A 72089-nucleotide genomic window follows, 5' to 3' on the forward strand; every position below is an offset into this window, starting at 1 on the left:
ATTTCCCCCTTCCCTGTGAGGGAGCGATGCACGAAAATCAAGGCGCGTATTAAAGTGATTGCAGCCGCAGCAGCATTGTAAGGCAGACGATGACTCCAGCTCCCCCAGCCTGATCCCTCCGCCCCATGATAGATGTCTATTAAAAGCTGCTGACGTCAAGAAGGATGGCCATCTTTGATGAGGGCAGAGCTCTGTTCCATTGAAGAAGACGACTCGAGGAACGGTGCTTCTTGCCTCCCTGCGAAAAAAAACTGCCTTCAGATAAGATTGTAGAGTAGCCTTAGGACCTGCTTACGCCCTACTCACGGTAAGACGAGCGATATTCGTTGCCTCTACATTTTCTCTTCACTACAGGCTTCTGCTTTTATTATTTAGCCAGAGATTTCAGGTGAAGTCTTTCTACCAATCTGGATCTGTCAGTCAAATGGAAGGCACCTTCTTTTTTTTTATTATTATCTCCCATTTTTTACACATTCCTGCTCTTTTTGCGCGCATTGAACAGCTGCGTTTGTCGCAAGGAAATGGGGCTTTTCCGCCCGAGCTCTCTGCACAGCCGCTCCATTCACAATAGGTGAGGGAGCAGCCCCATGCACTGAGCTTTCAGCACCTCAACCCCGGGGACAGCGATTGTACTGCAGAAAAACGTCCGCTTCCCTACAGCACTGGAACTGGCAGTAGCAGAAGCGGCAGTTGCAACAGCAGTAGCAGTAGTAGTAGCAGCAGCATGTGTGCCACTGGACTCTGGAAGGGATTAACCCCCTCTCAGCCTGTAGCTTTATTTATCCCAAGGCAGACTTCTTGACTTCTGGCTGTGATTATCACGATCAGATTGTGCTTCAATTTATAAGCCTTCCTCACCTCACATGGAGTGAGTCAGTGTATTTGCACACTGACTAAATGGATACATACTCCATAGGTGGAAAGATAGTGTATACTGTATATATTTCCCAACAAGCTGGTGTTGATCTATAAACTCCCAACAGCCTTTTAACATCAAAGCCACTGGTTGGAGGAATAGGGTGAATATCACATGCATGGTATATATATATATGTGTGTGTGTGTGTGTTTGTGTGTGTGTGTGTGTGTGTGTGTGTGTGTGTGTGTGTGTGTGTGCGCGTGTACTGTATGTCCGCATATCATATATAAAAATCCACATTCAAAGCTATATTCTTTATTTCAGGAGCTCAGAACTTGAAAGACCTATAGCAAGAGGAATTGTGACACCTCCAGACAGTTCTGCGTAGTTGCGTCAAAAGGCAGGCTTTGAAGCTGCTCGATTTACGTGCAGGGGCATTAGTAATTACTGCTGGTTATGTTACCCACTAGAGAGAAAGCGAGGGGGAGGGGATCTGCATTGGAGCTGAAGAAGGGAGGGAGGCAGGGCACTGGTAGGCTTACATCCCTAGTGGGAGAGGAAGAGATTCAGTTTTGCTGTTTGAATGTTGTTTGTAGAGCTGCTTCACCTTTGCACAGACATTGTGGCTGCTCAGATGGGTGGCAGGGACGTCTGCAGGCAAAACTAACCAGCATCCTGAGGGAATATATATGGAAAGCAGTGGATTTTAGCATATAGCCATCTAATTTTACTGATACATATATTATCATTATCAGTAATCAATCACTGTGTGTGACAGTAAAAGACAATAGAGGTCTGCTTTGCAGCAGCCATCTGCCGCTGGTATTAATATTAGAGCAATCGGTGCAGTTTCATCATGCAAAGCCGAGGCTATGCTTTAGGGACTGACTGCAAAACAGAAAGACCCCACCCCAATGCACCTTTTCAGCGAGCTCCTGAAGACTGAGTTGGGCACAGCTATAGCAGAGACCAGAACAGCACATAGCAGGAGGAAAATACAAATAATGTTGGATATGGCTAGACTGCTCTTACAACACATTTGAATATTTGGTTATGGGTAATGGGTATGCAAGAATATGACTTCCAGATTGGTCTATATCTTGTGTTTAATGAGGATAAAGGCCAATACAATGACATTTGTATTCCAATTAGTATACATACATAAAATATCTATGGAAATTATATGCTTTTCATCTGTTTTTAACAGCTCTGTACTGCTAGTTTATTCAGGCTGTCAGCTTTTCGCTTGCATGTAAATGCAACTGTGTATATATTAGGGCATTGAGCAGAACGCAGCCGTAGCATAATCATATAAATTATTGACCTGCAAATGAAGTAGATTACAGTAGTTTCTCCCATTCCAGCCATTAATCAAAGAGTGCTCACGTGTTTACATACATAAAACATGATGCAAAGGAAACAGATGGCATTTGTGTTCTTTTAATGCAGAGGTTATTCAGAATCAGAATTAGGAATTGGATTTTTAATGCATCTCTGGAGATTTCCAGGCAGGCTACTTTTTTTTTTTCATGACAGAATATGTGTATTGAGGGGATCAGATAAAAGTGCTGAAGATGTGGATGAGTCTTCTTGTTCAGATCAATATGCAAACACCCTGTACAAAATTGTGCCTTGAGCTTATGCCTGGCTTAGTAAATTAAGTGAAAAATGTGGCATAAACCTCCCCTAACGTAATATCATTTTCTATATAATATATCATTGTATATGTGACTATGGGAAACTTCAGAGACAGAGCCTTTTACATTAAGTACTTTGCTCTATTATCATAATTAGTTTTTAGTTTATTCAGGATATACAGTATATATATATATATGTTTAGATTGCTATAGTGCATCTTGAAAGTGCTCCTTGCAGGGAGATGAATTCAGAATTTACCCTACATTAAGAACTCTAGTGGCACATGTGGAAATTACCCTTTCCATCCCAAAACCTTTTGGAAGATTATCTCTAATAATATACTGTACCAAATACTATATATATATATATATATATATATATATATATATATATATATATATATATATATATATATATATATATATATATATATATATATATATATATTATTTGCAACTTATGCAGCAAGAAGCTCAAAGAACAATCCCCTTAGTTAAAAAATAGAAGCCGCTGATTATTCTGTGCACACTCAGTAGTGATCAACCACATACAGATTGGTGTTTGTCCTGACTGTGTGAATCAGGAAATTTTCCAGGAAAGACCAAAACATAAGGTTTATTTTCTGTTGGATAACTTGTGGAGGTTTAATTACTGCTTGTATTTTATCCCACTGAGTGTTCTTTCATTCATTTGTCTGGGCTTTATTTTGCCTGGGGTCTGTTCAGTGGTACCACTTGATATGAATTACCTGCCCCCTAAAGGCAATGACAGGCTTTGTATTTGATGGCATCTACAACACTAAACCAATACGAAGTAAACGAAATTAAATGTTAAAAGAGCAATTTAAGGGGTCTTCTCCAATAGGAATTTTCCGCATCAATTAAATCTGTTAGCAAAACACAATATTAAAGTCTCATTAAAGGGGTTGTTCACCTTTGAGTTAACTTTTACTGTGATGTAGAGAGTGATATATGGAGACAGTTTGCAATTGGCTTTCTTTTTTTATTTGTGATTTTTGAATTATTTAGCTTTTTATTCAGCAGCTTTCCAGCCTGCAATTTCAGCAACAGGTAGCTAGGATCCAAATTACCCTAGCATCCATTTCTTGATTTGAGAGACTGGAATAAAAATAGGTGATGGGCTAAATAGAAAGATGAGTAATAAAAAGTAGCAATAACAATACATTTGTAGCCTTACAGAGCATTTGTTTTTTTAGATGGAGTCAATGATCCCCTTCTGAAAGCTGGAAAGAGTCAGAAGAAAAAAACAATTAAAAAACAAAACAAAAAAAAAGACCAGATGAAAAGTTGCTTAAAATTGACTGTTCAACAACATAGTAGACGTTAACTTAAAGGTGAATTATCCTTTTAAAATATCTATTTTTAAGGCATTTTTAATGGAATTAATGTGTTTTGTTCCCAGATTCAGTTGAAATTGAAAGGGTACTGGTTGGGGTTTGCTCGAAAGGTCGCCTGTTTATAAGTGGGAATATGAATAGGTTTTTTGTTTTGTCTTGTGAAAGAGCCGGCAAAAGTGCAAAATAATTTTAACTCTTGGCAAATGATTGAGATATCACAGGATCCTATTATTTTCGGCATAAACATGTGACATATATGGATATACAGAAAGAGACTAATTAATACAAATATTTACGTAAATCAGTGGTTCTCAAACTGTGGGTCTGACTTTTATCTCAATATTTTCTGCTTAAAACTCTGATCAAATCTGCTCGGGTTTTTTTTACTGCTTTTCTGAAAAAAAATCAGCTTTTCGCGATTTTTCCGGAATATTAACCCAAAAACTCCAAAAACTTCACTGCATTGCATGAAACTCAGCGCACATCAAAAAATCATTGGGATTTCTCCCATTGACTTATATTCAACCTCGAGTCAGTCTGAGATACTGGATTTTCTGATTCAGACTTTTTCCATCCTCTGGGTTAATAATTTCCGAAAAATGTGTGATTTTTTAAAAGACGATTTTATAAAAAAACAAATCATGAGTTTTTCGTGATTTTTGCATTCAGAATTTAGTAAATAACCTCCTTAAAGATAACGTTGAAGAAATAGTGGATGAACTATCCCTTAAAGGGCACCTGCTGGCTAAATATATTATCCCCAACCAAAGTGGCGGGGTAATAGAGCCCACATTCTAGTTGGGGTTAACAGTAGTTTCTTTTTTTTAAAAAAAAGTACTAGGCCACCTGCACTGCAAGGGATCTCCCGATGAGAGCAGCCATGTTGGGGCACACGAATGACGCATAATGAGCAAATGCGTGTGACATCAGATGGGTAGTTGCGGCAGTTTTTCTAAACCTTCATCTGTTGCTTAAGTATTCTTTTTGGGGGTACAGATTTCCTTTAAGCTTAGTTGAAGAATAAGCTTAATTTGACCCATGAGTTGGGACATGAAATTGAGCTCCATGCAATTTAGGCTGCACCCACAAGATCCCCTTTAATACATTGAAATATCCCACTGACAGACAATAGACAGGAGTAATTAAAAATAGACTAACTTTCTATGTTGAAATTGGGGTCATTAGGCAGATTCACAGATTCAGTCCCAACACTATTTGCATTATTATAGAAGTTACAGTGACTTGTTCAAGCAGAAGAGGGTACACTATGAAGTACACTGGATAATTATATTAATAGAATGGATTTGTCCTTATTTGTGTCAGTATAAGAAAATAACAGACTGCTTAGAATTAATAAATGGTCTATAATTGTAACAGCTACTGTTGTGAGTGATTGAGCTGATGGTTGGGAATGGGTTCCAGGCTTTTTTTTTTAACTTTAATTGGAAAAGCACAAACTGCAGATGGGAACTTTCACAAAAGCATTTTAACTGTAATTAGTCACTAAACTAAAGAGGCCTGTATTGAGTATTTGAATTAGGAAGGCCCGTTGCCTCTATCACGTTGCAGAATATTCTTAATTATTATACAGTTAGATCCATAAATATTTGGACAGAGACAACTTTTTTCTAATTTTGGCTCTGTACATGAATTTTAAATGAAACGACTCAGATGCAGTTGAACTGCAGACTTTCAGCTTTAATTCAGTGGGTTGAACAAAATGATTGCATAAATATGTGACAAACTAAAGCCTTTTTTTAACACAATCACTTTATTTCGGGGGCTTAAAAGCAATTGGACAATTGACTCAAAGGCTTTTTCATGGGCAGGGGTGGGCAAGTCCTTCGTTATGTCATTATCAATGAAACAGATAAAAGCCCTGGAGTTGATTTGAGGGGGGGTGCTTGTATGTGGAAGATTTTGCTGTGAACAGACAACATGTGGTCAAAGGAGCTCTCCATGCAGGTGAAACAATCCTTCCTTAAAGGAGAAGGAAACCCAGTTGGCGCAAAAACCCTCCCCCCTCCTGTGTGTTGCCCACCCTCCCTCCTCCCCCCTGGCCTACCTGTCCCACTGGGCAAATGCCCCTAACTTGTTACTTACCCTTCTGCGCAGGTCCAGTCCACGGAGTTCACAGGCACCATCTTCTTCCACGCGATCTTCTTCCTGCTTTGACCGGCATTTTGGCGCATGCGCAGTAGATCGTACCGGTGAAATGCTCCTACTGCGCATGCGCCGGTCAAAGCAGGAAGAAGATCACTTGGAAGAAGATGGCGTTGGTGAACTCCGTAGACTGGACCTGCGCAGAAGGGTAAGTAGCAAGTTAGGGGCATTTGCCCAGCAGGACAGGTAGGCCAGGGGAGAGGAGGGAGGGGAAGCAATACAGGGGAGGGGGGGGAGGCTTTTTGCGCCGACTAGGTTTTCTTCTCCTTTAAGCATCAAAAACAGAAAAAACCCATCCGAGATAGAGTGGCAAAAGCTACCATTTGGTACATCCTGAGAAAGAAAGAAAGAAAGAAAGAAAGAAAGAAAGAAAGAAAGAAAGAAAGAAAGAAAGAAAGAAAACAAACACTGGTGAACTCAGCAACGCAAAAAGACCTGGACATCCACAGAAGACAACAGTGGTGGATGATCGCAGAATCATTTCCATGGTGAAGAGAAACCCCTTCACATCAGCCAAACAAGTGAACAACACTCTCCAGGAGGCAGGTGTATCGATATCCAAGTCTACCATAAAGAGAAGACTGCATGAAAGTAAATACAGAGGGTGCACTGCAAGGTGCAAGTCATGCAAAAGCATCTAGATTGGACTTCTAAAAAAATCATCTTAAAAAGCCAGTACAGTTCTTGAAAAACTTTCTATGGACAGATGAAACCAAGATCAACCTCTACCAGAATGATGGCAAGAAAAAAGTATGGAGAAGGCGTGGAACAGCTCATGATCCAAAGCATACCACATCATCTATAAAACATTTGGGAGGCAGTGTGATGGCTTGGGTGTGCATGGCTGTCAGTGGCACTGGGACACTAGTGTTTATCCATGATGTGACACGGGACAGAAGCAGCTGAATGAATTCTGAGGTGTTCAGAGACACTGTGTGTTCAAATCCAGCTAAATGCAGTCAAACTGAATGGTAGGCGTTTCATAATGACCCAAAACATACAGCCAAAGCAACCCAGGAGTTTATTAAAGCAAAGAAGTGGAATATTCTTCAAAGGCCAAGTCAGTCACCTGATCTGAATCCAATTGAGCTGCATTTCACTTGTTGAAGACTAAACTTCGGAAAGAAAGGCTCACAAACAAACAGCAACTGAAAGCCGCTGCAGTAAAGGCCTGGCAGAGCAGTAAAAAGGAGGAAACCCAGAATCTGGTGATGTCCTTGAGTTCAAGACTTCAGGCTGTCATTGCCAGCAAAGGGTTTTCAATTAAGTATTAGAAATTAAAATGTTATTTTCAGTTTTTGTTATTTGTCCAATTACTTTTGAGCCACTGAAATGAATTAAAGTTTAAAGTCTGACATATTATGCATCACTTTACAAAGAATGCTTAATCTTCAGCCCCAGCTCCTACCCTAGTACCCATTCTACAGGCATCCAAACATCAACACTACCTCTGTGTGCTGAAAATTCACCCCATAACTTAACAGATTTTGCTGGACAAGATTATTTCTTTTTTCAATGAAATGTCCCATTATTACCAGCATCACCAGTCTGTGACATTATCATTTTGAAAACTGCCTCTTTATCCAACACTATAAGCCTAGTATTAAATAACTGAATAGGGAGTTGAAGTTTATGCTCCTTGAGTTGTTTGTGTCTAGGGCTTTCATATTATGATAGAGTTATCATATTGCAAATGGGCCAAATCCAAGAAATCATTGAGGGTTCAGGTCATTATCATGATATTCATGGATCTGTTATCAAAGTGTGGAGGCATGTCCCTATACAGAAGCCGTGTAGGGGCCATATCATGTCAAGAAATGGTTGATGATCCTAAAATAATAATTTTAGGAGTTACCCTGTAGTTATTGCTTTTCTATTCTGGAAAAAATGCTATTGAATTAGGTTTACTAGACACTGTTTCAATAAGAAACAGGCTGTTTGCCCACTATATGCTGAATACTGCATAAAAGGGGCAGCTTTGAATAACCCGGGAGAAGTGAAGTAAATAGACTTACTGTATCTGCTAATGTTCCAAGACATTTGGAAGAATACACTCAACACTAAAATGTAGTGGTGAGGCAGCACCTTGTTTCTGGATATTATTAGCCGTAGCTAGATTATGAAACATTATTTTAGAAAGCATAAAGTGTGATCCCTAAAATTAGAACAACAATTTCAATATTGCCGCAGTGCATTATATGTAAAGAAATGCAAGTCTCCGCTAATTGTTCTCCTGATAGTAATTCAGCAGAACTATTTTATCCGAGGAAAGAGCAAGGACAAACAGCAGGCTTTGATTTTTACCCTGCATTACTGTATGTTTTTTTTAAACATCTCCCTCAAGGTCAGTGACCTTGAGATTACAAAATGACCTCAAACATCTCAATCATATTTAAATGTTTGCATGTGCTCCAAGCAAGAAGAAAATGTGGTTATTTTTATGTCAGTGCCAGCCCAACCATTGCACGAGTATAGTGTAAGTGTAAAGTGCATACGGCACGAGTTTTCCTTATGCCAATTTGGTATCCAATTTTAGAATCCAAATAGCTAATTCAGTTTGCTTACCTCTAGAATGACAGCATTATAGCCGGCTCACTTGTACATTACTATATTTAACTGGAATAACTGTGATTATTTTAGACTATTGATATATAAAATGTATAAACATGACAGTTTCCAATGATTGCGCTCACTCGGTCTCTGTCTCGGAGTCATATTGTCTACTAAGAATTGAAAATGAATTATTATTAATTCCTTTAACCTCTTATTTGTGATAATACATTAATGACCCTCATACATATTTTTATTTTGTTTAGACCCTTTACTTGTGCCCCAGATCAGGCCTTTGATCATCTATAATTTACAATATATATTCTGGTACTTGACTAGTTGTTTGCTCAAAGTATTTCTGCTCAACATTTGCTGGTGTATTACCATAAAACCCTTAAGAAATTCTAGTCTTATCTGGGAATTGTCATCACAGATTATGTTCATGTGGATCATAAAAGGACTTTAGGGGTGAACAGTGCAATGCCACATGGTAGTTGTGCAAATTGTGCACATCTGTAGGTCAGCACTCCTGTATAGTCTCAAGCTGCACACTATGTGACTTACTGACTATTTATATTCCTATGACATTCCTTCCTTTAAATGACTGACAGAACAGACAAGATATGCTTATGCTTTACATGGTCCCAGCTAGCTTTGAATGCTCATATTAAAAAAATCGTTTGTTCAATGTAGTGGAATGAAATATTAATTGCAGATGGTCATATCCAGGTCAAGGTGGAATATCCCTACTTGACTGTAAAGGAAATATTCTTCTTTGAGAAGATTGGCCAGATTGCCTCTTAGCATTCTGTATTTTTGTTTCTCATTGGATTGGTCCAAACACATTTATCATTTGCACATTCAAGGTTAAAGATGAAAAGTTTTGTCTATTATATTTATCAATGTCAATTCTTGGTTGCAGTATTATACACACATCCGCAAATACCAGTACAGGAATGGGACCTGTTTTCCAGAATGTTCGGGACCTAGAGTTTTCCACATAATGCATCTTTCCGTCATTCATACCTTAAATTTACTAGACAATCATGTAAACATTTAATAAGCCCAATAGGCTGGTTTTGCTTCCAATAAGCATTCATTATATCTTAGTTGGGATCAAGTACAAGCTACGGTTTTATTATTAGAGAGAAAAGGGTAATCCGAATATAAACTTTGGATTATTTGGACAAAATGGAGTCTATGGGAGACAGCCTTTCCGTAATTCAGAGCTTTCTGGATAATGGGTTTCCAGATAATGGATCCCATACCTGTAACTAAGAGTATCCAGAAAAGTGAAAGGATAACAGATACAAGATAATGGGCTGTAATTGTTACATAGTTACATAGTTAGATTGGGTTGAAAAAAGACCAACGTCCATCAAGTTCACCCCCTCCAAATGAAACCCAGCATCCATACACACACATACCGACCCCTCCCCTCCTTGTTGGCATACCTCCTCTCCAATTTTTAGTAAGCCTTGTGTGCACTGACTTTGCTTGGGTTGCAGTATAAAGTAAAGACAAATATCCGTTGACCATGGAAGTCAGATGTGAGTTTCAAGTATAACATATAGGATCTGGTCTGATCTAAACAGGAACGTTTAGAATACACGTATGGGGCCTGTTATCCTGATTTTGGATTAAGACATTTTTTGTAAATATATATTGAAACTACTTATTAGTCAGTGCCCCACTGGACACCTCAGAAGTTGCAGGGTCTGGTTTTTGTATTGCTATACATCTGGTATCTGGTAATTTGCCTACTTAGAATGCCTGGATGTTCAGTGGAATAAAATAACATTTATGGTCCTAACTCAATGGTCCTTTACTACGGTAAGTAAAGTAGATAAGTAAAAAAAGAACTAGAAGAACTGGTTACTTCTTTGTAGCAATTAGCAGAACAATTGTGGGTTTTTTTCTTTTGGTTATTGAATATTCTGCTTTGTAACATCCATTGAAAAGGCTGATAAATTCCAACCTTCCTGTCTTTTTAGCGTTTTTTCAAACTTCAGGCATTATTTTTACCCTTCTATCCAGGGAGTTTGCGGGTGTGCACATCCCCAAATATTTTTGTTCAGGATATTTATATTGGGGACATTAGGCCTAATATGTTTTTGTCTATTCAATGAATGTTGCCTGTTTATAATGTGTATAATTTTTAAAAAGACTCAAGCACTACAGTAGTTGGGTGACTTGAAAACAACAGAAAGTGTCAGTTTATAATGACAGAAAATAGTAACGTAAAGGGAATCACTACAAATAATGGCCTGAGAATAATGACTAGAATTGATTGACTGAATGCTTTTCTGTGGCAGAATGATTTGTTCTAGTGCAAAACTTCTCTGAATAGCTACTTCCCTCATTAAATTGTATTACATTAATATTAACACAGTGCTTATTCATTTTTGAGGTTTATTGATTCAGTGGCATGTTCAGCGCTGTCACTGAGCTCTAACACCCCATATAACTGAATGATGCTAAAACATATTCTAATGAAACAATACATTATTTGCTTAGTGCAAAAATCTGACATGGGGCTAGAAATATTGTCAGTTTCCCAGCTGCCCCCAGTCATGTGACTTTAACCTTCACTTTAGGATGGAACTACTTTCTGGTAGGCTGTTATTTCTCCTACTTAATGTAACTGAAACAGTCTCAGTGGGACTTGGCTTTTACTATTGAATGTTGTTTTTAGATCTACCAGGGAGTTGTTATCTTGTGTTAGGGAGCTGCTGTTCTGTTGTTAGGCTGCTGGGGGGAGGAGGAAGGGGTTGATATCACTCCAACTTGCAGTACAGCAGTAAAGAGTGACTGAAGTTTATCAGAGCACAAGTCTCATGACTGGGTGCAGCTGGGAAACTGACAATATGTCTAGCCCCATATCAGATATCAAAATTGAATATAAAAAAATCTCTTTGCTCTTTTGAAAAATGGATTTCAGTGCAGAATTCTGTTGGAGCGGCACTATTAACTGATGCGTTTTGAAAAAAATATGTTTTCCCATGACAGTATCCCTTTAAGAAAGATAATTACCAGTTGGCGGCTGGTAACCGGGTCCAGATTTGCTCAGTGTTGATAAATGAGCCAAAAACAGATCAACTTTAATTAATGTTTTTTGAGAACAATTTACTGACAGGCAGGAAAGTGCTTAGACATCTTGTAAATCTGTCCAACAGTCTAAATGACAAGACGTTCCAGTTTAGGACAGTGGCAGATGGATTTTTTCCCCCCAGAAACAGTCATTTAGTATATTAGATAGTTGTTCACTTACTGTTATGTTTTCCACTAAACAGGAAATGTATCTGTATCTTCAGTTTCTGCACAGCAAGAAACATATCATATTTGTAGTCGGCAATTATTGCTAATTAAAACTCTGGCTTTTGCAGTCGCCCAAAATGCCTAGCTGTCAGATAATTTCCTTGTGAGTTCATTTGTTGTATGAATTACAGATTAAGGGGTGCAATTTATGATTTAGCACCTTCACTGCCCATGCATGGAACACTGCCAAATGTATTGAAGACGAGTGCTCTGACTCACTACAAGAAAAAACTTGTGCTTCCTACGGCTTCTGAGGAATCTTCTTCCACACAAAATATAAAGAAGGAATGTAAGGAATCGTTTTGTAGATTCTCATTGCAGTTCGAGTCGCAGGCTTCATGAATTTGTGTCATATTGTGATGTGGTGTATGGATGTGTGATTTTTTTATATAAGCTGATCAAATGGGTATTGGGGAATTAAACCCCTTCTGTTTCTGTGCCCCATATGGTTAAACTTATACTTGGTGGAGGAACACCGCAGAAAACACTACTCTAACACTTCTATTGGGAGAATAATGGAACTTTTGCTTTGATAACCATAGTTTTTCTGATAATAGTGACCATCAAAATCCTAAGAGCCTATCTCTGCCAACAGCTACTTTTGTTTGTCTTGAATTTCTGTGTCCATATAGAAAGTGCATGCCTTAGATGGCTTTTCCTGTACCACTGCACACCTTTTTTACTATTGTTTTATGGTGAGAAAAACTGGAGAGCCTTCAAATCAAGTTGGGGACAGATTTATCCAGGGTCGTAGTGAAAATTCAAAGTAAAAAAATTAGAATTTTGAGCTATTTTTGTGTAATATTTGAAAAAAATTAGAAGAATCGAATATCGAAATTTATCATGTACTGTCTCTTTAAAAATTCGACTTCAACCATACGCCATCTAAAACTTACTGAATTGCTGTTTCAGCCTATGGGGGACCTCCTAGAACCAATTTGGAGTCAATTGGTGGACTTCGAAAAAACGTAAAAAAAAAAAAAGACTTAAAAAACTTTGAATAGAATTCGATCGAATACGATGTTACTTTGTTCCGAACAATTCGAATGAATACGTCCTACCCACAGAAAAAGACTTACATTTTTTTAATACATTTCGGTTGGTCTTTATTTATTCGAATTTCGAAGTTATGGGAGATCAAAAAAAACTCCCATTACTTTGAAATTCGACCGTTGATAAATCTGCCCCTTAGGGGCAGATTTATCAAGGGTCAAAGTGAAAATTCAAATTTTTAAATTCGAATTTCGAGCTATTTTAGTGTACTTCAACTATGGAATAGTCCAAAGTTCGATTTGAATTTGAAAACAATGTGACTATTCGAATATCGAAATTTATCATAAACTGTCTCTTTAAAACTTCAACTTCGACCATTCATCATCTAAAACCTGCCGAATTGCTGTTTTAGCCTATGTGGGACCTCCTAGAACCCATTTGGAGTCATTTGAAAAATCTAAGTTTTTTTGGGGCAAATCCTGCGATTCGAATTTGATCGAAAGCGGTAAAACTTTGATTCGAATACAGCCTATTCACCTGAAGTTAATGATTTTTTAATTAAATTTTGATGTTGTTTTTTTATTCAAACGCCTTGAAATTCGACCCTTGATAAATCTGCCCCTTAGTGTTAATTTATTGAAGCACTACATGTTTTGGACCACACAGGTCCTTCCTCAGGTCACAGATGAGGGTAAACCAATGAATTGTTATAAAACACATTGCTGAACATCGATTACTGGCATTCTGTTACAAATAATTATTGAATAGCCTATCTTTTATAAAAATACATTTTTGGCACAGGATATTAAAGGTAGTTAAATATAGACTGCTCCCTGTTGTGGCATCTGGTCTGGCATATGGTACAGCACTTAAAATGGTAAAAAGTCGATTGATATGTATAAGAAAAAAAAATAGAAAGGATTATTATTGTATACATTCGGCAAGAAAGAAGGTAACATCTTTGTGCATTGTAATGTATTTTTGTTGTTGAGAATACAACACACTGGGTTAAATAAACAAGGCTTGTTTGTGTTGTACACAGTTCTAATTATTCTGCCTTTATTTATTTGTGGCTGGAAATAAACCAAGAGTAATAAGCCAAGATTTTGGATTAGATTCCTGTATGAGCGTTCTTAATGCTCTAGCAGGGGATTTAGCCTTCATACTTCTATCTGGTTTGAAATTTGGAAACCATGGGCACTGACCTACCATGGAATGTACACCGTGTATACAAGATGTCTTCTCTTTCAGCTATGAAATAAGTAATGAAATACAGGAAATGGGTTATGGTGTTTTACAGTAAATGGTTTTTGGTGTGTAATAGGCATTCTTTCTTTCCAAAGTGTAAAGTTACTACTCAACTGCATTTGACATAGACTTTAGTAAAGTATCACTTCTTAAAGAGGACCTGTCGCCCAAAAAAATGATGACATTAATCAAGCAAAGTAAACTTTAATTACACTCTATAAATTATTTGAATCAGTTTCCATCAGTCTGGGAATTCATAATTAAAGCAGGCAGGAGCCATTTTGTGGACACTGTTATTAAGACAGGCCTTATAGTATCTCAAAATCTTGTTTATGCACCAGAATGGGTGACTTGGGGGCAGATTTCTCTAAAGAAGAGGTGAATTTTCGAATGAAAAAAATGTGAATTTCGAGCTATGTTTTGTGTACTTCGAATTTGAAAAAAATTTGAATATCGAAATTTATCATGTACTGTGTCTTTAAAAATTCAAATTCGACCATTCGCCATCTAAAACCTGCCGAATTGCTATTTTAGCCTATGGGGGGGACCTCCTAGAACCTATTTGGAATCAATTGGTGGATTTTGAAAAATCAATGTTTTTTGTTGGGAAAAACTTAGAATCAAATTTGTTTGAATGCGCCATTCCTTAGATTCATATGATTCAACTTTGGCCGAATACAAATCGAAAATGGACCTATTCTACCAAAAAAAAACTTAGGGGCACATTTACTAAGGGTCGAATATCGAGGGTTAATTAACCCTCGATATTCGACCAGGAACTAAAATCGTTCGACTTCGAATATTGAAGTCGAACGATTTAGCGCTAATACTTCGATCGAACGATCGAAGGATTATTCGTTCGATCGAACGATTAAATCCTTCGAATCGAACGATTCGAAGGATTTTAATACAACGATCGAACGAATATCCTTCGATCAAAAAAACATAGGCAAGCCTATGGGGACCTTCCCCATAGGCTAACATTGAGTTCGGTAGCTTTTAGCTGCCGAACTAGGGGGTCGAAGTTTTTCTTAAAGAGACAGTACTTCGATTATCGAACGATCGAATAGTCAAACGATTTTTAGTTCGAATCGTTCGTAGTCGAAGTCGTAGTCGAAGGTCGAACTAGCCCATTCGATGGTCGAAGTAGCCAAAAAAACACTTCGAAATTCGAAGTTTTTTTATTCGAATCCTTCACTCGAGCTTTGTAAATGTGCCCCTTAGACTTAATTTCGGTTGGTCTTTTTGAATTCGAATTTTGAAGTTTTTTCAATTTGAAATTCGACCCTTGATAAATATGCCCCTTGATGTCCATCCCCATGCCCTGGCTACACAATTAAATGGTTAAGAGAACTGGGAGAATGTGGGGAGAGCAGTGACATCTAGGAAATGCTGAATGGAAAGTGAAAGTAATTGCCTAAGACATAGAGGAGGGGCAGACAATATTTGATTGACAGCTGAGATTTTTAAATGAGCTTACAACAGCTATGAATACTTTTATAAAAAAAAAAAGAATTTGGATTTCATGTTTAATTTGAAAAGGACTTTTATTATACAGCTTTTTATGTCGGGGTGACAGGTCCCCTTTAAAGAGAATGGAGAATGGAGCAAACTTGATGTTGTACTGCACATCTTACCACTACATTAAAGGGGATCTATCGTGAAAATCAGATTCTCCTAATGGATGGTTGAGGTGGAAATAATAAAATCTTCAAATATATTTCTTTAGCAGAAATGCTTACTTTTTTTGTAAAATGACATATTACTACATGTAATGAGGGTGCTTTCTCTGAGAGACAGTTCAAGCTACTGCTGAATGGGAGTGGCTTCTCACTAGCTATGATGTCACTTAGCAACTAGCAAAGTTCCACCCTCCTCCATGCTGAATAGCATCCTCACACCAACTGTTACTCCGGAAGCTCCTTGTGAGAAAAGTAAGGCTGTCAGGTCTGCACATTCTCTTAGTCAAGTACACCAAGTACCACCACAAAAAGGAGGGAGAGCCCAGAAGTGTTTTATTGTATTCTATGGGTGTAAAGTATTTTCTATCTGGGAAAAGTGATGGGAAGATCTGGCTGCTCTGATTCGGAAGTGCTTATTATTTTATTCCTTGTAAATTTCCCAAATGTCCCATGTTTGGATGCTGCAGCCTTTTGGTTTGCATAGCTTCCATTAACCTAAGGCCAACCAAAAAAAGGGAAAAGAGCCATCTTTGAATGGAGGCAAGAAAGATTTTAATTCACCCTTGTACCTTCCTAGAACTTCAGCTTCAATAACAGCTAAAGATGGTGGGTTAACAGTTAGACTATTATCTTTTCAGCTACTATAGGCACCATCTCTCCCTACTATACCTGCTATCCCACAGTCACACTCCCTTCCCAGAGACTATTATCCCACTGTTACTATAGGCACCATCTCTCCCTACTATACCTGCTATCCCACAGTCACACTCCCTTCCCAGAGACTATTATCCCACTGTTACTATAGGCACCATCTCTCCCTACTATACCTGCTATCCCACAGTCACACTCCCTTCCCAGAGACTATTATCCCACTGTTACTATAGGCATCATCTCTCCTTACTATACCTGCTATCCCACAGTCACAGTCCCTCCCAGAGACTATTACCTTTTCAGCTACTATAGGCACCATCTCTCCCTACTATACCTGCTATCCCACAGTCACACTTCCTTCCCAGAGACTATTATCCCACTGTTACTATAGGCACCATCTCTCCCTACTATACCTGCTTGCCCACAGTCACACTCCCTTCCCAGAGACTATTATCCTACTGTTACTATAGGCATCGTCTCTCCTTACTATACCTGCTATCCCACAGTCACACTCCCTTCCCAGAGACTATTATCCACTGTTACTATAGGCACCATCTCTCCCTACTATACCTGCTATCCCACAGTCACACTCCCTTCCCAGAGACTATTATCCCACTGTTACTATAGGCACCATCTCTCCCTACTATACCTGCTATCCCACAGTCACACTCCCTTCCCAGAGACTATTATCCCACTGTTACTATAGGCACCATCTCTCCCTACTATACCTGCTATCCCACAGTCACACTCCCTTCCCAGAGACTATTATCCCACTGTTACTATAGGCATCATCTCTCCTTACTATACCTGCTATCCCACAGTCACAGTCCCTCCCAGAGACTATTACCTTTTCAGCTACTATAGGCACCATCTCTCCCTACTATACCTGCTATCCCACAGTCACACTTCCTTCCCAGAGACTATTATCCCACTGTTACTATAGGCACCATCTCTCCCTACTATACCTGCTTGCCCACAGTCACACTCCCTTCCCAGAGACTATTATCCTACTGTTACTATAGGCATCGTCTCTCCTTACTATACCTGCTATCCCACAGTCACACTCCCTTCCCAGAGACTATTATCCCACTGTTACTATAGGCACCATCTCTCCCTACTATACCTGCTATCCCACAGTCACACTTCCTTCCCAGAGACTATTATCCCACTGTTACTATAGGCACCATCTCTCCCTACTATACCTGCTATCCCACAGTCACACTCCCTTCCCAGAGACTATTATCCCACTGTTACTATAGGCACCATCTCTCCCTACTATACCTGCTATCCCACAGTCACACTCCCTTCCCAGAGACTATTATCCCACTGTTACTATAGGCATCATCTCTCCTTACTATACCTGCTATCCCACAGTCACAGTCCCTCCCAGAGACTATTATCTTTTCAGCTACTATAGGCACCATCTCTCCCTACTATACCTGCTATCCCACAGTCACACTTCCTTCCCAGAGACTATTATCCCACTGTTACTATAGGCACCATCTCTCCCTACTATACCTGCTTGCCCACAGTCACACTCCCTTCCCAGAGACTATTATCCTACTGTTACTATAGGCATCGTCTCTCCTTACTATACCTGCTATCCCACAGTCACACTCCCTTCCCAGAGACTATTATCCCACTGTTACTATAGGCACCATCTCTCCCTACTATACCTGCTATCCCACAGTCACAGTCCCTCCCAGAGACTATTATCTTTTCAGCTACTATAGGCACCATCTCTCCCTACTATACCTGCTATCCCACAGTCACACTTCCTTCCCAGAGACTATTATCCCACTGTTACTATAGGCACCATCTCTCCCTACTATACCTGCTTGCCCACAGTCACACTCCCTTCCCAGAGACTATTATCCTACTGTTACTATAGGCATCGTCTCTCCTTACTATACCTGCTATCCCACAGTCACACTCCCTTCCCAGAGACTATTATCCCACTGTTACTATAGGCACCATCTCTCCCTACTATACCTGCTATCCCACAGTCACACTCCCTTCCCAGAGACTATTATCTCACTGTTACTATAGGCACCATCTCTCCCTACTATACCCCCTTACTGAGGATGTTATCTCCACTTCTTATCTAGATGATGCTGAATATCTGTGAAGTCCCCTACTCAAGGCTACACAGCCTGCATAACTGAGGTGCTGATTTAATTCCCCATAGTCTCTTGTTACCTACCGCTGTTGTTATTGGGGGGAGTCTAGGAGAGTATTTATTTTAGGTCTTCACTTTAATAGCCATCATTTTAGTCCATCTTAAGAATCAAACTCTGCATTTAGCCTTAGATCACTTTATATACCAAATTAAACCACAAACTACTGAATACATTTTATAATTCAACTTTGAAGGGTGCCCTGCTAATACTCTCTGTATACCCCGCTGATCATTTCAATATGCCCCTCTTACCCTGACCAAATGCGCCCCTGATCGCAATGGAATGCCCCACTCATGGCTTCTGAGTTCCCAGGGAAACCCTTTTCTAATTTTTTGCCTATATGAAACTACCCAATAAAAAAACTAAAAGAGACTTGTGCCTTCCACTGCCATCTTCTAAAAAGCGCATACTCATATAGCTGTAAGCATTGGCACAGGTCTCTTTTAGTTGGCTATTGGGTAAAATATTTACATATAAAATACAATGGAGAAAAAGCACAATTTATATATTTTACCTTGCACAATTTTTTAAAGAGAGAGGCTGCATAAATAAGGATATGGCTGCAAGGAGAATGTGTTACGTGGTCCTAATGTCCCAAAAAAAATATTGCAGGTGAAAGACCTGTGCCGAGCCTAGCAACCAATAAAAAGAATCCTACTCCTGTCAATCAAAACACGACCCTGACCTTGAGCTCAGTGGACTAATGATGCAGAGAGAATGCAGTGAGTCAGCTATAAATCTATAGCTACTAAACTAAACATAACTTTTAATCAATCATATTTACAAATTGTTGTTGTTTTTTTACAAGTTGTTGTTTTTATGTGATCTACATTATATTAACATTTTATTTTCGTGATGGTTCCCCTTTAATTGCTACAAGACAAAGGAATGGAGTAACAACTCTGATAGAGAAGTACTGCATGTGCCAGTAATACAGCTAGTAATTAGTTACAATATGGTCACTAATGGCCCAAGTAGTGGAAGCCTATGATAACTGTAAATAATAAGGATGTTACAGATTGTTCTGTGAACATATAAAGGCACAAGGCTGCAGGTTGAGTTAACAAGGCTGCAGGTTGAGTTATACAGGGAGCTCTTACTATCACTCATGAATTATAAGGGATAATGTACCCCCTACTGTAAATGATAAGGATATTAGACGTTTCTGAGGGGTTGTTCTGTGACCATATAAAGGCACAAGGCTGCAGGCTGAGTTATACAGGGAACTCTGAGTATCACTCATGTATTATAAGGGATAATGTACCCCCTACTGTAAATGATAAGGATATTAGAAGTCACAGAGGGGTTCTGTGACCATATAAAGGCACAAGGCTGCAGGATGAGTTATACATGGAACTCTTACTATCACTCATGTATTATAAGGGATAATGTACCCCCTTCTGTAAATGATAAAGATATTAGAAATCACTGAGGGGTTCTGTGACCATGACCATATAAAGGCACAAGGCTGCAGGCTGAGTTATACAGGGAACTACGAGTATCACTCATGTATTATAAGGGATAATGTACCCCCTACTGTAAATAATAAGGATGTTAGATTATATATTACTGTATAATGGGGGTTATTTGTTCTGTTAGAGCCAGAGAACTGACAACTCATTGCAGGTTGGGAGTAAAATCCTAATACAGCAATGCAGTGCTTCATTCATTTATCTTGTCCTCCAGGAACATTTGGGGTGCAGGATGAGGTGTTTCTAAGTATCCCATCTGTACTGGGGAGTGTTGGGATGTGTTGCCTTTATTTTTATACCAAGAATGATTTTTGTTCTACAGACTTTTGTTAGGGAGATGGTGTTGCTGCTGTACACTAAGTACACTGTGTCTGCCTAGACCATTGGATAATAAATAGCAACCAGTGCATTCTGGGTTATGGCTGGGCACTAGTGTTGCCCATGGATTTTAGTATTAGTATAGTATTATTTTGGGCATTACTTTGCTACAGCTAATAACATGGGGGGGGCCTGTGAGGAAATATCATGTGACTGTACCAAGTGGATGCCTTCTCTCGCTAGTGTCCTTTAAAAATGATGTATAACACTTTCACTTGCGCAAATGGATCCCTTTTATATACCGTATATACTCGTGTATAAGCCGACCCGTGTATAAGCCGAGGTACCTAATTTACCTAAGAAAACTGGAAAAATGTATTGACTCGTGTATAAGCCTAGGGGCCCCATGTCAGATTTCAAAATGTGAATGTGTAAATGTGTAATCATGTTTTATGGCATAGAAATCTATCTAAAACTATTTAAAAGAGCCTCCCCATAATTCCATCAGCAGGAACATGACACTGCAAAAATATGCTTACCCTGAGAAGGATCAGTGTGGGCCAGGTTATAAATAGCCATTGAACCTCACATACTGGCACCCAGTACATTTGAATGTTGGAGTTCCCTGTGACTCCCACCATAAGTCACAAGCTTGGCATGTTTCTATCTGACAACAGCAAGAACTTGCCAGGCAGCATTGTTCTCCGCCCTATGTACCTGGCGTAATGATGACAGAATGAAAGGGGAGTGACAAGGCAATTTATATGTACATGTACAGCTCCACAGATAGCACTCTGCTGCTGGCAAACTTGGAATCAAGCTTTAGGACCTTTTAACAATGGCCGCCAGGGGCCCTGTGAAAGAGCTGCAGGACGGTTCACTGTGTCCACTCTCCGGGCGGCGCGTCCTTCCCTGCCGGCGTAGATACCGTAGATATGCCCAGCAGTGCGACCCCCTGTGACCCGGCCCCAGCAGGACTGTCTGTGACGCCGCCCGGAGCAGGTCCAGGAGCTCCGGGCGGCGCGTCCTTCCCTGCCGGCGTTCGCTCCCAAAATGGCGGCGCCCATGGCCGCCACGTGGGTAGCGGCCGGCGCCGCTACCCACGTGGCGGCCATGGGCGCCGCCATTTTGGGAGCGAACGCCGGCAGGGAAGGACGCGCCGCCCGGAGCTCCTGGACCTGCTCCGGGCGGCGTCACAGACAGTCCTGCTGGGGCCGGGTCACAGGGGGTCGCACTGCTGGGCATATCTACGGTATGACCCGTGTATAAGCCGAGGTTGAGTTTTTCAGCACATTTTGGGTGCTGAAAAACTCGGCTTATACGCGAGTATATACGGTAATAGACGTAATGGTATTCGATTGTACAGTTACTGTAATCAAGTCTACACAGACAGGGTACAGAGAAGGTCTGTAGGTCTTCCTGCATTGTCAGCAACCCTGGTTTTTCTGTATATTCCTATACAATAGTGTAATAATAATAATGAATCGTGTTCTTTGGTTTGTTAATAAAGAGCATGATTCAATTTGACTTAAAAAAATAGGTTAATTGCTGCAGGAATTCCAAAGCCGTTATTAATTCTAAGCACTGGGAAGCCAAGCTTTTCCCTCCATCGCAGTCCACCAAATGGTTAAGGAGTTAAGGATTTTATATAAGCCCTATCATGTGACTGAGATGTGTGGGATTTATAATATCACCCAACATTGAGCTCTCATTTACCTGATAGGTCGGAATAAGCTGGCCTTTCTGTATTAGTGATGAGCTTAAGCCCAATCCCTGCCATGCTGAATAGTACTCTCAGACACCGAGGCAACAAAAGCATGAATGAAAGGTTATCAGCCAGGAAACCTTTTTTTGCATTCTATTTCTGTCTGCATTTTTCCATTTTTTTTTATATTATTAGATAGTGTATAGAGGTCTGGCGAAGGCTTTTCCGGCGTACGATAAAACAATCAAGAGCGCTTAATCACCATGAACTTACTGTCAAATTAATGTATAGGTGGTACATGACCCCTGACAAAATACATATATATATATATATATATATATATATATATATATATATATATATATATATGATATCCTTATAAATGGTGAGTTCTGATGCCATCAGTTATAAACGTTGAGTTCTTATGTCACTTCTGTCACATGACTCACTGAAACGTGTGTATTATAATAGATAAAGTACCCCTAGTTGCAAAATATTAGAAGTTACCTCGGAGCCTTCAGCCTCGTGTTTTTATATGGTCATGAAACTCCTCGGTAACAAGAGGGGGTACTTTATTCACTATATATATATCTGTGTGTGTGTGTGTGTGTGTGTGTATATTATCAGACAGTGTAATATAATAGACTTATAAGTAAAGAAGTACAATTAATGGCATTATGGGAAATAGTCAATAAAACCAAGCAGAAAGGTAATATACAGGATGATGGGCAGCACATTTCAATCTGACTTAAGCTTCTGACCTCACTTTAACCTCATTTCTGGTGTCTTGATGGTAAATAGACATAATCTGTTGAAAAGGATCATCAGAGAGTATGCTGCCAGTGTTAGAACTGATCCTCTTCCTGTAACAGGGTTAGACAACCTCTGCCATTCACATGTTGCACCTTGGTTTTACCATGTCCACTCCCAATATAATATGAACTTTTACAAGCCCCAGATATGTCATACAGAGTTACATGAACAGTAAATATTAGTCATGTTTTCCCATATACATGGAGTGCTGTAAACAATTGAAAAATCCAGTTTTGAAGCATCTAAGAAATGCGCTTAAATTCTCTTCCAAGATTGCCAATATTATAGTTGTAAAATACAGAGTAAAGCTGGCTATAGACGCAAACATCCGATTGTTCGAATCCTCTAACGATCTGACTTCCCCATCTCCCGACCTGCCACTAACCTTCAGTTCTGCCCCTGACAGCAATCGTACGATAGTTATGTCTGACAAAGCTGGTGACAGTCTCCCACTGAAAATCATCAGATCGGCAATACATGCAGAGATATCGGCAGCCGACAGAAATCTTTTAACTTGCCCGATGGTCCAAACGACCGATCTCCATGGGACGAAAAATGCCGGAACTCTCCACATACGGTCCAAAATATCGAAAAATGTACGATCGGATATTTGCGTCTATGGCCAGCTTAAGTGATACCTTTTATTGATGGGCCAATTTGTCCCGTTTTGCTTAGCCAGAAAATTTGCGAAGTTCGTGATACAGCAAAAAAATTCAAGAAACGTAAATTTTGACGCCCATGTCAATTTTGATGCAGGTGTTAAAGTCAATGGGTGTTCGAATAATGTTGACGTGCAGCGGTTTTGGCGAGAGCAGCTTTTCCAATGTGCCATGGAATTTTTGCCGCAAATATTCGCAGGCGGCGTAACACAGAAATTCACCGCAAATTCACGACTGTCTAATTTATTTGCCCATCACTAATACCTTGTATTGTATAGTTTAGTAGATTACATGGACATAAGTAGTCCCAAAAGCTCACATTTTATAACCTAACATATAAATTAGCTAATAAATATTTTCCTGATCAATAGCTAACACACTATAACATTCTGAGACTATGAATATCACAGCTGCCATTTATACTTCTTATAAGCAAGCAGTTATTGTTTGGGCACCTGTTAACCAACCTGGATTCTCAGGGAGTCACCAACACAAACTAATTAACAATAAGAACAGACAATTAAAACTTAATTGAGGGTATCAGAGAGAGGTGTATTATGTTGGCTTCTCATATAAATAGGGCTTATTTTATAGGTGTCCCATTGGCTTCTATAAAAATGTATGGCTCAGCCTGCTTTTATTTGACAGGTGTTACCTCTCTGCATAACTACTCATGGGCTCAGATCGGGTGCATAAACCATCGGACCCTTCTCAGTGTTCGTACTTGATCAGTAGAAGAATAAACATTCAAACTGTTAGAAATACAAGAATAGCAGAAGCATTTGGCTGCTAGCCTTTTCCTCGAGACATATCTCAGCAAACTTGTAATATCCTTACTTTTATATACAGCATATTTATTTACCTAAATAAATGGCAGTGGAAGTTTGGTATAAGTATTTAGTATCTGCCCTTATCTTTCTAAAGGTCTGATTACATAACTGAAATACATCATCGCTTTCTTTAGATAATTGGGAATATTCAGGTTTCTACTGACATCCAATAATTGTATGCTTGATTTCCAGTTCTGGGTAATAACAGGATAGATTATTAGTTAGGTCGGCTACAGACAAATTGGCTGTTCATCATTTTCAGGAAAGCTTTGCTGACAGTGTTCATTCTGCAGCATCGTTGATCTTTCTGCTGTTTAGCGCTGGAGATACAGCACTGTTGTGATTGGCTGTAAACTGCACCTCCAACACCCCCATTCAGCTGCGATTGGCTCTAAACGACACACCCAACACCGTCACTAATTTGTGATTGCCTGTAAACGACACACACAACACCTCCAGTTATTGTGTTCTCTGTCAGATGATATTTGCGAGTATGAGCTCATAAATACAAATATAGACGGAAAGCCCTTAAACAATATAACATTATAACGGTGACTGTTAGGAAGATGCTGGGAGGTGTATTTTAGGAAAATCTAGATAACTACATGCTGTTTATAGCTATTACAATATCATTATTCCAAGTTTTGTCTGTTGTACAGACTGTATTTTATTTTATATATTTCATACATGATTGTTCCATAAGAAGTCTGTCCATTATACAAATCAGCCAGATCAGTGCCAGATTGTATGTTGAAGGCCTAAAGTTTTTTTTTATTGTTGTTAAATTTTTATATATATATATATATAATATATATTATATACTTATATACTTTATCGGATTGTGTATATAATTGTTATTAATCCATTATGCCTTTATTTCAGGTAGGGAATTTTTTAAGGGAGCCCCCTTATAAGTAACACATTCAGACATCATGGCAGACGACGCTGATATGCGCAATGAGCTGGAGGAGATGCAAAGGCGTGCAGATCAGCTGGCTGATGAGGTGAGATAAAGAGCGTTTGTAAGCAATCTAAGCTATAAAAAGGCTAAGCATTAGAAATAATACTTTTTGTGGCAGACCACACGGAGAGTGTTCACATTCAATAGAAAGGCTTTAGTAATTGCAAAACAGGTAGTGTATGGGATCTATTATCCAGTGTATTAGGGAAAGGGACCTGAGGTTTTCTAGATAAGAGATTTTGAGGCACCATTGCCACAAATTTACTTAAAAATTCAAATATTATATAAGATCCCAGGACAACATTGCCATCAATATGGATCTATGCAGCTTTGCAATCATCAAGTACAAGTAACCTTCTAATTACTGCACAGAAAAAACAAATCCATGAAACAGTAGAATTACTTGTTCACATAGGACTATGTGCCAGTGCTGTATTTTGGAGCTTTATTGATAACAGTTTCACAGATATTAGATCCCATAAATGTTGCTATACAAAAGAAAAGGGGTCTAATCTCAGAGATCTAACTAAGATATTATAGAATTAAAGGGACATGCCTGTCTTTGTGGTATATGGTATGTCTGTTTCATATCAGTGCAGATTTAATAAGTAGCACTCATAATATCACTTGGCCTTTGCCATTTGCATCCATAAAACTATACCACAATGCTGCATTCATTCCCAGTTAAATTTCACCTTGTATCACATACAGCAGATTGAGCTTTAAAATGAATATGTTTTTAGGGTAGAGGGAACAATGCTATTTGGGGAAGATTAGTCGCCCAGGAACAAATCGCCTCTTCTTCGGGGAGACTAATCTCCCTGCAATGCCTTCCCACGGGCTAGAGACACCGGTGGAATGGCACTCGGAGAGCTTCGTTTTCCGAAGTCGTCAGAAGTTTCCTCGTGAGGCAACTTCGGGCAATTTCGGAAAACAAAGCGCTCCGAGTGCCATCCCGCCGGCAATTTAGTTTCTAGCCTGTGGGAAGGCATTGGGGGGAGATTAGTCGCCCAAAGAAGAGTCGATTTGTCGCTGGACGACTAATCTTCCCAAAATAGCATTGTTCCCTGCGGGAAGGCATTGCGGGGAGATTAGTCGCCCGAAGAAGAGGCAATTTGTCACTTGGCCACATACGGTAGCTAACATTATGGCTACCCTTTCAGTAAACGGACAAGGAGATAAATAAAAGGTGGCAGTTTCTTGCATTATTTTTGGAAGCAATAGGTATATGACCTGTTCTCTTTGCCTCCAGTAACAACTCATAACAGGAAGATTTGAACCTTTAGTAAAACCACTTATGGGGGAATGTAATAAAAATCGATAACGGAAAAACTATTCGCAATGCGAAAAGTTATGCCTTTGCGCGAACAAATTTTGCTTTGTGCGAATTTAATATAGCTTTTAAGAGCCCGGAAACTGTTTAGCAACCACTTCCGACAGTGAAAGACTGTTTGCGAATTTTATAGTTTGCGCCAATGCGCAGTCAATGTAATAAAACTTCTTAATGAAAAAGTCGTTATGTTTGCTCCAAAAGATTACGACACCTTCAAGCACTTCTTATGAGTGCGCAATTAAAATTCACAATGCGCAATTAAAATTCACAATGCGCAATTAAAATTCGCAATGCAATAACAGTTTAAGGAACAATATTACATTGCGAGATGTGGATTTTTAGTCTTATTGGTGCAAATTGTTTTGCTCTTTGCGACTTTTATTACATTCCTCTGTATGTATTTTGACTTTAACACTTAATACCTCTTTTATCTTTCAGTCACTGGAGAGCACCCGCCGTATGCTGCAGTATGTTGAAGGGGTAAGGTCTTCTGGAATTGAAATATATTTTTCAAATGATGTTGAATGTGTTTTACTGTGTCGCCAAAGGGACGTCTCTTCAGTCTTCAAAACTGAACTGCTACATACAAGGATGAAACTACAGTTAAACCTCAATTTTAAGTACCCCGATTTTAAGTTTCCCCGCATTTTGGATTTTTTATTTGTGGTCCCACCAATTTATGATGCATTTCAATGGGTGCATTTCCCTGATTTTAAATAATGTTTTCCCGTTTTTTTACATCAACATTTTGTCCTGATGTTCCCCAAAACTGCTTTTTATCCTCTATAAATGTTATTATTTGTGAAATAAAGAGGTTTAAAATAGTAACCAGATGCCCCCCATAGTGTAACATTAAGCTGCTGAATAAAAAACTAAAGAACTCAAAAACCACAAATAATAAAAAAATTAAAACCAATCACAAATCACTTTCTACATCTTACTAAAAGTTAATTCAAAGGTGAACAACGCTGCAAAGTTTAACCTTTGTTATTAAAACAGTAAATATTGTATCTCAAAGTAAAATGGACTCCTGTGCTTATATCTAGTGATGGGCGAATTTATTCGCCAGGTGCGAAATTGCGTAGAATTTCCACGTTTCGCTGGTGAATAAATTGGTGAAATTGCGGCAAAAATTCGCCAGTGACAATTCTAGGCGCCCATTGACTTTAATGGGCGTCAGAATTGTCGCCAGCGTTGGAATTGTCACTGGCGTCAAAAATATTTGGACGCCAGCGTCAAGATTCGCTCATCACTACTTATATCTTTTCAGTACTTGAAGAAAAAGTTACTTTAACACATTTTCCCAGATTTTACATAATTTTTTCCTGGTCCCCTGAAAAATGTAAAATGGGGGTTCTACTGTAGATATGAAAACACTACTTCTGCAAGTAGAGTAGTGCTTCAGTGCCTCATTTCCTAGTACTTCTAGGATATGTCTGATTAGTGACTACATTGAATAACTAAAGGCTATAGAAAATAATACAAAATAAACATAAGAATGATAACCCACCTGGTGCCAGGTGGGTATACCCAAACACATTTAGGAATATAAACCTTTGCTAGTGATGGGCAAATTTGGGACGTTCCGTTTTTGACGCCAGCGTCCATTTTTTAGATGCCGGCGCACATTCTATGCGGGCGAATTTTCACAGCAGTTTCGCTAATTTATAAAGTCCGAATTTATCTCAATATTCTCTGAAAAAAACTCTGTACGGGTTTTTTTTCCTCCGTATTTATCAATCCACTTTCCCGAAAATTTTGTTTTCACGAAAAAAATCTGAATTTTAGGAATTTTTCAGAATTTTGCCCGAAAACCCTGAAAACTTCGGATATTGCACGAAACCAAGCGCAGATCAAAAAATCTTTGGGTCTTCTCCCAATGACTTAAATGCAACCTCGGCAGGTCTGAGAATGCCGGATTTTCGTATTCAGACTTTTTCCATCCTCGGGGTATAATACATTTCAAAAAATTTTTGTTTTTTTTAAAATTCCAATTTTATACTAAAAAAACACGATTTTGTCAGATTTTCAACATTTGCAGTATAGTAAATAACCCCCATAGAGTCCAGTTTTGTACAAGAGCCAAATATGCATGGATTTAATACATAAGAGTCATTTCAGGCTGACCTAGATCTATGCTATGTTGATATGTGGATGAGCACACAGACAGTAGCTTATCTACATCTTAGCAAAAACATTTGACTCTTTCCGTTGACTAGTGCTCATGGACCACATAGCAATATATTTTAGCCCTCCAACAGTTTGTATATCAGGTCTTTATTTGTACTCTGTAATTTACTAGGGATGCACCTAATCCACTATTTTGGATTCGGCCGAACCCCCGAATCCTTTGTGAAAGATTTGTCCGAATACCGAACCGAATCCGAACCCTAATTTGCATATGCAAATTAAGGGTGGGAAGGGGAAACATTTTTTACTTCCTTGTTTTCTGACAAAAAGTCAAGTGATTTCCCTCCCCGCCCCTAATTTGCATATGCAAATTAGGGTTCGGGTTCGGCCGGGCAGAAGGATTCGGCGGAATCCGAATCCTGCTGAAAAAGGCAGAATCCTGGCCGAATCCTGAACCGAATCCTGGATTCGGTGCATCCCTATAATTTACCAATGCAGTCCAAACTGACCTTCAAAAAAAAAAATTCTTTATCAGCCCTTCAACTATAGTTTTAAGAATTTAAGAAAAATGAGCATTTAGAGGCCCATTAATCAAAGGTTGAATATCGAATTTAAGTGAGTTTATAAAATCCCATACACTGCCATTAACTCGAAATGTATTTAAAAAATCAAATTTGTTCAACTCGGGTGAATTGGATCGACCCGAAAACTCAAATCGAATTTGAGTCAAATTCAATTGAATTCTAAAAATTCGATTCGAATGTCAGGAAGGCTGCAAACAAATTGATCCCAGGATGTCTCCCATTGACTTAAACAGCTATTTGGCAGGTTTTAGGTGGTGAATAGTTACATTTGAGTTCTTAAAGGGCCACAGTATGATAAATCTCAAAAATAGAATTTGAATTTTTTAAAACACTCAAATCAAATTTGAATAATTCCCTAGTCAAATTTAAAAAAAAAACTCAAAAATGTGAATTTCGAATTTTCAGTTTAACCCTTAATAAATCTGCCCTTTAGTGTCTCATCTTTATTTGCCTCTGTGTCTTTCTTTCTGTCTGCCCAGCTACATAAACAGTCACAACAGGATTATGGGATTGTCTCTAAGTGCATATTTGTGGCAGTCCCTTGTGTGAACAATCCCTTTAGGCTCCCATTGGTGCTTCTTTCTGTGCTCCTGTCGCTGCAGAAAGAAACCAAAAATTGGATAATGAATAAATTAGCGAAATTGCAGCGAAAATTCAATTTCGCCGGTGACAATTTTGACGCTGGTGACAATTTCGGCGACGTTTAAACGGCCACCCGTCGACTTAAATGTGCGTCAAATATCGCCGCCGTTGAAATTGTCGACTGCATCAATTTTGACGACAGCGTCAAAATTCGTGCTTCACCCATCACTAGTGTGAGCTTCTATTTGTATTAGAATTTTATCTGGCAACAGGTGTACAAGTGCAAGTAGAACTTATATAGGGGTTCCAGCACTTTTGCTTGTCCCTTTGGTATATAAGCCCTATGAGTGCTATAAATGCTATAACTGAGCTTGTGGCATTGCAGCTCTTGTTGCACTTTATCAATAGCAGCAGTTTGGGCATCCCCTGTGTTTACTCTGAAAATATATAACAGTTGTTATTTGCATATGACTTTCGTATTTTTTTGTTGTTTTCTTCCAAGGCGCCTTTCTAATGTTGGACACCTATCCCTAAAGTTCTCTGTGCCACCCCCGAAAATGTGGCCCATAAAATATGCCATAACACTAACACAGAGAAAGAAAAAAATGGCTCTACAGCTGTTAGATTATTTTCTGTAGTCAGATGACAACTCTCCTTTTTTTAAATGCAGGATTTTTATTTTCAGAATCAGATCTAATATCCAAAATGCAATTTGTATATAACGCTTAGGTATAACAAATCAGGGTCAGTGGAAAAGTAGCTAATTTTCTCTATTTTTATGATTTTGCCTTTGTCTGTATTGAGATATGCATTTTTTTCTTTGTAGCCATCTGGCTTCGTGTTCATGTTTCCAGCCATACAATGCTTTGTGACTGAAATTCCCAGCAGATTTATAATAGAATATGAAGCACAAAATATCAAGGGTACAAAATCAATTATATTCTATCTTAAAAACACAAGGATTACCAGGCAATGACCTTTAAACAACAGTAACTGTCTCACATGGGAGTACTTGTATTGTTCAGCCTTTATAACAATGCTGCTTTTTAAAAGCCCTTATCTGCTCTGTATAATGACCCTTTCATTAACAATGTGATATCTTTGCTTTAAAATAGAATGTATGTACACACACAAAATATTCCTATGTGCCATTTGCCTTTGATGTAGCCGCCATCTAGGCCATATATAAATAACCAGCTAAAGCTGGAGCTAGTATTAGAAATTTACTGGCAATATACTTGGTCAACCTGTAATTCCCTGTCCCTCAGCTCCCTGAACTGTTACTCTACCTAACTCTCCCATTAGGCTAAGGGCACACTAGGCGATAGCGCCGCGATTTGACTCGCGGCGACTTTTCGCCGCGACTTTTAATCCGCAATCGCTGTGGAAACTTTGGCGCTGGCGTCTATGGGGAATCGCGAGCGTAAAAACACACGCGGCGATCTTTTTTCTATTGTCGCTCGAAATCGCCTCGCTAGCCGATTTCGAGCGACAATAGAAAAAAGATCGCCGCGTGTGTTTTTACGCTGGCGATTTGACGCGATTCCCCATAGACGCCAGCGCCAAAGTTTCCACAGCGATTGCGGATTAAAAGTCGCGGCGAAAAGTCGCCGCGAGTCAAATCGCGGCGCTATCGCCTAGTGTGCCCTTTGCCTTAAAGGCTCCATCCCAGCTCCCATCAGATCCAGCTCCCTGACCTGCTTTGTCCCTGATCCATCCATTGATGTTACCACCGACCCCTGTCACCCCTTCCCCTCCAGCACTGGTAACAAGTTGCAACCCAAGTCTTAAGATGGCCATACACGAAGAGATCGGCTCGTCTGGCAACATCCCTAAACAAGCGGATCTTTCACCAATATGCCCACCAACGGCAGGGCATATGGGATTACAGTGAGAAGCAATAGGCTCCGATGGGTAGGTCGGTGGAAAAATTAAAACTTCTCTATCGATATCGTGGCCAGATATTGGTCGGGGAGACCGTCGGAAGCCCCCATACACGGGCAGATAAATTGCCAAATTGGTCTAAAGGACCTATATCGGCAGCTTTATTTGCCTGTGTATGGCCACCTTAAAACAAGCCTTAAACTGTTTTCAAGTTCCAAATCTTCCATAAACGTCATTTTAATCAAAAACATTCACATTTTGAAATTAAAAAAAAAACAACAACAGTGTTTTCCTTCCTCTGTAATAATAAACTATAGCTCAGTAATAAACTCAGTTCTCTCAAATTAATTCCAGTTCAACAGATTTAGGCCTCCACCTTTGTGCTGCATAGAATAAAAAAAACCACAGTGCTCCATCTTTGGATGATTTGGGGAAAATGAAGTTCTACCGAGCAAAGTGCTTTAAATAAAATGTATATACAAAAGTCTATAGAAAATATTATTATAATATTATTATATAGAAAGTTTTATTATGAATTAGGATAAAAACCGAGAGTTGTAAAAGTATTTGTTATGTTATATTTTTGTTATGACTATTTATTTCACTTAACAATGGCTCAGTTCAAATAAAACACATGGGACATCTCATCATAAGTCTCCCTGCATGGCACCCACTCACCACTAAAGGGAGTGTCAACCTAAACAATAATATCTTATCTAATTACAGAAACCATAATTCTAAGCAACTTTGCAATAGACATTAATTGCAACTTTTCTATGGTTTTTCAGTTATTTGTATATGTATTGCTATTAAAAGCAGTGTCTGTCCCTTTCTATTCTCTGCACTGGTGGTTCAGACTGTTGATACAAAGGAAGATAAGGAAGCCAGGGCCGGGCCTGGTCAACCAGGCGTGCAAGGCAACCCAGCCGGCCACTGTGACCCCTCCGGTCTATTCGGATGAGAAATGAGCACCAGGGGGAGGGGAAAGTGATGGAGGGGCGGGGGGGGTAGGAGAGGAGAATGCGATGGAGGGGAGGAGAAAGAGAAGGAGGGGAGGATTAGGTGAAAGTAGGGAGCTGAGTAAGTGGCGCAAACTCGGCTAGGTGTAGGCAGAAGACAATTTTAGAGGTAGCTGCCCAGCACCCCTGTATTATTGCACCCTAGGCAGTTGCTTCTTCTGCCTACCCCTAGTTCCGGCCCTGAAGGAAGCTGATTGACAGACCTGTCTTTGCCACTGGGGAACTAAAACTTTGAAATCATTCAAATTGTAACAACCATGAGTACAGCAAATGTGGCTTTCAATTGCAATTGTTTTTACAAATAATTTTAAAAGCACAAAAAAGACAAATTGTAATAAATGTAGATTGGAAAGTTGCTTACAATTGTGTTTTCTTTTATTAGGCAAATGTTTATTTTGGGGTTGACTTTCCCCTTTAAACTTATTGCCTAGGGATCTGGTTTGATGCATTATAGATGAACCATGTCAGGTTACCAATACATAAAGTGTCATTGGGCAGCATTTCTATTTTAAAATGGGTTGAAAATGTGCCCTTGGTATTAACTTACATGACAGGGTCTAAAAATCCCAGGACCTGGGAAATGACAGTGTAGATTACAACAGAGCCTTGTTGCACATCCATTATGAAGATTCCGATGCAATCAATAAGTGGAGTGCTGTTACATGCAGTTGAACGTGATTGTGTTTGTGGATTAACCTAGTTGGATTCAGATGGAAACATGGTGCCAGTGGGCAGCACTCTATGCAGATACAAGATACCCTTAGTAATCCAAGTAAATCAATCTGTAATATTTGATTAAATGTTAAAAAGTTTTATAAATTGTGCAGTGTTATACACATTAATACTATATCTTTGTAACTACAGCCTCTTAAACCTCAAAACTGCAGTCAGTCCATAGTGACTATGACATTCCACAAGTTTGGTTCTTTCTTTAGGAGTATTCGATGTAGCAATGAGCCATCTGAAATCCTACTCAGTCGGTCTGTCTTGTAGGTTTGGGGTGGTCTATAGACTAAACTATTTTACATTTTTTGCAGATAAAATGCCAAAAAAAAGCTTTTGGGCTCTTGAAATATCACCGCAATTTTTTACATTGTCAAGATCCTTTCATTATCCCTTAAACATAAGAAAGATCTGGCATAGAGTGTGATTTTTCTTGCATAGAAAAGATGGGTTTCCAAAAGAGCAAAGGTTATCAAACTGTGAAGCCACTACTCTCTGGGGTTGATTCCAAAGACCAATCAGGTTAAGACTCAGGGATGCTTGCTTTTCTTATTGGCTAATAAAAGCTAAATGGGGGTAATATAATATGTGCAAGGCAGGTGCAAAGTGCAAAAAATGGAGATACAGATTTTGGATGTGTTTCCTTGCACAGGTCTCCTCACTCCAGGTAGATGTGCAAATTATGAAGCACTAGTGGGTGCAGGCCTCAATGGGGCCTTGGACTTACCACCTGCCTTGTTGCAGTGTAAGCTTTATAATAACTTCCACAATACAGTATTTAACTTTCCTCCCCTTGCTTTTGGTCAGAGAATTTCCTTGACTGTTGTTTCACTGAATCTTTCTGTCTCTTTTCTGTCTTGCTTCCTGCTTTGTTTGGAATATAGAGTAAAGATGCTGGTATCAGGACTTTGGTTATGTTGGATGAGCAAGGAGGTAAGTTGAGTTACCTTTACTATTTGTGATAACAGATATTATGGTTTATGTTATGCTTGTATGTGTCCTTGTTTCTATGTAAGGTCACTCCAAACTCATCTAGTTCTTCATGCAGTGAATTCCCTTTCTCTACTACTACAGCCCACATTTACTCTTATATACTGTATAAAAACATTTTGAAGCTGTTATACAGTAGGACCAGAGGCTCTCAACATTTTGCCAAACTACAGCCTTAACTTTCAGCTGCTGAAAGGTTGGATTTCTCACTAAGAATGTCTAATACCCACACATTCATTGATAAACACTACTTTTCACCCTAAATCTCAGATTTTGGACAACAAGGGGCAGATTTATTAAAATGTGAGATTAGAACTCACCACAAAAAAAAAAAAATAACCCACTGGGCAGGTGTATAAAGTGGGCAATTCTGAATTAGTTTCCTAAACAAACTTAAAGGGATAATGTTATGGGACATTCACAAATGCATCAGTTAATAGTGCTGAATTCTGCACTGAAATCTGTTTTTCAAAAGAGCAAACAGATTTTTTATATTTCAGTTTGAAATCTGACCTGGGCTAGACATATTGTTAGACAGTTTCCCAGCTGCCCCCAGTCACGTGACTTGTGCTCTGATAAATTTCATTCTCTCTTTACTGCTCTACTGCAAGTTGGAGTGATAACAATCTGATGAATGCAAGATTGTTCTTTTTGGGTCTAGGGGCCGCAAACAGTTTGTCAGTTTGTCAATTAATTAAATTCAATGGTGGCACAAGAATCATGATATGGGGATTTTTCTCATACTATGGTGTTGGGCCTATTTATCCCATACCAGGGATCATGGATCAGTTTCAAACCAAATACTTGAAGAGGTCATGTTGCCTTATGCTGAAGAGAAAAATGCCCTTGCAATGGGGGTTTCAACAAGACAATGAGCCCAAACACACCAATAAACCAGCAACATCTTGGTTCCACACCAACAAGACTGACGTAATGGAGTGGCCCAATCCAATAGAAAACTTGTGGGGTAACATGAAAACTGGTGTTAGTGAGGCAAAAGCAAGAAATGCAGAAGAATTGTGGAACAGGTTGTTGGAAGTTAGTGGAGTGAATACAAAACAGATGTGCTCAGGGCCGGATTTAAATAGTGGGTGCCCCTAGGCCCACTGCCGTTCATCGCCCCTGTCCCCTCCCCTTTATTCGTGCAAATTTTCATCATCTGCACTGGAGCAATGGGGATTGTCGCAAGGGAAATTTTAAAAATTATTGCAACCAGTATTTCAAGGAACACAACTATTATAATGAACACAACTGCAAATACACCTGCTGGGTTTTCTAGATGCCTCTCTCTCCCAGGCTTCATTTAGAGGACAGCACTTTTCGTTATGACTAGGTGGAAGTTAATTCTCCATATCTAAACATACTGGAAATGAAAAAGCAGGACACACTTTTAAATGATTATTGCAGTCAGTAAACTAACACTGTTCAAACAGGTCCATGAAAGTGTCAGTGATATGGGGACATGTCACTCTAACGTGAATTTACTGCTTTTCTTAAACAAAAACATCTACCAGTGTTTAAAACAAATTTTACTTTTACATACCAATAAAAAGTCATGACCAGAAAAGCTGCTCACGACTGCAGAACCTCTTGGAAACTGAACTGATAATCATTTCTACTCAAGATGGTCTTGGACCAAAATGTATTTTGTATTCAATTTTTGTATATAATATAAAGCCTTAATTACTATAATTAATAATTATTATTATGATGAACCACACCTTTAAAAGTATAGATAGACATAATGGTTTTATTGTGCTGTGCAATGTGACATCACAATCAATAACTATAATCACTTTTAATTTGAAGGGATGTTTTGTGTTTCCTAAAGATAAGGCGGCCTGAAATGGACAGATTTAAGCTGCCAATTTGACTTTTTCAGATGGCGTCGGCAGCTGTATATAGAGCACACTGACAGACCCTCTCAACTGATATCTGCCTAAAAATTGGCCATGTATTGCCAATTGTTGTAGTGTTGTTAACAGTCAAGACCACTATCCTTTTTGTTCCTATTGTACATGTTGGACAATTGGAGCCCTCCTTTTGCACTATAGTTTACTTATATGACAATATGTAATTAATACTGATTTTGATGGTTGCAATAGTGATGCATCATTACTTTAATCTGGGCTTTATGACAAATTATTTAACACAATTCAGGATTGCTGCATCTTTTAGCAGCAATTCAGGGTCAGTTTTCAGTGTCCTTGGAACAGAATTTTTAAAATGTTTTAATAAAATAAAATGCTACTTTTCCAGATATCACATCAAAGGAGAACTAAAGAATTAGGCTAGAAATATTGTACTTTATGTTTTGGGCTTCTGTAGGAGCGCAAGGCAACCACAACCCTTTAGCAGGGAAGATCTGTGTCTATAAAGATGCCCCAGTAGCTCTCCATCTTCTTTTCTGTTGATTCCCTGCATTTGCTCTGTGTTGCTGTCATTTAAACATTAAATAAGCCAAATAAGATTGGTTTGCCTCCAATAAGGATTTATTATACAGTATATATTAGTTGGAATCAAGTACAAGGTACTGTTTTATTATTACAGAGAAAAAGGAAATATTTTTTTTAAAAACGTACTTACTTAATATGGAGTCTATAGGAGATGGACTTCCCCTTAATTCAGAGCTTTCTGGGTAACGTGTTTTTGGATAACAGATCCCAAACCTGAAGTATTTAGCGGTACATTGCACAATATATACTTTAAATATTCCTTATGAGAAACATCTTGATATTTACATAGTTATTTGATTTGGAACAGGCTATGATAAGAGATGTATAAATACGATTATATTATAGCACCAACGTATTCCACAGCACTGTACAGAGATGCACATCATTATCTTTTTAAAATTAGTTGAGATAGAATATTAAATTAAACAAATATCATACTAAATACAACATAATCTAGATATATTTGAATAAATATTTATGCATAAAGAGAAAGAGAAAAATTGCCAGCACATGGTTTGCCTTTAGAAATAATTATTACAAAAAATTAGGTGTTAATACCACACTTTGGCCAAAATATGTAAGCTCACGTGCCACGGCAAAAATATTTGTTCCTGCCACTATTCCTCATTTATGCATAAAATGAAACATTGTATAGCGCAAAGCATCATACTTTAAGCGACTGCGACTCTTAGGGGCAGATTTATAAAGGGTTGAAGTGAATTGAGGGAATTTTCGAAGTAAGAAAGTAATTTTTTGGATACTTCGACCATCGAATAGGATACTACGACTTCGAATTTACTTAAAATTCGATTCAAAGTGAAAAAGTTTGAATATTCGACCAATCAAAGTACTGTCTCTTTAAAAAAACTTCAACTTCAATACTTCACCAAATTAAACCTACCGAAGTGCTATGTTAGTCTATGGGGACCTTCTACAGCATCTTCGTTCGATCGTACGATAAAACAGTTCGAATCGTTCGATTCAAAGGATTTAATCGTTCGATCGAACGATTTGACTTCGACCGCAGAATACCCAAATTCGATGAAAAATGTTCGAATTCGATATTTGAATTCGAAGTATTTTAATTCGATGGTCGAATTTCGAAGTATTATTTACTTGAAATTCGACCCTTGATAAATCTGCCCCTAAATTGTTAAAAGCTTTTCAATTGCCATAATTTTTCACTTCTGCATTGATTACATTTATAATTGTTCTTACAAAATTCATGCTTTAATGTTGATATTTAGAAATCCTTGTTGCACTAGACCTCTTTCATCTATGGAATATACTCCCGGCCTTGTCTTTGGGCAAACTTGAAAGTCATTAAAAAAATTTAATAGCACACAATATATAAAATACTTTCAACGGCTTATTCAACAAAAATCTAATTTGTGAGGTTTTTTCTACTTTGACTAAACTCACAATTTAGGTGCCCTCTGCTCATCTTCCCATGACGCATCTCTAAAATCACTTCCGGAAACCTTCCCTTATATAATTTACTATTCTCCACCCACTGGGGACAATCCCTCACAACTGTAAACCTCTAGCTCCCCCTAGTGACCAACTTAAATATATGTATTAACCATTATTTTAACCTTTAGTTTACTCTATTACATCTCACCCTCCTGCAAACCATACATGTCCTTGTGTCTGCCAATTAAACTATTATTCTACATCTTCACATACTAATGAATAGAATTAAGCAGTATACAGGAGGTGCAATAGAGTGGTGTATATAGCAGTAAACAGATGAGTAGAATTACCAGCATTTAGCAGTATACAGGAGGTGCAATAGAGTGGTGTATATAGCAGTATACAGATGAGCAGAATTACCTGTAGGAGTGAGAAGAGATAGGAATTAGTTCCATGGAACTGCCTTTTTTAACTGCCATTTTCCTAGCACTGGCAGATTTACATAGGGTCGAATATCGAGGGTTAATTAACCCTCGATATTCGACTGCCGAATGTAAATCCTTCGACTTCGAATATCGAAGTCGAACGATTAAATCCTTCGAATCGAACGATTCAAAGGATTTTAATCCAGCGATCTAAGGATATTCCTTCGATCAGAAAATTGTTAGGAAGCCTATGGGGACCTTCCCCATAGGCTAACATTGGCCTCGGTAGGTTTTAGGTGGCGAACTAGGGGGTCGAAGTATTTTTTAAAGAGACAGTACTTTGACTATAGAATGGTCGAATAGTCAAACGATTTTTAGTTCAAATCAGTCGAAGGTCGAAGTAGCCCATTCGATGGTTGAAGTAGCCAAAAAAAACATTCGAAATTCAAAGTTTTTTTCCTCTATTCCTTCACTCGAGCTAAGTAAATGGGCCCCTAAGCGATACATACATGGGTTCACAATAATCTTTTAAGTGATATATCATATTGGTGGTCCTCTAACAAATAATGCATGAACGCATTCATTCTAACAAGATCACACTCCCACACAATTACTAAGCCATCAGTTTCTAAGCAATTACCATAAATATATAGATTCTAGGGTAAGTGGCATTACTAAACAAAGGCGTGTGACATGTAAATGCTTATCCCATGTGTATACATATCAACATCTGCTGATGATACATGGGAACTGCTGAAATAACCTGAACGATAATGCAGTGAGTTTTTGAGAGACTAGGGCAATATATTGTGGACTTTTTAAGCACATTTAAATATGGAAATAGGGTTCTTCACCATGTGATTTGTGAAAAACTCTATCCATAGATCTGTATATCTTCACTTACACAGCATTCATCTATATTGTATAAACAAACAGACATTATGAATGCCCATGGGCCCTTCAAAAGTAATTGAAATAAGGATACAAAGGTGATCATAAACAAGGTATTCTAAGAGATTTTGAGTATTATAAATGTAAATAATAGACTAAGACATTGGACTAGTGCAGTGAAGTTTTTCTAACCCTATGACACTTTTCATGCTGGTGCATTTCTACTGTCTGAAATACCACCAAGTGGGCCATAGCCCCTTGTAAAAATCCAAATAAAGCGGCGGTGCACTATGACTTTCTGTTGGAGGTTTCTAACTGATGTGAGAGCCTTCAAGGTCAGAGAGAAAAGCAAGACTGGTTCACTTCATTAACAAGTCTATAATAAATTGCTCTCTCTTCAGCTCACTGGACTTTTCGAAGTAATGAAACATGCCAAAGGGAAGGTCACATTATAAAGATTTAGGGCTGCTTTAAGATTTGTTGTGAGGCTAGTGCAATGAAAAATTATTTAATATAGAACAACAGTAGATCAATGAAGCCTGAAAGCCATTAAAGCCTTTTCTGCAGATATGATAACACAGAAAAAAAACAATAAAAATTATACACAAGGGCTTCAATGCTACATTCTTTATTAAGAAGATAGTATCATGTACTTGCAAAACCAAATACAAAAATGTAAAGCAGGAGAAAGGCTCACACTCACAGGGCTTAAAAATCAATTAAAGGATTTTATTTAACAGAGGCAAGACCTGAGGTTTCGGTCAGCAATCAGACCTTTTAAAAAACCCTCAGGTGTTCCCTTTAACCTTTAATTGATTTTTAAACCCTGTGAGTGCGAGACTTTCTCCTGATATATATATATATATATATATATATATATATATATATATATATATATATATATATATATATATATATATACTGGAAGGGAAAAGTAATTGTAGAAAGCTGCTGTGGGGTTATACACACATCCTGATATCCATATCCATATATCTTGCATAATATTTAGCAAACTGAAAGTATGTTCTGTAAGCCTGAAAATCCTCAAAAGACACTTTCTTAGATTTTAAGGAAATTTATTGAAACACGGTGACCATCTCAATATGCTGTACAAGACAAACATAAATAATTAAAATATATCCTACCCTCTGGATGCCTCCGACACACTTGCGGTCCGTGGACTTCAAGTAAAACAATAATACATGTTTGGACTCATACCTGTAATCAGTTCACAAAACCTTTGTAGTTGTATTTTGATAAAAGTGTTGGTTTTGAGGTTAGTTAGAAAAGACAAGCTTTTAAGACATTCAAGTTAGCTGGGAAATGTTTATCAGGTACAAGGCTGAAATGTATTTCAGGTACAAGAAAGCCAAAAACATGCAATAAAGCTATTAGACAAGCTAAAATAGAGATGAAAAAAGGGAATTGCAGCAAGGAGTAAATAAATCCAAATGTTTCTAAATATGTATATAGTAAAAAAATTAAGCAGGAAGGGATAAGACCCTAAATATCAGAGGGAGGTCAGTTGGTCGACGAGAACAGGCTGAAAGCAGAGATTCTGAACTGTTATTTTTCATCTGTCTACACAAATGAGGAACCAGCTAATGAAGGTTTCCTTCTTAAATGACTTGTAAACCCCGCCTTCACTAAAATTTAATCAGTGAACAGCCTCTTTGAAAATTGTTGTGAATCCATGGCTGGCGAATTTATTCGCCCATCACGACTGAGTAATACTTTGGACCTATTTTAAGTGATATATTTTGGGCATGTGTAGTTTATGTCAATAGATCTTTCTCGAAATTTTTTTATGCCTTGCATAAAAATTTGCTTAGATTTAATTTAGCATTCACTTACTCTCTCCTTTTTCAGTTCATAGTTATATAATTTTGATTTGACATTAGTAATTGAATAAATATGCACTAACTTCATTAGAGGAGCTTAACATTTACAGGGATTTTCTACAATTGTACCATTATTTTCTCCTTAGGCACTAAAATACCACTGCCTTTGATACATTTTGACTGCTTGTCAATTTGTATATGTACATTTTAGTTATTTGTAAAGTGTTTATATTGGTGATGATATTACTATGGATATATGAACATGAAAGCTCAAGTTATGATAATTGTTCCAGCTTATTAATGCAATTGCAAACAACTAACAACTTGATTTCTCTTCTAGGAAATTAGTTATTTTTTTTAAATATGAATCCATGTGCATTTATGAGTTTAATGTGGATGTTGTTAAATGTGTTTGTCATTAAAATTGTTGTTAGCCTTTAGCCAAAAAGCTCATTACCCAACCATCATCACTCCTCATTAAAGGAACTCAACGAAAACCACCAAAGATCATATTTTTGCCTTCCTCCCAGATGTTGTTCTTTTTAAAATAGTTTTCCCATTGAAAGACATCCCAGATCTACATCCTCTGAACGCCAATGCATCATTCCCAGTAATGCATTGAGATACCGTTACAATTCCGTTAACATAGTCCTTTGTCATGTTCTGTTGAAGACAAATTAAAATTCATTCCATACTGTCATCCCTTTGTCCTGACCAGAACAACTTGATCGTGTTGAAGAAGGCATGAACCATATCAACCAAGACATGAAGGAGGCTGAGAAAAATTTAAAAGATTTAGGGAAATGCTGTGGCCTTTTCATATGTCCTTGTAACAAGTAGGTACTGGGTACCCACTCTGCTCTGTGGTGTCCAGTTTTTGTCACAGTGAATGTCTGAAGTTTTTGTCTTTCTTCTTTGTCCTTTACCATCTGCTTCATTCTGTGGGGATATAATGCTTATGTTTAATCAGAACAACTGGAACGCATCGAGGAGGGAATGGAACAAATCAATAAGGACATGAAAGAAGCAGAAAAGAATTTGACGGACCTAGGAAAATTCTGTGGTCTATGTGTCTGTCCATGTAACAAGTAGGTGCTGCCTGCCTAAGTCTTTGAGCACCCAAGGCTGATATATTTGCCTTGCAAAGATCATCCCTGCTAGGCACATGAGCAGGATGAGCATGTGGCATGCAGAGAGATCAGTAGTTATGCATCCATCTCATACAATATGCAACGCGACAAGGACTAGACATATTAAAATCAGGCATACTGCAGTGAGAGTTGCATAGCTCCCTACTAATTAGTTACACAAATTTCAACATTTCTTGTAACGTACAAAAAAATGTATATTTCCTTCAATTCCTGGGGGAAAATATAAAACAATATGCAAATTAGCATGGATATGCCGAGAACTGGATAACAACTGATTTGTTTCCTTTACATTAAATTTGTTAAAATATTTAAAAAAATATATATAATAAATATATTTGTTGCAATATTACACTAATTGAAATGTTGAAATGGGACCATTCTGTAGTTTTTTGCATGACAGCAACTCTCAACAAAGCTTTTTAGAGGGCTTTCTCTAAAGTTATGTTATACTTGGTTTGTTTTTAATGAGTAGCATATTAGCCTAAATACCTTAAAAATAAATATTTGTAGTTATTGGACAATGGGTGGGTTGTATTGAAATGCACAATTTGATTTCAGGTATGTTATTATCGCACCCATTGGAAATGCATGCATTTTTTTTAATAGCCTTTTTTATAGTTTTTAAATTCTTGTCAGATTAGGAAAAAAGTAGAATTGTAAAAGTTGCATAAAAATTACCTTCCTTGGTTACCTCTAGTGATGGGCGAATTTGTGTCATTTTGTTTCGCATTTCGAATTTACCAAAGAATCCTCGAAACGGCAAAAAAATTCCCAAAACGCATTGAAGACAATGGCCATCAAAATAATTTTGAAGCGCGACAATTTTGACATGAGCAACAATTTTTATACGACTATTGTGTCCAAATGCATTAAAGTCAACGGGCGTCAGAATAATTAAGTGCGCGACTATTTTGACATGCGACTGTTGCAGCTGATCTTTTTTGCCCGCGAATTTTCGCAGCAGTTTTGCGAATTTATTCACAGGCAGCAAAATACGGAATTTATTCGCCCATCACTAGTTTCCTCAACTTATCATAGAAAATGATTATGACGATTTTGAACTAAGCCAATAAAGGTGTAATGCTTCACTTTTTTAAAGTGTTACACTGTAACTTTTTGACCCGCTAAAACAGTACAACACCTTTATGTAGCCATTGGCACTAGAGCTAGAGATAATCTATTGGCATTTATTTGGTAATTTTACATTGAATAAGAGAGGTACATGTGCAGTACAGTGGGTAGCACACTGTGAATATTGTGCTTTCTTCTGGCCCTGTACCAGATCAAGTCCTCTGCCATAAGCAAATGACTTGTACTCCATTCCATCAGTATAGTTTTAAAACCCAAGACTTCAAGCTCAGAAGCTAAAAGGGCCACAAATCTCTCTCTAGTGGTTCATCTGTAAACACACAGAGTAGTATTGATGAAGAACAAATACATTTTATGAAAATATTTTGGACTTGCAAGAGATAGTAGTTGACTGAATAGATTATTCTGGATAGATTCCTTTAGCAGAAAATACAACCTTATTAATCACAGTTTTAGATAAGGTTACAGTTTAGATTTGAAACATTTTTTTACCATGCAAGAGACTATTTTGCTTACAGTTTGGTAAAGGTCAATGTTTGGCTCATGGAATAGACGAAAAGTATTTCTTGGTGATATCAAGAAGCCCTGGACAATGCTGCATATCTGCCACTACAAGCATGCCTAGATTTTAATGTTCCTTGCCATGGCAATCCAGTCAAAAATGGCTTTTTAAAACAGCTTACTAAAATCTCTGAGAAATCTTGAGCAAAAAAAAAATCTATTTTTGACTGGTTTCATGTCTCTGTGACAGCTGCTACAGGTGGTGCACTGCAAGTAGTGAACCACTGGAACCAGTTGTGCTTGGTTATAATGCTTCACCTCCTTTTCAATGCCAGCAGCCAGTGCATGAACAAGGTGTATTTTGGAATACTATGCATTGACACTATTTGCTTGCTTGGTTTTCTATTGCATCCATCTCACTTTTGGCTATTTTCATTTTTTGTCTTTGTTGACAAAGGTTTGTACATCAACTCTCGATGTATACTTACTGTTTCCAAGTACCGATATATTATCACTAGACAAAAGGAGCAAAATTGCCTTAGCTTTTTTTTTTATTTTGCTCCAATCTGCCAAGAAATGTATAATTTTACATTCATCCACTATGCAGTATGGGAAAATGAACCATTGCATCGTGTTCGTAGTTGAATTTTTGACCAGTATGAGAGTATGTTCATGTTGATGTGATGTACACACTGTCCTTGGCAGTTCTGTTCTATGTATGTCTGCCAATATGTCTTTTGTGTTTCTATGTGATCAAAAGACTGGATGTTTTCCATTTTAAGTTTAAAAAAATGTGTTCTTTCCACTATGATGAATTGCTGTCTAAATAGGCTCAGCAGTTGATACATGACAGCACGACAAATTAGTTTGGGTTCATGATATATATCGGTATATGATGATGCCCTTGTCTAAAGCTCATTTGCCTGATTTAGCTTGTGCAGTGGTTACCATAATAAAGGTGATTTGTGCTGTTTGTAGTCTTTCAGTTTTATGGTACTTACAGTATATCTTTCATAGGCTTAAATCCAGCGATGCTTACAAAAAGGCTTGGGGCAATAACCAAGATGGGGTTGTAGCAAGCCAACCTGCTCGGGTTGTGGATGAGCGTGAGCAGATGGCCATAAGTGGAGGCTTTGTCCGTAGGTAAGTCATTTATTAAATATTGTTATTGATTCATTGATTTTTAAAACTAGACAAAAAAAGACAGGTCTGTCAAATGGAGCCCTCAGTACCCATATATACACATACCTATACACACTCACATATATATACATTTTATATTCAGATAACTATACTAGAAAAAGTTTTGATCTAAAGATCACATTGGATATTATTCTTGTCTAAGAAATCATAGAAGCCTCTCTTAAAGGCATTAATAGAATCTGTCATCCCAATATCCCCTGCCATTGTTAAGAACCCCTATGCTGCTTTAAATAATTTTCATAATGACAATGAACACATGCAAAAACATGCACACTGGATTATAGTGATCAGTTTTGTAGATTTATGATCCTGTCACACTATAAAGGTGGCCATACACAAGGAGATCCGCTCGTTTAGCGAACGAGTGGATCTCTCCCCGATATGCCCACATTGAGGTTGGATTGGATCAGAATGGAGGCAATACGCAAGGTCGGATGTTGGGACCGCATCAACGAACAGATGCGGCCGCGATCCGATGTGATTTTTTACCCTGCCCGATTGGGGCAGGGTAATAGAATATTCTAGAGAACAAATACTAGTTACAGTTGATTGTGCCGAAAATGATTCCTAGCTGGGACCACATGTAATATTTAGTCAACAGTATTAAATAATGGAAGTTAAATTCCATAACATTACCATGTTATCCTTGCACAGAAATGAACAAAAATGGTCAACCACGGCCTAACCAGTTACCATAAAAAGGTAAATTAAAATGCAAATTTTATTTATAATATTAATTTTATAACACTGTCCGTGATAGGGAAAGGTTCTAAGAGTTATTGGAGAGAATTAACTGCTAAAGTAAGTTTTTAATGTGTGACTAGTTATAATACTGGAACGTCCAGCCTTTGGCAATCCATTGGGATGCAATGCCAAATAAACAATGAACCAATCAAGAGTTGGCACAGGGATCAGCATTGAGAAAAAAAACCATAACAATTGTGAGTCCCTCCAAAAATCAGTCAAGGTAGTGAAAAAGTACAGAATATTTATAAAGATATAGTGGCCTAGCGCGTTTTGTGCCTGTTGGGGCACTTACTCACAGGGATCAGCATTCCTGTTTAGAAATCAATTCTAATTAGTGGCACTATCTTTATACAGTTTGTTTTATCTCTTAGGAACCCTTAAGATTTTTTTCCACTCTGACCATACTGGCAGGTTATTTTGCTCTAGAAGAAACCGACCAAACCTTCCTCTCCTGCTTCACATAGGCCTCCATTTGGTGTCCAACAACTACTCTAAGCCGTTTTTTATAGAATTTAAAAAGTGTTCACTTTTGTTTTTATGCTTTATATACTACCACAGTATTAATAATTGCTAAGTATGTGTTCTTTGTATAAAATTTCTATAATATATTTTGCAAAGTCTAGTAAAACATTCCATTAGCTTGCAGTTTAAGAACACTTGTTAAATAATACCCTTCCTTTTTCCAGAGTAACAAATGATGCCAGAGAAACAGAAATGGATGAAAACCTCGAGCAAGTCGGTGGCATTATTGGAAATCTTCGTCACATGGCCCTTGATATGGGCAATGAGATTGATACACAAAATCGCCAGATTGACAGGATCATGGAGAAGGTACTGTAGATTTAGGATCTTTTAAGCTTTGTTTATTACTAAATTAAATTTTTTCTGCATGTTAGGTTCAGGTTTACCAGTAGATCTTTTCCACTGAAAATTTTAATAGAACTAGTGGGATATACATAGCAGATGTTTTTGACGCTGGCGAATTTTTGCAGCAGTTTTGCGAAAGCAGAAATTTGCCACGAATTGTCATCTGGCAAACTTATTGGTCGATTTGACATGTATCCCTGGAGAGCCCTTCTTTTCTCATCCTGAACCACACCAACTTGCCCCCAATACTGGCCTTTTATTCTAGCGCAATGGCTGATAGGGAGATTTGTTGCCCGTGGAATAAATGTAAAGACAAATCTCTAGGGATGGGCAAATTTGACCCGTTTCGTTTCGCCAAAAATTTGCCGACGGCGAAAAGTCGCAGACACCCAATAAAGTCTATGGGCGTCAATAAAATTTTGACCAGTGCCGAAATTTTTTTGACGCACGACGCCATACAAGTCTAAGGGTGTAATTTCTACGGCGAAACAAGGCAAAAAAATTCGCCCAGCCCAAAATGTTTCTCCGCAGGCTATAATTGAAATTACAGATGGTAACACATGACTTCATTCTTCTGAAGTCACCTGAAGTTGCCTTGCAAGGAAACTTTGGCCAACTTAGGGATGTGTAGGTTTTACCATCAGCGATTTGCACTTTAGTTGGCGAAGAAGCATTTCTGCAGTATAGCCCACAGTCATGCAATTTTAGTGCGTGGGGGGCGCCAAATCTCACCGTCGGCCATCACACTTTTCTCAAAAGAGAAAACAGATTTTTTTATATTCAATTTTGAAATCTGACATGGGGCTAGACATTTTGTAAATTTCCCAGCTGCCCCTGGTCATGTGACTTGTGCCTGCACTTTAGGAGAGAAATGCTTTCTTACAGGCTGCTGTTTTTCCTTCTCAATTTAACTAAATGTGTCTCAGTGGGACCTGGGTTTTTACTGTTGAGTGTTGTTCTTAGATCTACCAGGCAGCTGTTATCTTGTGTTAGGGAGCTGTTATCTGGTTACCTTCCCATTATTCTTTGTTAGGCTGCTGGGGGGGGAAAGGGAAAGGGAGGGGGTGATATCACTCCAACTTGCAGTACAGCAGTAAAGAGTGATTGAAGTTTATCAGAGCACAAGTCACATGACTTGGGGCAGCTGGGAAATTGACAATATGTCTAGTCCCATGTCAGATTTCAAAATTGAATATAAAAAAAATCTGTTTGCTCTTTTGAGAAATGGATTTCAGTGTAGAATTGCTGGAGCAGCACTATTAACTGATTCATTTTGAAAACATTTTTTTTTCCCATGATGACAGTATCCCTTTAAGGAAAATGGGTCAGTATAGAGAGCAAGCTGGTGTGGTTTATCCAGAAACGCTACCTTTCATGTAAGGCATTTGTTTTCCTTTACTAGGGGGTTCTGAACAAAATCAATGACTTGATTTAAAAAATGGTCCTACAGGTACCTAAGTACACAAGCTAAGATGCTCTTTTTGTTGTTTGCATGTGGCATTATTAATATAATTCTAGATTTACAGACTTTATATACATTTAAATTGTACTTTGTCTCTCCCCAGGCTGATTCCAACAAGGCCAGGATTGATGAGGCCAACAAACATGCCACAAAGATGCTGGGCAGTGGTTAGATCCAATGGTGGAGCTTCTGTATGATACTGTCCCACAAGACAATGCTTTCATGCTTTTACCATGGTATTTACCTACTAGGTTTGCACACATGCACATATCAGCCTCCCTTGTAAATGTTGTCCTGTGTAGTATGTCAGCTTTCCTAAAAGAAAAATATATACTTGTAATTATTTCTTTTCTAGATATCTTCCTTTCCAAAGGATGTATATAGTGAAATAGCTCACTATGCCATTTGGATTTTGTTTGTTTGTTTGTTTTTGTTCATTTCATTTTTTAATTTTTTTGTAAAAAGATTTCTGTTGAATGACAACGATGTTGGAATGTTAAACGTGCTGTTTATCTTGAACTTCACAGTATTGTTCTTGTAAAATTGTGACATTCCAGAGAGCTACCGCCATTCTTTCTTTTTTCTTCTCTATGTCATGATAATTACGCTGTGGAACTTGCTGTCCTTGGTTCTTCCTTGCAAACATCTGTTGTTATAATTTCATTAAAACGTGGACCTATATAACTATATTAAGCATTGCACTACAAGTGATGTGTGTTATGCATTGATGCATGAAAACAAATAGACATTTAGATGCCTAAATAATAAGACCTTACACCGGCAGTAGCACATCAACTAAAAAGCATGCTGAGTATTTGGACACTGTTGGGACTGTGTTAAACCAGCAAGTTTGCTGTAGTGCCACATTTATGTCAATGTATAGATATATTTGAACATAATTATGCGTTTTTGTTTGTTTATTTGTTTATTTGTTTGTTACAAAGGGCAGACTTGGCACATACTTCTAGCAAAAATATATATAATGCTTTTTTTTTGCTGGTAATATATAAAAAATTAAAAAAAAATGAAAAACATAACTTTTAAGGTTGTAATATAGGGTTTGGATACTGTTTTTGAGGATCCTCTTTTGGGGGAGATGACTACAATCTAAATGGTGCAATGACGTAATTTTTATAAGACTGAGTCGTTAGCCTCTTCAATCCCCACGTGGTTTATTTTCTGTACGGTTCTCTGTCGCTTACCTAAAGCTATGCACACCAAATTGCTGAGATGTTTAAGTAGATTATTAATTAAGACCATATCTTAAATGACTGAAATCTAGATCCAACTGTGATATCAATATCATTGCAGCATGTACTATTTAATTCCTTATGTCTCCTGTCAGTTTGTGAAGTGATTAACATTTTGTAGCTAGTTTAAAACAATTAAAACAATATAAATCTGGCTGGCTCTGCTTGTATGTTTTTTTGTTTCTGTTGGACTTGTCTCATTATTTTCCACCTACGTGCTCTATTCTTTTCCTGCCTCCCGGCCGTTGATCCTAACAGATTGGTAAGTACAATACACACAGTAAAAGAACAAAAATGTTCCCACTTGCTAATTAATGTGACAGGTGACTTTGTAGAGGAGCGAGGTTCACTCATTAGCACATCATTTGCTTAGTACAATGAATGAGCCAGTTTTGGAACAAGGCAAGCTGTGTGCTCATTTCTGTGTATCTGACTTTTTCTGGATCACAAATAATAAACAGACAATGAAAGACCTCCATGTGCACTAAACAAAGCTTCCAGAAAATCACAGCATACTGTATTCTGCCTCCCTCCTAATTTGTATTTGCATTTATAAAATAAATAAGTAATTATTTGTCTTCCCTTGATACCCTGATTGTGTTATGCTGCACAGTGTTTATAGCTGTAACTGCTGCACAATACCAGGAACTGCTTGATGAATGGTTATAGACTATTTTGTGCATCTATTTGTTAACCTTAAATATGTAGCAGCAGCACAACATTATAAACTGTGCTCAAATCATTTTATGTGTAGCAATTTGGACAAATGCATCAAGTTCCTTTTAGCACACTACCCACAATTCATATGTGCATTTTATATTCTCAAAATATGCTTGAGATGGCTGTTTTTGATTTGTTGTACATATCCAAACAGTTTGTTAACAGTGGCTATTCTGGAGCTGCTGCCTCCTGAGGAAGCAGCCCAGATGCTGCCCCCCCTCCGCTCCCACTCCGCGCTTGAAAATTAACATTGGAGCAGGTCTTAGGGGGCAGCATTGCTAGTGCATTGAGCGCAATAGCGCTCTCTGCACTAGCGGAGCCAAATTTCCTGGTTAAAACCCAGAGGTTTGGCTCTCAAAGTTACAAGAGGCTGCTCGCTGCCGCCTGAGGCAATGCAATAAAAACACTACTGCAGAAGGAAGATGGCACCTGTGAGCAGGGCCGGATTTACATAGTGGGCACCCCTAGACCCACTGCCGTTCATCGCCCCTGTCCCCTCCAGGGGTACAGGAGCAATGGGGATTGGCGCATGGGAAATTTAAAAAATGATTGTATCTCCAGCGCATCCCCAGTGTTTTTGAACCAATGTGGGTGTGGTTGGGCAGCATGCCGCCCCCCTAAAATCCTGCCGCCCTAGGCCTGGGCCTAGGTGGCCTTTCCACAAATCCAGGCCTGCCCGTGAGCTCTGTTGCACAGAATCTGCAAAGAGAAGTACAGTAAGTAAAGACTTAGGGGCAATTACCGAAGTTTGCACCTAGGCTGGGGGGGGAGCAGGGGGGAATATGTAGGGTAGGGGATAGGGGGTTGGTTCTCCTTTAATGGTATGTTTTAATATTACTTACATTTTTCCCATATGATATCCCTGCAGTGAGCACCAGCTATTTGGTTTGTTGGTGTGTTACCACCATTAATGTTGACATTTCTTGTGGTAAAGTGGTTGTGGTTTAAAAACAGGGCGTGGTCAACAAAAGCTTCCATTATCAGCCCTCCACCATGTAGGCCAGAAAGATTCAGGCCCTCATTACCACAGAAGTTGGATAACACTGCTTTAGAGCATGAATCCTCTTTGTTATCATCTGCTGAAAAGTTTCTATGGTGTTAATGTGTCTCCCTAGATTGACCTCTAAAACTAATTTAAGTTTTAAAGGTGAAGTCTCTTTTATAAAGGGCCATGTAACCTTCCTACTATCACTTTTAATATAATTTGAATGTTTATAGAATAGAACAGGACCTGGCACAGAGACTTTATTAACACTGTACATTTTCTTGCTTTGAACTTTCCCATTAACCATAACAATTTGACTCCTATCCACACCTCCACCCATTCTACAACCGTAAATTCCAGTCATGGGTTCTACATATTAATCAGTCTCCCTACATCCTGACCCCTTTAATTCCAACCAGGTCCAATTTGATTTTAGATGGGTTTTGTAGGTGTGGCTACCTGTGATGCTGACAACTACTAATGCACACAAAATGACATCAAAACAAACATTTTGCAAATAGAGTTTTAGTTCAAGGTTCAGATATCTAGATGACCCCACAGTTTCACAACATTGCAGTTACATACAGTATGTTACGTGGCTATTTTCTTGTTTATATAAACTATAGTAATACTTATGTGTTATCTATTGTGTATCCTGTGCTTCAATGACTGCCCCCATGGCTATACCTACCTAACTCCCTATTAGATATAACATGGAATGTCTCTCTAACACAGTCCTTATTATTATCACAGTCCCAATCACACTGGAATTCAAATGAAATGTCCTTTCCCAAGAGCTCTTATACCCCAGGTAGCACTACAATTCCCAAAAATACCCCACTCTTTGGAACTTAGTAGCTGTTCCCATGTGGCCACTAAATTTATGTATGTATGTAATGATAACTTTATTTTCAAAGCGCTGTTACAGCCACAGCTCTGTATAGTGCATACAAGTACAATATACACAGGGTGGAAACATCACATAATAAGTATACACAGAATTCATATCAGGACAAAGAGCTTAAGTGCAACGTGGTAAGAGACATAGTGGGAAGGAGGTCCATCCCCTATAGAGCTTACAGTCTAAGGAGATGAAGAAGTGGTAAGGCATAGTCAGTATGCACAGGACTAGGCTAATGTTCTAGTGCTCCAAAAGGTAGACTCTTAGTTATTTCTTGAAGAGAGGGTTCCTTACAGAGGAATTTAGGGATGGAATTCCAGAGGGTAGAAGCAGCAAGATAGAAGGGTTTGAGACAATAGGTGGATGTGGATGGTGTGAAGAGAAGGTGGCTCTGAGAGGAGCAGACAAAATACCAAGAATGTACAGTGAGACAAGAGAAGAAAAGTAGTGAGGAGCAGAGGTGTGAAGGGCTATGAATGTTAGTAGAAGGGTTTTATATGTTATCCTTTGCTTAATAGGAGGTACACAGAAAAGACTTGTCCTCACACAGTGGCTCCACACTTGAAACCTGGCCAATATCCTACCTTGGGTGGCTCACTTGCCTGGGGGCTTTCAGAGATTACAGGCGCTCTGCAGCAGGTTCAAACTTTGCTGCCTCACTTTTTACCTTGGACTTAGAGTTTATTGTTTAAATTCATATGTTTAAATATGAATTTAAATTCATTTGTAGGGCATCAGGCACACCTTCCCCCTGTTCTGCCTGAGTCCAGTTACAGGCAGGGAAGTGACAGATTGGCTGAAAGCCCCAGAAGACATCTGGGAAAAGGGGGAGGATCCAGGAAGAGACAGGATTTGGAGCCAAATGCATGGGGTTGTCAAAGAGAGGTTGTAATGCATTGCTCTGTATGACTAACCCAAGGAGAGATCAGAGGTCAGGGTCAGTTTTTACTGGAGTTACATGTGAAAAGATTGGTGTTCTTGCTCGGTGTACAAATAGATTCTATTCATGTCATTGGATCTCCCAGTATTTCAGCAACAAGATAAAAGTGTAAGCACAGTAGGACAGCTCAATGTCAGCCAAAGCAAGTAAACAAAATACAACTAGAAAATGAACAGTATTTGAGATCCAAATCCAATATTGTATTTGTCCTGAAACAGTAAAAACACAGCAGCAATAAAGAAAGAGGCAGCTGCTCGGCAAAGCACAATGTCTTTATATTTTATTTTGTGGGAGGTAGATGTTCCCAACATTTGCTGACAAAAAAGCAACGTATTTATTGGTGGGGCCACAAATCTTGCATATCCCTGTTTTAAGGGATTCAACATGACTCTCTGCTTGCAGGTTTATTGATTTCCTACTTTCTGGGAAACAATCCCTCCTGAGTATTTGGGCTCTTCTGCAGGTCCAGTTGGATCTTGTCACCTGTGAATCAAAAGAAAATCACTGAAGTTAAAACAGAAGGAGACAAAATTCTGTAATCTTCATGATTACTCACAACTGCCAATTTCACAGCAGAGTATTGCTATAATATGTAAGAGAAAATGGAGTATAAAACAACTTATCTTTAAAAATTAAAGTATTTTTATATGTGAAACATATTAAAAGCAGGAGGGTCTCCCCACATATACTGTATACAGTTTTTAACATGTGTGCTCTCCTGTGAACCTTAACTTTTCCATCCATATCCTGTTACCATGTTTTTTTTATTTCTTTAAGTTAACAGTCACTAGTGGTTAGTATTCTTGCCTTACAGAGCTGGGCTGCTGGGTTTGATCCTAACTAGGGCACCATCCGTAAAACTTAAACAAATTTGCATGTTTTGACCATGTTTACAAGGTTTTCCTGAGCCTACAGTTTCCTCTCACACCCAAAATACATACAGGCAGGTTAATTGGCTCCTGATGAAATTTCCCAATCTGTATGTGGAGCGCTAATTTGTCTAGGGCTACCTCATAATTTCTGACATACAGCAGTCCTACACTAAGCGCAAACATCCCAAAGAATTTTGAAAATCCTGAAGGTAAAAAAATTTTGGTGATCAGGATCCCCACATAAAAGTAAAAAAAAAAAAATTGTTGGTCAGGGCACCCCCTACAAGTTAGAAAAACCCATTGGTGGCCAGTAGAGATGTCGCGAACTGTTCGCCGGCGAACTTGTTCGCGCGAACATCGGGTGTTCGCGCTCGCCGGAAGTTCGCGAACGTCGCGCGACGTTCGCCATTTTGGGTTCGCCATTGTTGGCGCTTTTTTTTTGCCCTCTCACCCCAGACCAGCAGGTACATGGCAGCCAATCAGGAAGCTCTCCCCTGGACCACTCCCCTTCCCTATAAAAACCGAAGCCCTGCAGCGTTTTTTCACTCTGCCTGTGTGTGCTGAAGAGATAGTGTAGGGAGAGAGCTGCTGCCTGTTAGTGATTTCAGGGACAGTTGAAAGTTTGCTGGCTAGTAATCGTTTTGATACTGCTCTGTTATTGGAGGGACAGAAGTCTGCAGGGGTTTGAGGGACATTTAAGCTTAGGTAGCTTTGCTGGCTAGTAATCTACCTTCTACTGCAGTGCTCTGTATGTAGCTGCAGTGGGCAGCTGTCCTGCTTCTGATCTCATCTGCTGACTGCTGCAATAACAGTAGTCCTTGTAAGGACTGCTTTTATTTTTTTTTTTGTTGTTTTACTACTACTACTACTACTACTACTATAAGAGCCCAGTGCTATTAGTCTAGCAGTGTTGGGGAGTGGGACTGGTGTGCTAATCTGCTGCTCCTAGTAGTTCAGCAGCACCAACTTTAATTTTTTTTTTTAATATTCATTTTTTTTTTATTTTACTACCGCTGTAGTAGTGTATAAGTTGACCTTTTAGGCATTATTTGCCCTGTAGGCATTATTTGCACACTGTTTTCTTCAACCCGCCATCGAGCTGTGTGACCTTGTTCACATTCTGTCTAAATATCCATAATATTACCGTCTCCAGAAAAAACACCGGAGTCACTTTTTTCAAGCAGCCATAATATATTTTACGTAATCCGTATCCACCGCTGTAGTAGTGTATACGTTGGCCTTGTAGGCATTATTTGCACACTGTTTTCTTCAACCCGCCATCGAGCTGTGTGACCTTGTTCCCATTCTGTCTAAATATCCATAATATTACCGTCTCCAGAAAAAACACCGGAGTCACTTTTTTCAAGCAGCATTCATATATTTTACGTAATCCGTATCCACCGCTGTAGTAGTGTATACGTTGGCCTTGTAGGCATTATTTGCACACTGTTTTCTTCAACCCGCCATCGAGCTGTGTGACCTTGTTCACATTCTGTCTAAATATCCATAATATTACCGTCTCCAGAAAAAACACCGGAGTCACTTTTTTCAAGCAGCATTCATATATTTTACGTAATCCGTATCCACCGCTGTAGTAGTGTATACGTTGGCCTTGTAGGCATTATTTGCACAGTGTTTTCTTCAACCCGCCATCGAGCTGTGTGAGCTTGTTCACATTTTGTCTAAATATTGATAATATTATCGTCTCTAGAAAAACCACTTGAGTTACTTTTTTTCAAGCAGCATTCATATATTTTACGTAATCCGTATCCACCGCTGTAGTAGTGTATACGTTGACCTTGTAGGCATTATTTGCACACTGTTTTCTTCAACCCGCCATCGAGCTGTGTGACCTTGTTCACATTTTGTCTAAATATTGATAATATTATCGTCTCTAGAAAAACCACTTGAGTTACTTTTTTTCAAGCAGCATTCATATATTTTACGTAATCCGTATCCACCGCTGTAGTAGTGTATACGTTGACCTTGTAGGCATTATTTGCACAGTGTTTTCTTCAACCCGCCATCGAGCTGTGTGAGCTTGTTCACATTTTGTCTAAATATTGATAATATTATCGTCTCTAGAAAAACCACTTGAGTTACTTTTTTTCAAGCAGCATTCATATATTTTACGTAATCCGTATCCACCGCTGTAGTAGTGTATACGTTGGCCTTGTAGGCATTATTTGCACACTGTTTTCTTCAACCCGCCATCGAGCTGTGTGACCTTGTTCACATTTTGTCTAAATATTGATAATATTATCGTCTCTAGAAAAACCACTTGAGTTACTTTTTTTCAAGCAGCATTCATATATTTTACGTAATCCGTATCCACCGCTGTAGTAGTGTATACGTTGGCCTTGTAGGCATTATTTGCACACTGTTTTCTTCAACCCGCCATCGAGCTGTGTGACCTTGTTCACATTTTGTCTAAATATTGATAATATTATCGTCTCTAGAAAAACCACTTGAGTTACTTTTTTTCAAGCAGCATTCATATATTTTACGTAATCCGTATCCACGCTGTAGTAGTGTATACGTTGACTTTGTAGGCATTATTTGCACAGTGTTTTTCAACCCGCCATCTAGCTGTGTGTATTATCGTTTCCAGAAAAACCAACTGAGTTTTTGTTGTTGTTGTTGTTTTTTTTAAAAATAATGCCAGGCAAAGGCAGGCCGCCACGCAGAGGCCGTGCTAGGGCCGTGCTGCTATGCAATCCTGTGGCCTAGCAAATTGCCCAGTTTTAAAAAGCCAATGACCCTGAACTCCCAAAATGCTGAAGAGGTAGTTGACTGGCTTACACAGCACACCCCATCCTCTACCGTTTCTAACTTTACCACAACATCCTCCTCATCCTCCACTGCTATGGCCACCCCACGTAACACTTCCTCCACCACCGGTGCCCCTTCTTCACTGGGGTCAGAGGAGTTATTTTCCAATGAGTTTCTTGAACTGAGTAATGCGCAACCATTATTGCCAGAAGAAGATGAAGGAGATGAGGACCTTACACCAGATTTAATTCTGGCAGAGAACACGATAGAGATGGACATAATGAGTGATGAGGAGGAGGTCCCGCTGCTGCTTCCTTCTGTGATGTGTCAGAAGAAATTGATGCATCTGAGGAGAATGATGATGAGGAGATTGATGTTTTGTGGGTGCCTAGTAGAAGAGAGCAAGAGGAGGGTAGTTCAGATGGAGAGACGGAGAGTCAGAGAGGCAGTAGGAGAATAAGACTTAGAAGAAGCAGGGAGGACAGCCCGCAGGGATCAGTAGGGCAACAACATGTATCGGCACCTGTGTTCAGCCGGCCAACGCACCCGCCATTGCCGCCAATACCGCCAACTCCGCCAACTTCTACTGTTACCGCCAGATCGCACACTTCCAAAAAGTCAGCAGTGTGGGATTTTTTTAATGTGTGTGCCTCTGACAAAAGCATTGTAATTTGCAATGAGTGCAGTCAGAAACTGAGCCTTGGTAAGCCCAACAGCCACATAGGTACAACTTCTATGCGAAGGCACATGAGCGGCAAGCACAAAGCACTTTGGGAGCAACACCTCAAAGGCAACAGGCAAACTAAAAGCCACACTCCTTCTGGTCCAGCATCTTACTGCTCTACCTCTGCTCTCCTTGACCCGTCTGAACCACCCTCCACTCCGCCTTCCACCTTGACCACCTGTTCCCATTCCCAGTCATCTGCCACCAGCCAAGTTTCTGTGAAGGCCATGTTTGAGCGTAAGAAGCCAATGTCTGACTGTCACCCCTTGCCCGGCGTCTGACAGCTGGCTTGTCTGCACTCTTAGCCCGCCAGCTTTTACCATACCAGCTGGTGGACTCTGAGGCCTTCCGCAAATTTGTAGCAATTGGACACCGCAGTGGAAGGTACCCAGCCGCAATTTTTTTCTAAAAAGGGAATACCACACCTGTACCAACATGTGCAGAGCCAAGTTACCGCATCTCTGTCACTTAGTGTTGGGCCAAAGGTCCATATGACTACTGACGCATGGTCCTCCAAGCATGGTCAGGGCAGGTATGTCACCTACACTGCCCACTGGGTGAACTTGGTAATGGCTGGGAAGCAGGGAATGGGTAGCTCAACAACAACAGTGGAGTTGGTGTCACCGCCACGGATTGCACGCGGTTCTGCCACCACCTCTACTCCTCCATCGCTCTCTACCTCGTCTTCTTTCTTCTTCTTACTCTGCTGCTGGGTCCTCCTTCTCCTCCTCCACACCTGTGCACCCCCAGCTCCCCCTAGGCTATTCGACGTGCCAGGTACGCCGTTGTCACGCTGTCTTGGGGATGACGTGCCTGGAAAGCAAAAACCATACCGGATCTGTACTCCTGTCATCTCTGCAGTCACAGGCCGATCGGTGGCTGACCCCACACCAACTGCAGATCGGAAAAGTGGTGTGTGACAATGGAAGCAATCTGTTGGCAGCGTTGAGACTAGGCAATTTAACACATGTGCCCTGCATGGCACATGTGTTAAATTTAATAGTCCAACGTTTTGTCTCCAAGTACCCAGGATTCCAGGACGTTCTCACCCAGTCCAGAAAGGTGTCGGCCCATTTCAGACGTTCCTACACAGCCATGGCACGCCTTGCTGACATTCAGCAGCGCTACAACATGCCAGTCAGGCGTTTGATTTCTGACAGCCAGACTCGCTGGAATTCAACGCTCCTTATGTTGGAACGTCTGCTGCAACAACAAAGGGCCGTCAACGAGTACCTTTTTGAACTGGGTGGTAGGACTGGATCTGCACAGCTGGGGATTTTTTTCCCCCGTTACTGGGTGCTTATGCGCGATGCCTGCAGGCTCATGCGACCTTTTGAAGAGGTGACAAATATGGTCAGTCGCACCGAAGGCACCATCAGCGACCTAATACCCTTCGCTTTCTTCCTGGAGCGTGCCGTGCGACGAGTGACAGATGAGGCTGTAGACCAGCGTGACGAGGAGCTGGAAGCGCACGATTTCTGGTCGGAATCACCAGAACGAACCCAGGCACCTGCTGCAACGCAGGGAGAGGTGCCAGAAGTGGAGTCAGAGGAGGAAGGTGGCTTTGTGGAGGAGGAGGACCAACAGGAGCAGGCTTCCCAGGGGGCTAGTGGTGACCTTTTGGGGACCCCTGGTCTTGTACGTGGCTGGGGGGAGGAGACCGTGGATGATGCAGTCCTTGATAATGAGGAAGCGGAGATGGATAGCTCTGCATCCAACCTTGTGAGAATGGGGTCTTTCATGCTGTCATGCCTGTTGAAGGACCCCCGTATCAAGAGGCTTAAGGAGAAGGACCTGTACTGGGTCGCAACGCTACTAGACCCTCGGTACAAGCATAAAGTGTCAGAAATGTTACCAACATACCACAAGTCCGAAAAGATGCGGCATTTACAAACCAGCCTGCAAAACATGTTGTACAATGCTTTTAAGGGTGATGTCACTTCAGGAACTCATCAACATTCCAGGGGCAGAGGTGCCAGTAATCCTGCCACGAGCACACCTGCAAGGACAAAGCCCTTTGGCCAGTCTGTAACGTCAGACATGCAAATGTTTTTCTGTCCAAGGCAGCGCCACAACCCTTCTGGATCCACCCTCAAAGAACGCCTCGACCGGCAGGTAGCGGACTACCTGGCATTAACTGCAGATATCGACACTCTGAGGAGCGATGAACCCTGGACTACTGGGTGCGCAGGCTTGATCTGTGGCCAGAGCTGTCACAATTTGCCATGAACCTCTTGTCTTGCCCAGCCTCAAGTGTGCTCTCAGAAAGGACCTTCAGTGCAGCAGGAGGGATTGTAACTGAGAAGAGAACTCGCCTAGGTCACAAAAGTGTCGATTACCTGACCTTTATTAAAATGAATGAGGGGTGGATCTCGGAGGGTTACTGCACGCCGGAAGACTTGTTCTGACTTCTATGCAGCTGTCCTTCTCTTCAAGCCTCATGACTCCACACACAGCTGTCCTTTAGCGTCCTCCTCCTCCCTCCACCACCGTTACAAACTAGGGTGCAAACCCTACTGGTTTAATTTTTTCTGGCCTCTGTGCTTCAGTGGCTGCAACCAAAAAAACTGGGCAAACAATGTCTACAAGGTCAACGTATGGCAAAAAATGACTATTTTCAGCATTTATATGGCATATTTTTTCTGGCAACTGTGCTTCAGTGGCTGCATCCAAAAAAATGCATATTTTCTGCATTTATATGGCATAATTTTTCTGGCCTCTGTGCTTCAGTGGCTGCAACCAAAAAAATTTATATTTTCAGCATTTATATGGCATAATTTTTCTGTCAACTGTGCTTCAGTGGCTGCGACCAAAAAAATGCATGTTTTCTGCATTTATATGGCATAATTTTTCTGGCCTCTGTGCTTCAGTGGCTGCAACCAAAAAAGTTTATATTTTCAGCATTTATATGGCATAATTTTTCTGTCAACTGTGCTTCAGTGGCTGCGACCAAATAAATGCATATTTTCTGCATTTATATGGCATAATTTTTCTGGCCTCTGTGCTTCAGTGGCTGCAACCAAAAAAATTTATATTTTCAGCATTTATATGGCATAATTTTTATGGCAACTGTGCTTCAGTGGCTGCGTCCAAAAAAACTGGGCAAACAATGTCTACAAGGTCAACGTATGGCGAAAAATGACTATTTTCAGCATTTATATGGCATATTTTTTCTGGCAACTGTGCTTCAGTGGCTGCGTCCAAAAAAACTGGGCAAACAATGCCTACAAGGTCAACGTATGGCAGTTGTTTAAAGAGAACAGTAGATTACTAGCCAGCAAAGCTACCTAAGCTAAAATGTCCCTCAAATCCCTGCAGACTTCTGTCCCTCCAATACAGAGCAGTATCAAGCAGATTACTAGCCAGCAAACTTACTATCATCTGTCCCTGAAATCACTAACAGCTCTCCCCCTACACTATCTCTTCCAAGCACACACAGGCAGATTTTTCAGATACATTTTTGCCCTTGATCCCCCTCTGGCATGCCACTGTCCAGGTCGTTGCACCCTTTAAACAACTTTAAAATCATTTTTCTGGCCAGAAATGTCTTTTCTAGATGTTAAAGTTCGCCTTCCCATTGAAGTCTATGGGGTTCGCGAACCGTTCGCGAACCGTTCGCGTTTTTGCGCAAGTTCGCGAATATGTTCGCGAACTTTTTTTCCGACGTTCGCTACATCCCTAGTGGCCAGGGTCCCCCCAATACAAGGTAAAAAAAACAATGGAGGTCATCCCCTCCCCCTTACATGTTAAAACAAATTGGTGGTCAGGGGACCAATCAAAAAAACATTGGTGGCCAGGGCCCCCCGTTACAAGTTAAAAAAAATTGGTGGTCAGGGGCCCCATAGAATATTTTTTAAAAAAAACATTGGTGGACAGGGGGTCTATAGAGAATTAAAATAACACATTGGTGGCCAGGGGTTTAATAAAATGGAGAAAAAAAGCACATTGGTGCTCAGTGGAACTTACCTTAGGTTCTCCTTCATTGTCCTCAGCTTCTTCGGTTTTGTTTGGCTCCTTTTGTGCCTTTGGGTTTTTTTGTGGCTTTGGGGTTTCAGCTTCGGTTACTTTTGTGGCCTTTGGTTTTTTCGCTGCTTCTTAGCCTCAGCTTCGCCTCCTTTCATGGTTTTGGGTCTGTTTGAGGCTTCAGGTCTTCAGTGCTGCAGGTCTTCAACGCTTTGGGTCTTCAGCACCTTGGGTCTTCTGCAACAATGGTATTTGGCATCTTGTGTCATCGCTGCTTCAGGACTTCATCGATTTGGGATTTCAGGTCTTTGGGTTCAGCTCGCATGCTGTTAAGGTTGGTCCGGCTATATCGGAAGTGTAGCCCCACTTTAGGCCAGGTACAACTGTACCCCTGTGCCCCCCTGATGGTGGCCCTGCTTCATAGTAAAGTCAAATACATCCAGCTCTGTAGCATGTTTGCTTCTACCTCTTCTCCACATGTGCCCACTGATTTGCTGTGTGGCTGGTGTCCTCATTAGTAGCAGACTTGAATTCCCCTCTTGAGAAGTTGTGTATACAAGGGATTTATAGTTGGATACATTATCCTTCCAATGATGATTTCTTCCCTATTTAAAATGTGACTGTTTTCCATGTGACCATCCTCTTATTTTCGTCCTTTCTGAATTCACACCTGCATAATTCCCAAATATTTTTAAAGGAGAAAGTTGAGGTGAGGACTTCAAAAGTAATTTTCTCAGATATATATCCTGTTCCATCAGCAACGTTAAGAAGACAGTTGGAGCTTAGGGAGATGAATGTGTGGCTGAACGATTGGTGTAGGTTGGAGGAGTTTGGGTGTATTGGAGAACTGGGCTGATTTCTCATTTGGCTACATGCCCTTTGCCAGGGATAGGCTGCACCTAAATGATGATGGTACAGCTGCTTTTAGAGGGTTGGAGGAAATTTTAAACTAGGCATGATGGGGGGAGGTTGCAGTAAGGGATTCTGTGCAGTGTCGGACTGGCCCACCGGGATACCAGGAAAACTCCCGGTGGGCACTCCTGCTTCTAAACATTTGTTTTATTTTATGGCAATTCCTTATTTCCTTAACAAAGAGGCTAAATAGATGTAATAACAGATTATAGTATGTAAAGAAAAGAATAGAGGTTGAGTGAGGAGAGGCAGAAAATAGTACTGAGAGTGGGCCCCTGATTTAAGGTTTTTTGGTGGGCCCCTGGTGTAAGATTCTGTGGAAGACAGGTTAGATGAGGGAGCACTACATGTTGTATTTACAAAGTTCTCATGCTGGTACCAGTATCAAATGTATATTCTCTTGTGGTGTAACTGTGAGAACAAATTAATTGGATGTCTTTTTCCTCCTGTACAGTCTTTGTTTCCTCAGACTTGAGGACTACACATAACAGGTAATCTACAACTTGATTAAATTTTCCTGGTCTGTAGCGGACTGTAAAGTTGTATTGATATAACCTGCCTGACCATCTGTGAATACGAAGAGGGTGATGGCCCGACCCTGATGTAGGCAGCAAGGAAGTAAGGGCTTGGTGATCTGTTCTCAGGGCTTCTTCCATAAAGGAAATGATACCACTTTTCACAAGCCCATATACAGGCCAGTGCCTCCCACTCTCCTGCTGTGTATTTCTGCTCAGCTGGAGAGAGCTCAAGAAGCAAAAGCAACATGGTGCTCTACTCCATGCTGATTCTATGATAAGATTGCACCTGTGGCAACAGCTGAAGCATCACAAATGTAGGTGTATTTGGTAAAAAATGTGCAAGAGTTGGTGTTGAAGCAATATGATGTCTCAGTGTACAGACTGCTTGGGAACATGCTGTTGTCTACTCTAGTGATGGGTGAATAAATTTGCCTGGTGCAAATTCACGAGGATTTTCAGTGTTTCTCTGCCCGCGAATAATCTCCTGAGAAAAAGCGTCCAAAAGCCGTGCGGCAACACTATTAGGACACCCATTGACTTTGACGGCAGTGTCAAAATTGACGCAGGCATCAATTTTCAAGTTTCAGAAAATTTTCGCCATTTCGCAGGAAATTCACAAATTTTTCAGCGAAGTGAAACAGGTGGAATTCACCATAACTAGTCTACTCCGATTGCACATCTTTTTAAAGTAAGGCACGTAATGGTGTTGTGATTTTTCCATAGTCAGCTTCAAAACATAGATAATAGTTTTTGAATCCTAGAAAAGAAGCGAGTTCTGCTCTGTCTTTTGGCTCAGGTAATTGATGTATGGCCTCAACATTGGATTGCACGGGTTTGAATAACCAGTGATCAGAGTCTATGACCCACAAAGTCAACTTCAGTTTGTGCGAAAACATATTTTGTTTCATTCAAGGTGAGTTTATATTCCATCAGCCTGTGAAATACCTAATCAAGGATTGCATTGTGTTCCTCCAGAGATTATGCATGGATGAGTATGTCATCCAGATATATTGTTACCCCAGGGATTCCTGCAAAAACAGTTATTACTGTAGCCTGTTAAGTACGTTAGTGTATCTTTGGGTTGTGGGTAATGCTGAAAATGTGCATTGTATGCAGCAGAATTTATAATCTGAACATTTGCCCCAGTGTCCAAAAGCAGTGGAATTGTGACATTAGCAATAACACAGTGGCAGAGTTTAACATTTTTATTATTCTTAGCCACCGCATTAAAGGAACAGTAACACCAAAAAATGAAAGTGTTTTAAAGTAATGAAAATATCATGTACTGTTGCCCTGCACTGATACAACTGACCTGTTTGCTTCAGAAACACTACTATAGTTTATATAAAAAAGCTGCTGTGTAGCAATGGTGAAAACTGCAAAAAGTCTATATGGCACAGGTTAAATAGTGGATAACAGATAACACCATTATGTTCTACAGAGCTTATCTGCTATTTGCTGTGTAACTGGAGCCTTTTCTCATTTGAATGGCTGCCCCATTGCTACACAGCAGCTTATTTATATACACAATAGTAGTGTTTCTGAAGCAAACACAGCAGTTTTACTAGTGCAGGGCAACACTGCATTATATTTTTATTACTTTAAAGAAACAGTCCAGTGTAAAAATAAAAACTGGTTAAATAGATATGCTGTACAAAATAAAAAATGTTTCTAATATAGTTAACCAAAAAATGTAATGTATAAAGGTTGGAGTGACAGGTCAGATTCAAAAGCAAACAGTTATGACGAGTTACTGATAAGCAAAATTTTTCGTGCATCAAAAAAAAAATTGTTGCCCATTGACCTCAATGCATTTTGCTAATTTTTTGCTAATTTTTGTCACCCATCACTGCTTATGACCCATGTGGCTCACCCTCAAGTCACTGATTGGTTACTGCCTGGTAACCAATCAGTGGAAACCAAGAGAACTGCAAAGCAAGAAGTCATTTTCTGGCTATTATGTAAGACATCCAGTCACTCCAGCCTTTATACATTACATTTTTGGCTAACTAACTAAACATTTTTTATTTTGCACAGCCTATCAATTTACCCAGTTGTTATTTTCACACTGAACAATTCCTTTAAAACAATAAATTTTTTTGATGTTACTGGTCCTTTTATCTCACTATTATCAGGTGTACAGTAATTTTGTTCTAGATTATGAACTGGTGTGTCTGGCAGTGTTTCACTTGTACTGGGCACAGTTTCATGCCACCTTTATGGCGGCCTCCACAATTGAAGCAGTGTGCATGTCAGTCAGCTTGTGCACATGAGAAGGGATCTCACTCCCTCCTGAAGGGGGCAACATATTCCTGGCCTCCAGCCAGGGTCGGACTGGGGGGCCTGGGAGGTTGCGGCATTAAGAAGCCTCGGAATCCCAAACCTGGGTGCGGATCTGGGCTGACCCTGCTCGTGGAGTTCAGCTTTAGAATGTAGTTGCGGCTCGCCAGTTATGCCTGGACAATTATCGTGCAGCACCTCTGACAACAAATGAGCCAGCCTGTCCCGGAGAATCATTCAAACTCAGGTTCTGCTAAGAGATTTCCAGCACTGAATGTGGCTGGCTCAGTATCGCAAACCTGGGTGTGGATATGGGCCGGCGGAGCCCACAAGACCCGATGGCCCACCGGGTTTTTTCCCGGTGTCCCGCCGGCCCAGTCCGACCCTGCCTCCAGCAAAGCCATTTCCATTTGGCACCCCAGCTCACCAGGTTTTTGTAAAGTAAGTGTATCTGGTTCCATAAACAACCTCTCTCTAACTTTAGCATTTGTAGTTTTTTCAACATGTTGGTCTTTAATCATTTCATTGTGCAAGGGACCAAACTTGCATGGAAACTCTAGCCACCTCAGCTCTGCACATAGTGATGTATAAGTTCCCCTTCAGCCTGACAGCACCTGTAAAACTAAGCTCTTGCCACTAAAGCATTTGGGGCAGGTTTAAAGTAATTCTCCAGAGCCTGTACTGTGGCAGTGTATGAGGAATCTGCTCCCAGAGTTGTGAAAATGCAGTATGTTTCAGAGCTCAGGGAGTGAAGTAACAGGGCCTTTTTCCTCTCAGGGGAGGTCTCATCCGGGCCACATACCAGTAAGTAGAAAACTGTTCATACCAGAGATCACAAGGCATAGCAGGCTCTCCGGGATGCTGCAGAAACTTTTCAGGGGGATGTACAGAGACTGCAACATTCATCCTTCAAAAGCAATTCACTTTATAAAACTTACAGCTTATGCAAATACATAACAGACTGGACCGACTGCCATCTCGGATTCAGGAAGGAATCCCCCCGTGGTAAATTGGAGAGGCTTCAAAGGGGTTTTTTATGCCTCCCTCTGGATCAACTAGCAGTTAGGCAAATTTTATTTATTTAGAAGATTGAATTTCATAGACGTGTGTCTTTTTTCAACCTAACCTACTATGTTACTTTGCAACTATACATTATTAGTTTCCAGGTGGTATTCCAGATACAAATGATTTTTAACGCTGGGTTCATTTCAATATGGATGGTTTTAAGAGCAAATCGCCAATACAATGACAACATTGTGCAGGATAAAACGGTTTCTTAGTTTATAGCTCACTTTAATTAGATGCAAACTTTTTATATACTTCAACCAAGTTACAGTACAACATTTTTCTGGGAGTTGAGTCAGATTTAGGAAACTGTCAGTTCGTACTGAACAGTGTAGTTAGGGAAATTATTCAGTACATTCAGAAACCTTTTATAATCATACAGAAAGTGTATTGGCAACAGTCCCTTAGTGTTAAATATATTATTTATTTAAGCATGATAGAGACCTCTAGTGAGCAAAATGAGGTAAAACATCGAACTCAAAAATATCTCTATAATCATGCTATTGATAAAAAGTAGTTAACTATATTAAAATACAGCAAAAACCCCATATGTAGCCCAATGCATTTCATGCTTACCCAGCCCTTAATCATAAGCAATCCCAAATTGGAAACGTAGCTCTCTCTCTCTCTCTCTCTCTCTCTCTCTCAATCTCTCTCTCTCTCAATCTCTCTCTCAATCTCTCTCTCAATCTCTCTCTCTCTCTCTCTCTCTCTCTCACTCTCTCTCTCTCTCTCTCTCTCTCTCTCTCTCTCGCTCTCTCTCTCTCTCTCTCTCTCTCTCTCTCTCTCTCTCTCTCTCTCTCTCTCTCTCTCTCTTATATATATATATATATATATATATAGCAATAGAAGAGATCAGCACTCCAAATTTTCTTATTAGTGATGGTTTATTTCACTGTACGTTCCAACGTTTCGGTCCACTTTTGGAGCTTTATCAAGGATTCTATGCAAGTGATTAAAGTGAGTTTAAATACCCAACATTCAAACAATTGTGCTTGGGTGACATCATTATTTGCATATCACAATTAACCAATAGCATTGTGCTTTCAATTAACATCTTTAACATCAAAGTCCAGTGTCAAGAGCTAGGCCCCAAATAAGTGTGAAAGTCCATTTTGTGCAGTTATTGTGCAGTTTAGACAAATACAAGAGTCCTCTGCACTCAACCCATTATCAATATATTTAAGACAGAGACATTTTGTGCATACTGCTACTAAAAAATGCCTTACCCTTTAAACAAAACAGAGATTGTTTGTCCATATATTGCAATATATTTAAGATGGCCAACTACGTCAAAGTCATCCCATATCTGGCCAGTCCTATGCTCAATTTTCATCTGATTCATTAAGAATTCTATTGCTTCATTATACATTTTACAAAGGGACTAAGTTTTACCTGCAACTTACTTGCTGCTTTCAAAGTAAAACTCCCAAAACTTGGCTGCCCTTTTATTAGACACCAGTGGGATCAACTGACTATAGCTGGGAGCGGTGGGAGCTACAACATGGAGCTGGTCACTGCTCCTGTTTAACTATAACAAACAAGTGAAAGTTGTGCTCACCACTAATTTTAAAACCATTAGGCGGGGGTGCAATGAGGGTGTGACCACAAAATACATATAGACAAATACAAGAGTCCTCTGCACTCAACCCATTATCAATATATTTAAAACAGAGACATTTTGTGCATACTGCTACTGAAAAATGCCTTACCCTTTAAACAACACAGGGATTGTTTGTCCATTTATTGCAATATATTTAAGCTGGCCAACTACGTCAAAGTCATCCCATATCTGGCCAGTCCTACGCTCAATTTTCATCTGATTCATTAAGAATTCTATTGCTTCATTATACATTTTACAAAGTATGCCTCTTTATAGGTCCCTGGTAAGGCCTCATCTGGAGTATGCAGTTCAGTTTTGGACTCCAGTCCTTAAGAGGGATATAAATGAGCTGGAGAGAGTGCAGAGACGTGCAACTAAATTGGTTAGAGGGACGGAAGACTTAAATTATGAGGGTAGACTGTCAAGGTTGGGGTTGTTTTCTCTGGAAAAAGGCGCTTGCGAGGGGACATGATTACACTTTACAAGTACATTAGAGGACATTATAGACAAATGGCAGGGGACCTTTTTACCCATAAAGTGGATCACCGTACCAGAGGCCACCCCTTTAGACTAGAAGAAAAGAACTTTCATTTGAAGCAACGTAGAGGGTTCTTCACAGTCAGGACAGTGAGGTTGTGGAATGCACTGCCGGGTGATGTTGTGATGGCTGATTCAGTTAATGCCTTTAAGAATGGCTTGGATGATTTTTTGGACAGACATAATATTAAAGGCTATTGTGATACTAAACTCTATAGTTAATATAGGTATGGGTATATAGAATTTTAATTAAAAGTAGGGAGGGGTGTGTGTAGGGATGCTGGGTTTTCATTTGGAGGGGTTGAACTTGATGGACTTTGTCTTTTTTCAACCCAATTTAACTATGTAACTATGTAACTATGTAACTATGTAAAGGAATTAAGTTTTAACTGCAACTTACTTGCTGATTTCAAAGTAAAACTCCCAAACTTGGCTGCCCTTTTATTAGACACCAGTGGGATCACCTGACTATAGCTGGGAGGGGTGGGAGCTACAACATGGAGCTGGTCACTGCTCCTGTTTAACTATAACAAATATTGTGCAGGTTACCTACAGGGCAAAACCAAATAAAACATTATAACAATATGTACACTGTTGCAGTCTAAACAAGCAAATAAAAATGAAACAGTATATTTCAACTCAATATGTTTCTTTGTATTCCTTTACAATCTATAGGATATTACCTTGATACTGTGTGGCTATTTGTTTTCCTAACCCAGGAAGCAATTCAAGACTAACTGCTCATTTAGGCCCCTAATGGCCACACAGTCGAGTTTGTGGATCCAATATGCCTCTCTGTAAAAGCATTTTATTCTGATCACCTCCCCGCACTGGTTTGGAAAATTGCTTGATGGGCATGAATCTGAATGTCGCTGGATCATGTCTCGCTTGTGCCTAATGTTTGGCCACAGATTGTTGGACTATATCTTGTTTTTTATCATACATTTTTGTGGCCCTCTCTGGATCCACTGCTGCCCTTATACTTGACCTGTACATTCTTTTAATAGCCTTATGGTCTTACCACAATATAACAAGCCACAAGGGCCTTTGATGATGTATATTACCATGGATGTGATACAGGACATTCTCTGTTTAATCAGGTATTATTTACCCATATAGGGATGGACAAACTCAGTGCCCAATATAAGGCTATTACACATTACACAGCCAGTGCTTCTAAATACTGATGATTTCAATGATAAAAAATGTGATGCAAATATTTTTTTTAGATTTGTCTAACGGATCTGTGGGACCAGTTAACTCCTTGAGATTCCCGCCCCTAGTACCTAGGTCGTGTTAACCTTTTAAGGGATAGGTCATCATATGTGGTAAGTAAGGGCCAGTATTTAACACATTACGTTTCACATCCTCGCTATAAGGGCTATATCTACTCATGTAGTGTATGGGGTTCTCTCCCATATCTTTCTTCTTGTGGCTTCAGTCATTTATTAACATCTCTTCTCGTTTTAGCGAGTTGGCCCATATAATTGCCTCATCCACCACCTTCTCAGGAATTTTTTACCCATTTCAATAAGATCATGCTCCCTTTTGCTTGGATCGCTATCTATTCTAACCACCCTCAACATTTGGGATTTTGGCATAGAATCAAGGAGGTGTCTAGGATGGTGGCTGTGGTAGTGCAGTATGGTGTTTCTATCCATACGCTTGATATATATATATATATATATATATATATATATATATATATATATATATATATATATATATATATAAAAACAATTGCACCCCCGCCTAATGATTTTAAAAACTAGTGGTGAGCACAACTTTCCCTTGTTTGTTATAGTTCTACAAGAGCAGTGACCAGCTCATTGTTGTAGCTCCCACCCTCTCCAACTATAGTCAGGTGATCCCACTGGTGTCTAATAAAAGGGCAGCCAAGTTTGGGAGTTTTACTTTGAAAGCAGCTAGTAAGTTGCAGGTAAAACGTATTCGTCCCTTTCATAAAATGTATAATTAAACCATAGAATTCTTAATGAATCAGATGAAAATTGAGCATAGGACTGGCCAGATATGGGATGACTTTGACGTAGTTGGCCAGCTTAAATATATTGCAATATATGGACAAACAATCCCTGTTTTGTTTAAAGGGTAAGGCATTTTTCAGTAGCAGTATGCACAAAATGTCTCTGTCTTAAATATATTGATAATGGGTTGAGTGCAGAGGAATCTTGTATTTGTCTATATATATATATATATATATATATATATATATATATATATATATATATATATATATATATATATATATATATATATATATTATATATATATTTATCAAATAGACACCTAAAACCAATCATAGTCAAGTAGAGCCACTGTTACATAAATACCTCATCAAGGTATTCCAAGCTGACCCACTCAGCTAAAACCAGTATTACAGAAATCCATGTTCGGGGTAAAAAAAGTATAAAAAACTAAGTAAATGTCACCAGTACAGATTAAATGTAAATTACACAAATTGTACTCACTTTGGCCTTGTGACTTATACAAAACATGTCACATCAAATGTAAAATTCATACCTAATGGTAGTCGGGTCTGTAAGTAAAAAATCATGTTTAACTACCCTGGTTAGAGTATCTCCTCCTCTTATACCCATTTTAACTTGTTCAATCACTTTTACATATATTCTATAAAGTGTCTAGTGACATTGATTTTATTTCAATATTTAATATTGCTAATTTAATTTATATCCTCCCTGATCCTTCAGAGACTGTATAGTACATCCCACGTATTGTTTATTGCACTTTCTACAAGTGATCAAATAGATTACTTATTATTACTAGATTATTATATGTTTTATTGGTTACTGTAGATTTAAATTCCTGAGAAACATGGAGAAATTTGCACGTAATACATCAACTGCTCCCACATCTATAGCAACCCTTACATTTAAAAAAAAATGGGACTGTTTAGGTGTCTTACTTGTATATAGACTCAGTGACAATAAGTCCCCTAAAGTGTGTGCTCGTCTGGCTACACTACTCACTCTTTGGTTTAATGTTCCAAAAAAATCTTCATCTGTATATAGAATAGGGAGAAATTTATTATTTACAACTTGAACTAGTTTCTGATATTGTCTACTGTATCTCGTAATAAAGGATACTTTATTATTAAATTGTCTGTTTTGTTTCTTATTTGTTGAGACTAGCAGTATATTCCTATCCATGTTAGCCGCTCTCCAGAAAGCCTTTTTTATATTACTTTTATCATAACCTCCCTCCCTAAACCGGTTACCCATATCTTTTGCTAGATTATGGAATTCTCCATCAGTGGAGCAGTTTCTCCTCAATCTGAGGAACTGTCCCACCGGTATTCCACCTATCAGATTTATTGGATGGC

General features: G+C 39.3%; 1 protein-coding gene across 1 annotated transcript; it reads left to right on the plus strand.

Annotated features, from left to right (window-relative positions):
* Nucleotides 1-210: 210 nt before the first annotated feature.
* snap25.S (synaptosome associated protein 25kDa S homeolog) lies at nucleotides 211-49711 on the plus strand. Its single transcript, NM_001087041.1, is given in 8 exon segments — nucleotides 211-307; nucleotides 25317-25438; nucleotides 27167-27208; nucleotides 34535-34583; nucleotides 42637-42754; nucleotides 45425-45550; nucleotides 47044-47188; nucleotides 48790-49711. Coding segments are annotated over 7 exon segments (621 nt in total). The 5' UTR covers nucleotides 211-307; nucleotides 25317-25366; the 3' UTR covers nucleotides 48859-49711.
* Nucleotides 49712-72089: the final 22378 nt, after the last annotated feature.

Source organism: Xenopus laevis, chromosome 5S (genome assembly GCF_017654675.1).
Source record: "Xenopus laevis strain J_2021 chromosome 5S, Xenopus_laevis_v10.1, whole genome shotgun sequence".
NCBI classification, from domain to species: domain Eukaryota; kingdom Metazoa; phylum Chordata; class Amphibia; order Anura; family Pipidae; genus Xenopus; species Xenopus laevis.